This window comes from Aquarana catesbeiana, linkage group LG06 (genome assembly GCF_042186555.1).
Source record: "Aquarana catesbeiana isolate 2022-GZ linkage group LG06, ASM4218655v1, whole genome shotgun sequence".
NCBI classification, from domain to species: Eukaryota; Metazoa; Chordata; class Amphibia; order Anura; family Ranidae; genus Aquarana; species Aquarana catesbeiana.
The window spans coordinates 8,323,487-8,395,575 of NC_133329.1; the positions used below are offsets into that span (position 1 = coordinate 8,323,487).

At 42.6% G+C, this 72,089-nt stretch overlaps 1 protein-coding gene across 1 annotated transcript; it reads left to right on the forward strand.

Moving 5' to 3' along the window:
* Window positions 1-17,347: 17,347 nt before the first annotated feature.
* LOC141147837 (uromodulin-like) lies at window positions 17,348-60,234 on the forward strand. The gene is made up of 15 exons (XM_073635001.1): window positions 17,348-17,432; window positions 20,638-20,700; window positions 22,982-23,173; window positions 28,765-29,003; window positions 32,049-32,171; window positions 34,609-34,786; window positions 36,765-36,899; window positions 39,625-39,639; window positions 43,199-43,996; window positions 49,266-49,364; window positions 51,977-52,185; window positions 53,507-53,661; window positions 56,365-56,610; window positions 59,183-59,345; window positions 60,139-60,234. The coding sequence occupies exons 1-15, from the start codon at window positions 17,348-17,350 to the stop codon at window positions 60,232-60,234; spliced, it is 2,796 nt and encodes a 931-aa protein (XP_073491102.1).
* Window positions 60,235-72,089: the final 11,855 nt, after the last annotated feature.

Below are 72,089 nucleotides of genomic sequence, written 5' to 3' on the forward strand. Positions count from 1 at the left end.
AAGTATTTTTTTAATCTTAACCAGGAAAAATAATAAAAAAAAAATGAAGGGAACTGTGTTAAAGGCTAAGCTTACTTTTTCAGGCAGAATTTTTCATTTTTCATAACCACTTCAGCTCCGGGAAGATTTACCCCCCCCCCCCTTCACGACCAGGCCATTTTTTGCAATACGGCACTGCGTTACTTTAACCACTTGCCGCTCGCCATATAGCAATATGACATCGGCAAAGTGGTTTAGTTATCCTGATCAGACTTCATATGACGTGATCAGGTTAACATGCCGGCGTGCGGGGGGGGGGGGGTGTCACGCAGCGCGCCGATTGGAGATCCGGTGTGTCAGTCCGACAACGCCGATCGTGGTATTTAGCCTCTGACCGAAGCTTCTTACCACGTGATCAGCTGTGTCCAATCACAGCTGATCATGGTGTGAACCAGGAAGTGCCGAGAAACGGCTTTCCTCAGTCCACGCTGACAGCCGATCGGCGGCTCTCCCTGTCAGAGGGGGGTCGGCGTTTATAATCAGCACATTGATTATAAGCACAGCCCTCATCAGATGTGCCCATCAGCTGTAAATCACTGCCAATCAGCTGCCAGCCTGTGCCCCAAAAAGAGCGCCTGTCAGTGCCCATAAATGTGCCCATAAAAGTGCCAATCAGTGCCTCATCAGTAATGCCTGTCAGTAGCCCCTCATCGGTGATGCCTATCCAGTGCCATCTATCAGTGCCCATCTGTGCCACCTATCAGTGCCATCAGTGCCACCTATCAGTGCCCACTGGTGCCACCTATCAGTGCCCATCAGTGCCACCTATTAGTGCCGCCTATCCAGTGCCATCTATCAGTGCCCATCTGTGTCACCTATCAGTGCCGTCAGTGCCACCTATCAGTGCCCATTGGTGCCACCTATCAGTGCCCATCAGTGCCGCCTATCAGTGCCCATCAGTGCCGCCTATCAGTGCCAATCAGTGCCACCTATCAGTGCCAATCATTTTTTTTTTTTCTTTTAATTTTGGTCTTTTTTAGTTTGTTTATAAAAAATAAAAGCCCCAGAGGTGATCAAATACCACCAAAAGAAATCTTTATTTGCGGGAAGAAAATTATAAAAAATGTAGTTTGGGTACAGTGTTACATGACCGCGCAATTGTCATTCAAAGTGCGACAGCGCTGACAGCTGAAAATTGTCCTGGACAGGAAGGGGAGAAAGTGGTTAACTGACAATTGCACGGCCGTGCGACGCTGTACCCAAATACAATTGATGTCCTTTTTTTCCCCACAAATAGAGCTTTCTTTTGGTGGGATTTGATCACCTCTGCGATTTTAATTTTTTTCGCTATAAACAAAAAAAAGACCCACAATTTTGAAAAAAAAATTGTATTTTTAACTTTCTGCTATAAAACATCCAATAAAAATATATAAAAGGTGCTATAAAAATGCACTGATCAATGTAAAAAAAAAAAATGTAAGGGTAAGGGGTTCAAGGGGTTAAGTGTGTTTCCTGGGTGTGTTCTAACTGTAGGGGGGGATGGGCTACCAGGGACATGACAGAGATCACTGTTCCCGATTGCTGGGAACAGTAGATCTCTTTCATGTCCTCCTGTCAGAATGGGGATCCGCCTTCCTAACAAAGGCAGTTCCCCGTTCTGCCCCTGTAATAGGCGTTTGCGGGCCGCCGGCAGACATCAAGTTCACCCGACCCGCTGGCACACTGCAGCAATGGGCATGCGCCACTGACGGTACGTGCCCACCCACAACTGCGCCTGCGCAAGCTGCTGCATGGGTATGGCGATTCGTGCAGTGCTGCCAACCTGCCGCAGTATATCTGCATTAACAGGTCGGCAAGTGATTAAACACACTGTGACCAGAGCAATACAGTGTTACCATAGTAACACTGTACTACTCTGTGGAAGTGATCATGACTTTTTTTTTACACTTTATGATTGCTTATACCAATGAATTTCACTGTTATTAACAACTACAGTATTTTTAACAAATGAAATCAATTAATTCAGTGTTTGCTATTGACTTTATCTGTGATTGGCCAAAGCTAATCACATGGTACAGATGGGCTGTGATTGACCCCATCTGTACCATGTAATCACTGTGACCAATCACAAAGATCAAGACAATAGTAAACAATGGATGGTATGAATCAAAGCTATTCATTTTATACAATTGCCATGTGATCTGCTGTGATTGGTCACAGCGATCACATGGTACCGGCAGCGGCCAATACACTGATCAGTCATCTGCTGTGTCTGGTGGACACAGTAGGTGGCAGATGGTGCTGCAGCTGGCCCTGTGGAGTGCACGCAAGGCACATTCCAGGGGGGAGATCATGTGACATCCACCCGGGATGGTGAATGCCCCGCCCAGCCATCATTTGACTATAGGCCAGGGGGGAACTGGTTAAAGCTACAGCAACACACCAGAAGTTCAACATAAGCCAAGGCAGCCGATGACCCCTTGTGTGCAGGGATGGTGCTAGACTATTTTGCACCCTAGGTACTAGCTACTTGCCCCCACCCAAAAAAATAAGTGTAGACTGTAAGATAGTTTAATAAGCTCACAATTGTAGAAACTCACATAATGTAAAACACAGGAAGGATCATCGAGGATAAAACCCCATGGAATGGCGGCCACTGCCTGGCGGAACACGCTGGAGGAGTCTGGATGTACAGCACTGGCAAGAACGTCTGACATCATGGTTGGTCAGTGTGGTGAAGTCATTGGGGAGGAGATGACGCGTGTTTCCAAGCATGTTCAAGTACATTAAAAATTCATATGTTTATATTTTTATATACGGTATTTATTTATAAATCATCTTTTATACATATACTGTATGAATTTTGAATGTATTTGAACTGAGAATGCTGGGCGCTGTAGTGCACATGATATTCAGAGCCCGCCTCCAGGATCCACTTATAAGGCTCCAAAAGTCCTCTCCCCTCCAGCTAGAGAAAGGAGCATGCTTGCCATTCCAGACATTGCGCATGCTCGGAAACACATTGCATCTCCTCCCCGGTGACCTCACCACGCTGACACTGCGGTCCATGGAGCATTCCAGCCCTCGACCCTGATGTCAGACGGTCTTGGTCGGCACCACGTTCTTGACAGTGCTATACATCCGGACTCCTACAGTGTACCCCACCGAGCAGTGGCGAACATTCCATGTGGCAGCCATTCCATTCCGAGGTTTTATCATTGATGAGCCTTCCTTTGTTTTACATTATGTGAGTTGCTACAATTATGAGCTTAATAAACAGTCTACACTTAGAGGCACAACTCTTTTTTTTTTTTTTTTTGTCTTCACATTTGTAGAGTAGGAAAACCAGCGTCCGTGGCTGCGCCCTAGGAGGTAGTGCGCCCTAGACGGCTGCTTAGTTCGCCTAGTGGTAGCACTGACTCTAATGTCCCCACAGTCAGCATAGGCTCAGCTATATATTAAATCTGGTTAACTCTGTGGAGGAAGATGGAAAACCCCAAGAAGATCAACAAAAACAAACTCCGGGAAGCAGAGATGTCCCTAGATGACGATGACCCCAGTTGTGTAATAATATAGATAATGGGGGGGCGTGGTCTGGTCCTGGTCCGAGATGGTCGCTTAACTCCCAAGCTCCGACACCACGATGTCCTTCCCTCTCACCAACAGTGGTACCACACATGGAATGACAGGGAGAACACATCACATTGCCTCCGCTACCAGGTCCCGCTCACCCCGAGACCTGGGAACCCAGCTAAGCGGTAACATCCCGGAGTTATTCTGCACACACTGGCAGAGGGGCACCATGTCTCATACACAGGCCTCCTCATGGAGATCCTGTTCTCCCAGCACTAGCCCTCTCCGATCACAGGAAAGGAGCAATGCTGCAGCGGGCAGAGAAACATCTGCACCCAGCCTTCACCATCTGCAAGATATTGCAGCAGATGTAAAAAATACTCTCTCGGCAGCCATTTCTGACCTGCAAGATGACATACACAATATCAGTGCCAGAGTGGGGGAGGTGGAGAGAAGGAAAACCCACCAGGACGCCTCACTCTGTCAAGTACAGCAAGTCACTGAGTCGCACACCATACACCTGCGAGAGCTCCACTGACATCTGGAAGATCTTGAGAACCGTGGCAGGCGCCATAAGTTAGGGGTAAGAGGGTTGCCTGAAACCATTGAACACAATCAGCTCACCCGCACCAGTATTGCCCTATTCAACAACCTATTGGAGAGGCCACCAGATGCCCCAATAGAGATGGAATGCTTACAGCACTCAGACCCCGAGGAAGAGACACAGATCCCCCAAGGGATGTAGTCTGCTGCCTGGTTAGCTTCCCCCGGAAGGAAGAAATCCTTAGGAAAGCCTGCTATAAAGGCCATCTGATGTCGAACGGCGCAGAAGTAAAAATCTTCCAGGTTCTATCAAATATCACCCTGCAGAGCAGAAAAGAGCCGAGACCTCTCCTACATCTCTTACGCTCTAAATCTATCCGCTACCACTGCAAGTTTCCTTTTTGCCTCTCTGCAAACAGCTAAGGCCGCACAGCAAACCTCATAGTCCCTGAAGACCTGGGACATTTCTACAATATCCTAGAGATCCCGGTAATAGACCTGCCTGACTGGTACAGTGACTTTCGCCAACCGCCAACAAAACGTGCAACCTCCATGAAGGATATTCATGAATCAATGCTCTCTTGCACCGCACTACATACTGCCAGCTGCCCAAGGCACTCCAAGGAACTACAGTCCAACAGCTTCACCAGCCCACCGAAAAGCTTGTCTATCAGATTAAAGAAAACACCTTCTAACTGCAGTCTGCATCCTGCAGATTAAGGCCGGCACACTGCTTTCACTGATTGTCCCTTCTAAACCCCCCCCCCGCATCATCCCCCACCCAAGACTGACCCTTCATATATGCCACTTGATTACCCTACCTATGTCATGGACTTACCCTTCTCTTCCAGATAACCATGCTTAACCCACCATTTTAGGTATTCGGGCACCCTCCACCTCTGCTTCTTACACCTCCTAACATCCAGATTTCTTAATAAGCATATCATCCAGCCCAGTATTAGACCTCCCCAGTCAATCCTAAAACTTCACATGGGAAAACGTCTCTACGCCCTTATACCTCCTACAAACCACCTCTGGCCTCACCTTCCAGGAAACAATAACCTTCTAAACCTGTGACTCCTGTTATTAGCTACTGAATCCTCCCCTGGGCTCTTGATGAAACCCTCACCTTGGGTACAACTACCCCAACCTTGCCTTCCCCCACCGGCACACAAACTCAAAGCCTTGACACCACCGTTACACTGGCAATTCCACTAAAACCGTCTACACAGACTGCCTGAAATCTCTTACCAATTGACTACTTCTAACCCCATATTCTTACAGATCCAATAGACTAGCGGTAAAGCCGATGGAATTCCTTTGTACCCTCTGCTGACCACCTCCACAACTACTAACACAAGGGAAGAGGAATACTTCAAGTCTCACCAAGCGGAACCCGCCACCTTACCCACATGAATTTGGACTTACATCAATGTCGCACCTTTACCTCACCCCTCTTACCTCCTATTTCCTATATATCCCTCTCTACCCCCAATCCGACATTCCCTTTTGAACACACTGTAAGTATATTACATGATTAAAACACTCTCTTGCTCCAGGAAAACCTTAGCACAAGGAAATGAGCCACTGATAAAAGGAAAGGGAAAATATGCACCCTTCCTGGATCAACACATGGTGCACCTTGATCCGTAGATATGCACCTTGATCTGTATATATATACTTGCAACTCTGGTGAGTGGGAATTCCGGGAGGACCTACTGTACCAATTGCACAAACAATTAGGCTTGACATTGATTTCAAAGCTTTGACCAATTCTGTCTTCTAAACGTCCTATTTTTCAGTCCAAATGGAATAGGGCTATAGCGAACCCCCCAACATCCTCTATGATGAATCTGATACCATTCAACCCCTCCTCCCGGAATCCTCCCACACGCCCTTAAGTTTAAGTTTAAAAAAAAGTTTAAATGTTGAAAATGTTGAAACTCTACTATTTGAATATTGAAAATGTTGAAACATTAATATTTGTTCCTTGTATCGTTCAATATGCCTCACCAAGTTGCGTACTCTATACAGACATATACCGCCATACCTGACTTCTCTTGAACATACAGTATGGGGACACATTTGTTTTTTTTATTGCTCAGACCTAATATGGCATAACCACATGACCCTAAAGCACAGTTGACACTGCCACGAGATATCTCCCCCTACTTTACCCAACTCATCCATCCCCTGACAACCCAGAGTTAAATGCTCCATCCAAAATTCTCTATGCCCCACACCCAGGCTCATCAATACTAACCCTGGCCTCCAACCTTTTATTCCTTACACTTACCCCACATCTAGAAGACACTAACCATTTGACTTCTCCCTGCAATCTCATCCCCATGTACCTCTACATAATCACCTCTGACCTCATAGGCCTTCAGAGAAATCAGCCACCTCTCGACCAATACCTACCAACCCTCCACCCAGAGAATACTGGAAGTTCTTGCTGACTTAATTCTATACATCCTAGGGTGAACTAGCCAGACTATTCTCACTTTCCGGCCTTGACCCTTACCAAACCCCTCTTGATCCTACTTTTTTACCTCCCTTCCCTTCTCCACCCACTTCCCCTTCTCCTACCCAGCCCCTCCCCCATACAGCCCTTTCCGTTCTGCCCACTTAACCTCCTCACCCCCCACATCAACTACACCCAACCCCTTCCTCCCCCCATTCCACTTACTTACAGTTGTCCATGCCCCCCCCTATAAACCCCATTTGCTCGGAATGCAGATTTGCTCCTCCTGAACGTTCTTGTCCAGCCCACTCCTTATAGAGCTTGACATGACCTACCCCGTGAATTTGACCACACCCCTATCACTCAAGATAGTATCCTTGAACGCAAAAGGCCTCAACATTCCTGAAAAGAGGTCGCAAATTTTAGTTAACATGTACTGCATGAAGGCAGACATCATATTCTTACAGGAAACCCACTTTAAATCAAAATCTATACCCAAATTAGAAAACTCCCATTTCCCCCATGTATACCACTCCACCTCTTCCACATCCAAAACCAGGGGAACATCCATTTTGATATAAAAAAAATCTCCCTCTCCAAATTTCAGGCACTCTGGCAGAAGAGCAAGGACGCTATATCTTCATAAAAGGCACACTATGGGGTAAACCTATCACCCTAGCTAACATATACAGTCCTAACACGTCCCAAGTTAAATCCCTTTTACCCGTTTACTAACATCCTTCCAATCTGGCATCCTCATCCTAGGAGGAGACTTCAATGTCCCACTTGACCCTTTTAGTGACACCTCTACAGGTACCTCCCACTTTCCATATCGTGCCCTAAGACAAATCAAACTTTCGCTCCAAGAACTCTCCCTCCATGACATGTGGAGAACCCTACACCCCCATGAAAAGACTAGACATACTTCTCAGCCCCTCACAAGAAATACTCACGCCTTGATTCCCTCTTCCTCAGCCAACATGATCTACCCTACCTAACCAAAACAACAATAGAACCAATGTTCAATTCCGATCACCATCCAATCACCCTTTGCTTAACTTTCCCAGAACAAAGCCACACTTCCAAAATTTGGAGACTTGACTCAATGTGATTGTAGCTGTTATAGTGCAATTGTGACAGAGAAAATTGAGTACTGTCTGTGATACTTTTTCTATTTGCACTAACATACAATTTTTCAGGACAAGCTTTCAGAGTATGTCTCCTTCTTCAAGGTCCAAGCAGTACTGATTCACAAATTTTTTAGCAGAATGTTAAAAAAAATCTCTGATGGAGAGGAAAAAAAAAAAGAAAAGAAAAACAAACACATACAAAATCAATGGTAATAAAGATAGCAGCAGAGTTAGTGAGATAAGACTGAGGGAGAGCTATAGATTGGAGGCAGGGGTGCTAGTCACAGAGGGCATTGTAAAAATTTATTGTAATGGGTAAGGAAACCAATATCTAAACTTAGGCCTTTATTTTTTGTGTCAAAAAGAATTATCATTCTTAGTTCAAACGTTTTCCTTTCCTGGGTAGTTCTGAAATTCCCTTTAAGAACTAAAACACTGAGGTCTTCTATAGTGTGGTCTGGTTGTGAGAAGTGATGTCCCACAGGTGTGCATAAACTGTCTTCTTTATGTTGCTTGATGGTATGTCTGTGCAAATTCATCCTCGCTTGCAACTTCTCTCCTGTTTCACCAACATACGTTCCTTTGCTGCAACTTTTGCATTGGATGAGGTACACAACATTACTGGAGGTACAGTTGAAAGATCCCATGATATTGAAGGTCCCATTTGTGTGTGTGGGACACTTTTGGATAGATTGATCTGGTTGCATAATTTGCAGCGTTTTTTATTGCAGAGTTTGCTTCCCTTATTTCTGACTTCATAACGAGAGTGAAGTTTCCTGCTGATTAGTTTGTGTCTGAGGTTGAGTGGTTGTCTGAAGGCCAATAATGGGGGTTGTTGGAATATTCCTTTCAGAGTTTCATCCTCTGTTATAATGGGTTGTAAATCTTTGATTATCTTTTTGATCCCTTCAAGTGCTGGGTTGTATGTGGTGACTAGAGGTACTCGGTTATTTATTTTTTTCTCTGTGTACTGGAGGAAATTTTCTCTTTGGGTTTTCAAGGCTTTGTTTATTCTGTTCTTAATGGTTTTGTCTTTGTAACCTTTCTTATGGAAGGAACCTGCCAGTGTTCTGAGATGTTTATCTCTGTCTTCTGGGTCTGAACAAATTCGGTGGTATCTGATGGCCTGGCTGTGTATGATGGACCATTTAGTGAGTTGGGGGTGAAAACTGGAACTATGAAGATAGCTGCATCGGTCAGTCGGTTTTCTGTATATCGAAGTGTGAAGCTTGTCATCCCTGATGTATACTGTAGTGTCTAGGAAGTTGACACGTGTTTTCAAATAATACATTTTTAGTTTGATAGATGGGTGAAAAGTGTTGATCAATGAGAAGAATTGGTTTATATTTTCTTCACCTTCAATCCATATCATGAAGATATCATCAATATAGCGATAATACGACCAAAGCGATTAACTTACAACACCTCCTGACCTCCTCTAAACAAACCAGCTTCTTCCTATCCCTCAATGCAGAGAAGGCATTTGACAGGGTGGCCTGAGATTACATGAAAACTGTTCTTAGATTCATGGGATTGGGTAATCACCTATTAAGCTTCATAATGGCTCTCTACGCTAACCCTATGGCTAGTGTCCGTGTTAACGGCATTCTGTCAAATGCCTTCTCCATACATAACGGTATGAGGCAGGGGTGTCCCCTCTCCCCCCTATTGTTTAAAATCACCTTAGAACCCTTTCTACGCTGCCTTAAATCCAACCCAGATATTAGAGGGGTACATACCCCTGACAAGGCATGCAAACTAGTGGCCTTCGCTGATGATATACTTCTATTTCTTACAGAACCTCACATCTTTCTTCCCAACCTATTAGCAGAATTTCGCCAATTTAGAACACTCTCTAATCTCAAAATCAATTTCTCCAAATCCTATGCCCTAAATATCTCCCTACCCAATCACACAGTCACTCAATTTAAAATAAATTTTCCCTTCCAATGGAAGGAAGACGCAATAACATACCTAGGCATTCAACTCCCCCGACACCTTAAAAATGTGTACCACAAAAAGCTATTTGCCCATTCTACAGAACCTCACTACTGATCTAAAGCGCTGGAACAAGCCCACCTTTTCGCGGTTTGGCAGAGCTGCCATCCTAAAAATGAATGCCCTACCCCGCCTACTTTATGTCCTACAAGCTGCCCCAATCCACATCCCCACGGCTTTCTTCCGAAACTACAAAAGTTTGTGCACTAAGTTCCTATGGGGAGATAGAAGACCAAGAATCAGATTCCATCACTTTTCTCTATCCAAACAAAAAGGAGGGATTGGTCTACCAGACCTCAGAAACTATTATCACGCCTGTCACCTCTCCAGAATTCTGGACTGGAACATCCACGATAAACACAAAGACTGGGTTACCCTTGAATCTTCCTTTACCTCCTCACCCCTAAACCTACTACCTAGGAAGTTCCCAAAACACATACCGATGGAATTTCCCTGCCACCCCTTAATTGGCCAGACCATCAGATGCTTTCATAACATCTGCAAGTCATCCTCAATATCCACCACACCAGGTCCCCTCACTTCCCTACGCCTTAATCCTGACTTTCCTTCCCAGAATGCAAAGCAACTTTCTAAATGACAGTTGGCCACACAGAAATGTCCTCATACACCAGTTCTTCTCTCAAGGTAAACTTCTACCACGTAAAAATCTCCCAACAAACGAAGAAGGTACGTTTATCTCCTCCTGGAATCACACACTACTCTTACATTACATACGCTCCCTAGACAGGAAATTCAAAGTCTCCAGACCCTTCTCACCCTTCAAATCCTTATGTATACAGCAATCCCCCCAATGCCACTTAATATCGATATTACACTCCCACTTGTTCACGGATGTCCCCCTAATACAGGCCTGCCATGTACAGCATGGGAAAATGACTCTCTCCCAGCCCATTACCGGCAGATTGGGAACAAATCTACCTGTATAATAATCCAGGTAGGAGGAGATAATCTACCTCATAATCTCAGAAGTCTGACTTTGAAAGTCAGAATTCTGACTTTGAATTTCAGAATTCCAACATAGAATCTCAGAATTCCGACATTGAATCTCAGACTTCTGACTTTGAAACTCAGAATCCTGACTTTGAATTTCAGAATTCCAACATAGAATCTCAGAATTCTGAGAATAAATCTCAAAATTCTGACTTTGAATTTCAGAATTCTGACAATTTCTGAATTCTGACTTTGAACCTCAGAACTCTGATTTTAAATTTTGTTCAATAAATTTTAGGATGGCCCCAGGGCTCTGCCGTATGGAAGAATTCTGAGCAGAAATGTTTCTTACAGTAAATACTATTTCCATACTTACAATATACTGTATGTATGACAAATCAGTGTCATTATTGCTGAACTCTACACCAGTATTGATAAAACCATGGCTACATTTCCAGTGGTATGATTAGAGAACAAGGTCCTCTTCTTCTTGCACAATAACAAGCAAGTAAGGGCATAAACTTTATGATTTCTTCCTACAGTATTTTTTTAATCTTAACCAGGAAAAGCAACCAGCAAAAAACCTAAAGATACTGTGTTAAAGGCTCACCTTTTTGGGCAGGATGTCACTTTGTATAATAAATAGAAGCCTTTTCTGCCCCCAGCCATCCCAATGTGCTTTTCTTTCACTTACCACATCCACATCTTTCAATTTTCCACATTACTTTTAAAATTTTTTCCGCTTCCATCCTGTATATCATCTTCCAACATGCACAACTTTAGTGCATTACAGAGTAGGACATGCTGACCAGTCTGGACCACACCTCCCTCATTGCTATGCCACCTCTTGTTTTATTTCCATCCACTTTCAGTACAATCTGGTTGTACAATCTCATTTAGATCTCCCATCAGTTATATAGGACCTTTCTGATTGGATACAAAGTGAATGGATTTTTCAGGTGGGTCCTCCAATTCCATAGTTTTGAGTGGATACGTAAGTGGGTCCTCCAATTCCAAAGTTTTGGTACATCTAAAGGAGATTCTACAGAGATTGTACAATCAGATTGAATAGTGTATGGCCATCTTTATGCAAGTACATAGAAGGAAGGAGTGGACCTCGTTCACATCTCCACATAGCAGGAATTCACATTCCCGCCCACATTTTTTTGGGGGTGGGTGGGTTTGGAACATTTACGCTTCTAACACATAGGGCATCCCAGCCACTTTAATTGGCTGCCCTAATATTGACAAACGCCCCAAAGAAGCTAAGTAGTAAAAAAACTGCTGCTCACAGGTGATACCATCCGGCCATAATACTCAGACTGCCCTATGGATGGGGAGCACGCCCTGCCACTGCTGCAGACATGAAGTAGATGAATCATTGGATGGCTGTACACTCATACCATGCAATACATGGCTTTATTTCTGTACAAGGTCCATAAAAACCACCGGTGCTGATAGGCAGGGGAGAGACAAAAAATTGTTAGACGCGTTTTATACAAAGATTTGTGCTTTATCAATACCACAAAAGAATGCAGTCTACACACATTATATTATTATTAATATTATTATTATTATTATACAGATTTATACAGCGCCAACAGTTTACACAGCGCTTTACAATATAAAAGGGAGACAATACAGTTATAATACAATACAATACAATAGGATTAGGAGGGCCCTGCTCAGAAGAGCTTACAATCTAATAGGGTGGGGCAGGTGGTACAAAAGGTTGTAACTGTGGGGAATGAGCTGATGGAAGTGGTAAAAGATTAGTTGGAGACGTGATAGGCTTCCCTGAAGGGATGAGTTTTCAGGGATCGCCTGAAGGTAGCAAGAGTAGGGGATAGCCAGACAGGTTGAGGTAGCGAGTTCCAGAGGATGAGAGAGGCTCTGGTGAAATCCTGGAGAAGAGCATGGGAGGAGGAGACGAGGGAGCTTGAGAGTAGGAGGTCTTAAGAAGAGCGGAGAGGACAGTTTGGGTGATATTTGGAGACAAGATTGGGCATGTAGCTCGGGGCAGAGTTGTGAATGGCTTTATATGTTGTAGTTAGTATTTTGATTTGAATTCGCTGGGTGATTGGGAGCCAGTGTAGGGATTGGAGGAGAGGGTTGGCCGACACTTAGGGGTTGGTAAGGTGGATAAGTCTGGCAGCAGCATTCATGATAGACTGAAGACAGGAAGAGCCTATGGAGAGGCAGGCCAATGAGAAGGGAGTTGCAATAGTCAAGGTGAGAGGGAGTGAATGAGGAGCTTGGTGGTTTCATTTGTTAAAAAGGGGCGAATTTTAGAGACGTTACGGAGGTGAATTCTACAAACTTTTGACAACGATTGGACTTGAGGCTGAAATGACAAGTCAGAGTCTAGGATTACACCTAGTAACCTGGCGTGGGGGGAGGGACTGATGGTCATTGTTGATTTTGATTGAAAAGTCATGAGGGTGTTTTACCGACCCACACATTACAGTACTAATTCAAGATATGGCATTTGTGGATGAGGCTCTTTATCTTCTCAGATGGTAAAGCTGCCCATTCCTCTTGTCAAAAAGCCTCCAGTTCCTGTAAATTCTTGGGCTGTCCTGCATGAACTGCACGTATGAGATCTCCCCAGAGTGGCTCAATGATATTGAGGTCAGGAGATTGAGATTGCCAATCCAGAATCTTCACTTTATTCTCCTGTAGCCAATGACAGGTCAACTTGGCCTTGTGTTTTGCATCATTGTCATGTTGGAATGTCCAAGTACGTCCCATGCACAGCTTCCTGGCCGATGAATGCAAATGTTCCTCCAGTATTTTTTGATAACATACTGCATTCATCTTGCCATTAATTTTGACCAAATTTCCTGTGCCTTTGTAGCTCACACATCCCCAAAACATCAGTGATCCACCTCCGTGTTTCACAGTAGAAATGGTGGAACTTTCATCATAGGCCTTGTTGACTCCTCTCCAATTTTAGCGTTTATGGTTGTGGCCAAAAAGCTCAATTTTGGTCTCATCACTCCAAATGACTTTGTGGCAGAAAGTTTGAGGCTTGTCTCTGTGCTGTTTGGCGCATTGTAAGTGGGATACTTTGTGGCATTTGCGTAGTAATGGCTTTCTTCTGGCGACTCGACCATGCAGCCCATCTTTCTTCAAGTGCCTCCTTATTGTGCATCTTGAAACAGCCACACCACATGTTTTCAGAGAGTCCTGTATTTTTTATTTCTATTTTGCCTTGACATATACTTTTTACATATACTATTTTTAGCAATAAACAAAGTCTTAAAGATAACGCACTATCAGAGCCTTTATTCCTTTATACACTCCATGCTATCTGAGAAGATTGGGAAGGGAGTTGGACGGTAGCTGTATACTAGGAAGAATGTCCTCAGACTGCCAGTGTATCCCTGGACCATGATCCATCTCAGACCCCGCAGAGGGCTACTTCTGCGAGTTGTGTGTGACCTCGCTATTACAGGAGGTCCACTCCTTCCGGTAAGAATCCCTACTTCTTTAAGTGATTGCCACACAGAGATCTCCATTTTTCCCTTGGAGGTGAAAGCCCCCGAAAATTTTCCATCCTGCTGGAACTCTTTTTCATTGCAGAACTTGCTTCATTTCTTATCTTCATAGACTTTTCTTTTTATCAATATTCCTTCACATTTTCATGTGTTATTGATATTTTTTTATATATTCACCCATTGTTTTTCATGTTTTGGTTTGGTTTTTATTCAGTTTTTGGTCCACTCAAATTTATTATGTAGCGCTGGTAGATTTATGATCTACCAACTGAGGTAAATTTAGTCAATTGCTCGTTAAGGGAAGTTAGATTTGCCTCTGTTCCAGCTTGGCTGATGTTGTGTGTGGTTCCACACTGAGCTGGTGGTTGTCGCTGTTACCATTGGCTAGTGTTGGAAAGGCAACATGTCGAAGCGTATGGGTGCTCCTCTGTCCCGGAGACAACTCGGTGGAGGTGGTCCTCTGCGTTGCATTCTGGGAGAGGGTATTTATGGGACAGACGCCATGTTTTGGGGTTTTTTTCTTCAGCCACCTGCTGGCCCTCCTGGCTGACAGGTATGCGTTAGGGTGCTACCTCGTGGTCCTCCGTTCTGGAGGCCCGCGCTGCTGTGGCACGTGAGTGGGCCCAGAAGCAAGTCTGGGGCCTACCACAGCAGCCGAGGAATGGTCCTGAGCTCTCTATCCAGAGTGAAGAAGCTGGACAACCGAGAAGATCCCAGGAGAGGACCCGTCATGGAAGGATCACGCAGAGTGCTGGTCTGGAGAGGGGCCTGGTGACTCGGTTGGAGGACGTATCCTAAAGTAATTTTACAGCATAGTACTGCTGGGTTGGCTTAGAGGTCCAAGTACTGTGTCTGACATTCACCGCAAAGTTTAATACATCCTGTGGCAGAGGATTGTACGGATTTATTTCAAGCAAGTCTGTGGCAGAGACTTTTGTTCGTGCTATGTACTGGCTGCTAGGCAAGTGAGAGAGGCCTATCCAGGCGAGCAAAGATTGCGTCCCACAAGGGGATTGCATCCGATTACAATACTCAACTCTAAAGGACGTTCTCAAGAATCCTAAAGAAAGGTATTTGAGCTTCCCTGTAGCTTCCCTTCTGCCTCTTTCCTGCTACTTCCTTCGTTACTTGGTTCAATAAAGCATTGAAAACATATTCAAGTGTTGATGCTTTTATCGTCCAGAGGTAAACTCAATGGAACCCTAGATCCAGTGCCGGTGAAGCAGGGGTGTCGAGAGTGAAGGTAACAAGCCCGCTTAAACCAGCAGCTCCGCCGAGAGTTATTGCTACATTTATATTAGCGCAACTTTTTTAATTGTTTTTAATACTTATGTGTGCATAATTATATCTCATGTTTTTTTGTGTCGCTGCTTTTTCTTTACAGTTTTTTTTCTCACAGTTTTAATTAGCGTGGTATACCACTTCTATTTTTATATATGTAGCTCTTACCCCTCGAAGGAGCGGCTGATTAATTGTTATATGCGTAATTCACGTTTACCACCCAACCCATTGCAGCCCATAAATTCAAACACACAGTCCATAGTGCTTTTTCTCTTGCTTTATTAATTAACACGAACTGGGATGGGAGAAGGACTTCTTTTGAGATGCTCTTTCGTTGCATTATCATCTTTTCACTGTATCTTGTGAAAGAACTAGAATCAATTTTGCGGAATATAGGAAATCACTTTGTGTGATTTCTTCAATCAGGGAAGATGGTAGTAGATTTGATAGAGAATAATCGATAAAGAGTCACTCTGAATAACTTCTTCATCTGCAGAACTGATTGGAATCCCGGGGCATTGCTGAACTCAAAGTCACAGGCCATCACCGTCTGTCTCACTGACTTGCATACCAACATCCCTCAGCCTCTGGCAGTACCCTTTCCCTTGATCAGTCACGTGATCAATAGTCCATGTGCCACTCATAAACGATCGATCGTCCAGTTTCCTTCCGCTTTGTTGCTACTTCTTCCGCAATGATTCTTTGTTCCCTTTTCTCCTTTTCGGCCTGATCCCTTCCCCGCAGGGGCCGCCAACAACACCAGCGACTACATGCTGTACGGTGTGGTTTCTTCCTCTATGGAGACCGGTTCCCCACCCTTCTCACAAGGGGGGGAGCTCCGTTGGCTCCCCGGAGGGAAACCTCTCCCCTCAACCAGGCAGGATTCTCCGCACTCGACACAAGAAACCCCCCCCTTCTGACCATGTGACCCGGCTTTTATATGAGAGTCCCAGGGCATTGCCCAACAAATTAATGGTTGGCCGGGACTCTCATACAAACCACCTGCCACTCAAATCCCAAATAAAGCCTGCATAAATTTACCTGACATTGTAAAATAGCGAAAAGGTCACCTACATAAAAGTAGGTGCCCGCCACATATACATATAAATAAATAAATAAATATATATATATATATATATATATATATATATATAGATATATCTATATATAGATAGATATATCTATATATATATAGATATATCTATATATATATAGATCTATATATATATAGATCTATATATATAGATCTATATATATATAGATCTATATATATAGATCTATATATATCTATATATCTATATATATATATATTTAAGCCAAAATTGAATAACACATTTTGAGATGCATACAGGGGTACAGTTTACCTGTTAAATAGTTACATTTCCCAGTATTCAGGTGATGCTGAACCATCTTTCCTGCTACCACTTTAAAAAAAAAAAATAGGTCAATAAAATCAATATTTTTTTTTTTTTCAGTGAAGTCTTCAGAGAAGATAATTGATTTTTTTCCTAATAGTGGTTGTACAAGGAAGACAGAAACATTTTATCAGTAAATAGCAACGTCTTGATAGTTAAAGGTTTTTTTTTTTTTTCTCCTTTTTAATAGATAACCAGAAGTAATAAACACTGGATAAAATTCAATGATGCAATGCATTTACATGCAAATCGGGTAGATAATGTACATCAATAATTGTTACATAATACAGTCTAATTAAAATGGGAAAAGCTACACCTTGTGAACTTGCTAATTAAGATAAAACTTATTTTTACTTCCTTCTGAAATGGTATATAAAGTCAGGCAAAGAAAAGCCGTTGCATCCCTTGCGTCTCAGGGAAGGGAAGAAGACTTTCTAGGGTGTCCATCACTTCTGGGTCGGAACCTGGTCTGAAAAGTTTCATATATTTCCTTTTTTGGGAAATCGAACCGCCATGTCTAAGCTGCTTGTAATCTTGATGATTTTGGCCAGCACATCAGTAGTGACCTACACTGCGGACCAATCCAAAGGGCAGTACGGTATGTAACCCTTACAATATTTACTTTAAATAGCTCTTAGTTAATTAGGTTTGAGAAACAAAATCCTACAATAAATCAACCAGATGAAAATCACCTTAAAGCAAACATCAACTATCGTATGGATGTAATATACAGAGTTTTGGGGGGCAACCAAATCATATCTGAGGTGCTACATCTCATTGAAGGGAAGGGTGTGGGGGGCGGGTAGGAAGAAGGGAAGGGGTTTGAACTGGGAATGCAAGGGAAAGATATGGATGGGTAGAGAGAGGAAAACGAAAGGGACCGGTCAAAAATGGTAGTACAGTGGCAAACACAGTACAGTGGCTAAGTGGTTAGCACTTCTCCCCGGCAGTTAGGATTGCGGGTTCAAATCCCAAACCACAGCACTACCTGCATGGAGCACGAAATATTTCGTAGGTGGATAACTACAGTTCTAATGTTAGGGAGGGTAGCTGGTCAGTACCCAGGTGTAAAATCGCTTAGGGGTTAAATTGAGTTGTGTAAGGGAGGAAATTTCCCAAGAAGACCCGGTTCCAATATGAATGTATAGATTTACAATGCCAGAAGACATGATAGAGCGAGCTTACATATTCTCAGAAGCGATAGCACTGTAATGGCTGGTTGGGGAAGATTTTGGACAATTTGTAGGAAAGTTTGGTAAAAAATGATGGATATAGTCCCCAGTTGGTGCATTCCATAGAAGCTGTTCCGAGGTTTGAAACCTTCATATGACCTGACTCCCTTAATGGTAACAACTATAAAGGTATGGAGAGCTAGTTTAGCGTGGGGAAAAAAAACACTCCAAAGTGATTTTATCTCCAAATACTTCACTGTGGAGGAATCCTCAGCTGCCTCCTTTAAACTCCATTCAAGATCCTGGAGCCTGGTACCAGATTTAAGGTTAAAAAGCTAGCTAAGGTAGTGCATGGATAAACAGTGATACCCTTTTGCATGAATGATAGGATACTGGAATATTCCTGGAAGCTATATTTTTTTCAGATATATGCAACTTGCCCATGCTCTCTCTGCCCAATTTACATCAAGGTTTTCCACAACTGGAGGAATTTGGGTTGGAGCAGATAACTAGAAGGGGGGTTGGAAGAGAAACCCATTTCAGTTTTATATAACTATTTGGTAGGAGCATCACTGACATATATGAAGAAACTTCGAGAAGGGTATAACCAATATTACCCAATGTAGTGATAAAAAATAGTGAGTTGATGGTCTCCAACCTCTCTTTTATGAAAAAACTTTGATCATGTTGGATAAGAGATGTTCCTGAATTAGAGGAGGAGAACTGGGAGGAGATACGGGGATTCCGCCTTCAGACACTGGTCTCTCTTTGAGATGAACTCATACAATTTAAGATAACACACGGAACGTATTATACACCATGTAGATTATATAGAACGAGCCTGTTGAACTCTCAGAATTGTTGGAGACGTGGGTATATTCCGGGGAGATTTTATTCATATATTCTGGTCCTGCCCCGATATCGTTCCATTTTTGGACATGGGGTTATAAATGTAATTGCCATAGTTACGTCAGTTGTTTTGGAACAGGATGCAGGGATCTGTCTTTTGGGACTGGTGGGAAATAATTTTGCTACTACAGCAAAGAGAACACAAATAAGTCTATTGCTTTTCCATGCAAAAAAAATATATGAAAGAGTTTGTCCAACCCCTTTACATCCTTTTGTGGGTTTGTCTTAAAGTCATAGGGGTTGGTTCGCTAAAGGCAAATAGACTGTGCACTTTGCAACGTGCAGGTGTTCCAGAGCTTGGTAAAGGAGGTAAAGCTTCACTTTGCAAAGAATACCCAATCACATGCAAGTAAAATAAAAAAAACTGAATTTTTCCTTGCACATGATTGATCTGTGTTTAGCCCCTTAACCACTTGCTTACCGGGCTCTTAACCCCCCCCGCTCAGACCAATTTTTAGCTTTCAGCGCTGTCGCACTTTGCGCGGTCATGCTACACTGCAGTCAAATTAAATTTTTATCATTTTTTTCATATAAATAGAGCTTTCTTTTGGTGGCATTTAATCACCTCTTTGTTTTTTTTTTTTTGCTAAACAAACAAATAGAGACAGAAATTTTTGAAAAAAATAAAAAACATGTTTCATAATTTGTTATAAAATTTTGCAAATGGGTCATTTTTCTCCCTCGTTGATATGCGCTGATGAGGCTGCACTGATGGGCACAGATAAAGTGACACTGATAGGCACAGATAAGGCCATACTGATAGGCACAGATAAGGCGACACTGATAGGCACTGATGGGTGGCACTGATGAGTGGCACTGATGGGTGGCACCGATAGATGTCGCTGATGGGCACTGGTAGGTGGCACTGATGGACACTGGTGGGTGGCAATGATGGGCACTGGTAGGTGTCACTGATGGGCATGGGTGATGGGTGGTATTGATAGGCGGCACTGGTGATGAGGCACTGATTGGTGACATTTATAGGTGACACTGTGGGTGATATGTTTTATTGCAGAAAGTAAAAAAAAATTTTGTTTTGTTTTTTTTTCAAAATTGACGGTCTTTTTTTTGTTTATAACAAAAAATAAATAAAAGCCGCAGAGGTGATCAAATGCCACCAAAAGAAAGCTCTATTTGTGGGGAAACAAAGACACCAGTTTTATTTGGGTACAGCGTCGCACGACCGCGCAATTGTCAGTGAAACTAACGCGGTGCTGTATCAAAAAAAAAAAAATGGCCTGGTCATTAAGGGGGTAAACCTTTTTTTTTTCTTTCTTTTTCCAGTATTTTTGTTCGCTAGGTTTTTGTTTCTACTCATCAGCTACTCCCAGTGACGTGACTATTTTAATTGTTTTTATTTATGGGTAAGGGTTTAGGAATACAGTTAGATGAATGAAGATATTTCTTTATTAAAAAAAATCTTTTCTATGTACTGATTTTACCTTTGGATTTTTTTTTTAAAGGGACATGTAAAGCTCTTTATACAATTTTTTCCTCTTAGCGTTATATTTTGGATTCAAGGTGATGTCCCTAGTTTTGTGGATTTTATTTTTTCCCCTTGAGCTTTTTTTTTTTTTTTTTTTTCTTTATTATGAATTGGTTCTCCTGGGTTCAAGCAATAAAACTCTGATAGAGGATCCAACACTCCCCTACTGTGTGCGAAGCTTAAAATAAAGTTTTGGTTGGATTTTCATATATGTTTTGCTTTGTGTATCCCAACAGGTCTCAGCAGAGTTGATGGAAGAGTTGATGGAAGAGCTGATGGGCGATGCAGCTCACAGTTAGGTAAATTCCGCCATTGTATATTTTAGTCTATTATCTGTCATAAACAATAAAAAAATAAGTAAACATTAAAATATATAATAAGTAGTAGAAAGGGGGAGAAGTCTACTTGCTTGGATTTTTTCGTTTTTGTTTTCCATTTATTTAAGGCTGGGTTCACACTTGATTCGCATAGTAAGAAATGGTGGTATGGATAGACAACAGTGTCAGAAAAATGGCACCCACATCCCTGAGGGTATATGTAAACAAGGGGAAGTTTTTGGTGGGATTTTAAGGGTGCCAAGGAGAAAAGTTAATTACAGTACTACACAAGATAAAAGTAAAACAAAATTTATTACATAGAAGACAAGTTAAAAATATTGGCTGTACACATGATACGCAGATACAATTACATATCTAGACAGTAGATGGAAAAAGTGGTCACTAAAGAATAACATGGAGTGACTTATCCCGACATGTTTCACCTTTTACGGCTTCCTCAAAAAACATCCCCCGAGGAAGCTGTAAAAGGCGAAACATGTTGGGTATAAGTCACTCCATGTTATTCTTGAGTGACCACTTTTTCCATCTACTGTCTAGATGCGTAATAAGGATGAGCTCCGGCGTGTTCGCATGTTGCTTGTGCTGAACACGCCAGGAAGTCGGCACGGCGCAGCGCTAATCACAGGCAGTGAGACATTTCCCGATCTCTGCAGCCGCACATCAGGAAATGTCTCACTGTTTGTGATTAGCGCTGCGCCATGCTGACTTCCTGGCGGGCTCGGCACCTGCATCATGCGAACATGCCGGAGCTCATCCTTAATGTGTAATTGTATCTGCGTATCATATGAACAGCCAATATTTTTAACTTGTCTTCTATGTAATAAATTTTGTTTTACTTTTATCTTTTGGAGTACTGTAATTAACTTTTCTGCTTGGCGCCCTTAAAATCCCACCAAAAACTTCCCCTTGTTTACACTTGATTTGCATGTGGCCCACAGTAGGGGGTCCGGTGTGTGTCCCCGTTCTTCGTTTCAGGGAAGAATTAGTCCGAATTTTTCTCTTAAACAGAACTGTGGAAGAGGGGGATAGGGCCAGGACACCCTTTAGTAGTTGCAATGTTAATTAGCAGACTCCGAGACTTCTATAGGTAGACAGCCATGCAGGGAAAGGCACCCAGCCAGACACCACATCTGCATGGGTAGACACTCTGTCTCCTATGGCAACAATCTTGAACAGTTTCTAACAAAGGTTGTAATAAACTCTTTCACTTCCTCCACAATCTCCTTTTTAGACCGACACTCAACTGAGCTCCCAGTCTATCACTTAGACCCGCTGATCCACTGCCACTGGATCTCCTGAGCTCTTCCAACCTTCTCACTCAGTATCTATCTCAAGCGTCGCCCCCGCCTCCCTGCTGGGTCCCTAGCTTGGCACTCACAGATTCTCTTCCAGCGTCACCCCACTGGCCTGCTTGGTCCCTGGCTTGCCACACAAGGCTGCTCTGCAAGCGTCACCTCCACTGGCTGGGTCCCTGGCTTGACATCTGCTGAAGTTTCCCAACTCTTCACCGTCCCCAGTTGGTGAGAATACTGCTCTGGGGCTTGCTTCAGCTACTCACAGTGGTCCCCGGTAATAAGGTGGATGGTCCCTTAGTGGCGACAGCTTCCCTGCTACTTCTGACCACGACAGGTTCTCCTGTCAAAAGCACTGATACTTCTGGTTGGACTGCAAGCCGCAATCCAAACCCTACGCTGCTCTCCTGCTTCTGGATAGGCCCTCAAGCAGCCTAGCAGCCAGATATCCCCGGGATAGGCCTCAGGCTCTGGCCTAGCAGCCCAGGGCAGCACAACACATGTCCACCCAGACAGCCGTCCAGGTGGCACCGAACACCAATCATCTGACCTCAACCAAATTATTAGGCTCTCCCAGCAGGCCAAGGGACCTAATAAAATCCCTTGCCCATTGGCTGAGACACCCCATTCATTCATAATCTGTCCTTGCAATGCCCTTGTATTATCTAATGCCACCAGATACCCAACCATCGAGTGACAGAAGAGAGTAGTGCAGCAACTCTAGAATTAGGATGAAATCAATTTACCTCCTGTCAATCGGCCAAGGCAACTATCACTTGGCAGGTCAATTTGCTGATGTCCTAGACATCAGGGTGCTACAAATGGAAGAAAGAGCTGTCAGGTGAGTATATATGGCTCAGAGCTCTCAGGAGGTTGGAGTCCTCTAGAGACACAAGTCAGGGAGGGCCGCAGCATACCGGCACCCATAAAACACATAAATCACTCTTTAGTCAACCTGGCAAATGTCTGTTTTTTCTTTTCTCCAGAGTCTTCATCTTTGGCCTATGCGGTGGACACCACTGGATCCATGTATGATGATTTCATGGAACTGAAGAAAGTGAACGGCTGGCTTCTTGATCGCGTGGAAGCCAAATTTCCATGTGGCGTCCGGCAGTATACCATGGTGGAGTTTAACGACCCTAGTATGTCTTTGTTTCTCATATTATAATCAAAATCAGCAACATTAGACATTATTAAGGAGTTGAAGAGTTTCAAATAGTTTAAAGGAACACAGGAATCCCTTCTGCAAAGCAACAATTCGTTTTACCCCACCCCACACACTCAAACACACACAAAAAGATCATCACTGTTGTTTCCTTGGCACATATGTTACCATTGTGCCAGTCAAAGTCTTTATCTGTTAGAACATTCACAGTACAATATGCTTACATTACCGTCTGGCTTCTCTTCCCATCCAATGCCAAGTATTCACCTCTCCACTCACTCAAGATGTAAATTATGGGAACGTTGACCAGAACCATCATCACCAGGTTTTGCACTCTCCAGTTTTAGTAATTCCTAACAGTATTACCGCACATCCACCATCCGGCGGGCTGACATCCAGCGGGGAGCATTTTGTACCAGGCGTATAAGACGACCCTCACTTTTTGGCCGTTAAACGTCGTGTAAAACGTCGCCTTACATGCCGGAAAATACAGTAGTCTCATGAAACAGGCTTTCAAAACAATTAACATTTATTATTTATAAAGTGTTACAAATGTAATATTATTAAAGCAGCATCAAATGTAAATGTAAACATTTAAAAAAATAAAAAAAAATGCCTCTTTCTCAGCTAACATATCAAACTGAAACACACACATGTATATACTGTACAGTATATCTGTAAAAAACATAGAAAATAGAATGTATTAACTTTTTTTTAACCCTTTTAGGAAAGTATTTAGGACTTTAACCACTTCAGGGAAGTACTTTAACCATTAAGGGGAAGTATTTCCCCCCTTAATGACCAGGCCATTTTTTGCGATATGGCACTGCATTGCTTTAACTGACAATTGCGCGGTCGTGCAACGTTGTACCCAAATAAATTGACGTCCTTTTTTTCCCACAAATAGAGCTTTCTTTTGGTGGTATTTGATCACCTCTGCCAGTTTTATTTTTTGCACTATAAACAAAAAAAGACTGACAATTTATAAAAAAAAAAAAAAAAAAAAATTCTACTTTCTGCTATAATAAATATAAAAAAAAATAATATAAAAAAATGAATTTATTCAACAGTTTAGACTGATATATAGTCTTCTACATATTTTTGGTAAAAAAAAATCACAATAGGCGTATATTGATTGGTTGTGCAAAAGTTATCGCATCTACAAAATAGGGGATAAATTTAGGAACTTTTTTTTTTTTTACTGGTAATGGCGGTGATCTGCGATTTTTAGCAGCAGGATTGTGACGTTACGGCGGACAAATCTGACCCAATATGACACTTTTTGGAGACCAGTGACATTATTACATTGATCAGTGCTATAAAAAATTCACCGATCAATGTATAGATGACACTGGCAGGGAAGGGGTTAACACTAGGGGGCGATCAAGGGGTTAAATGTGTTCCCTGGGAGGTGTTTCTAACTGCAGGAGGGGGATGGGCTACCAGGGACATGACAGAGATCAGTGGGAACAGGAGATCTCTGACATGTCGTTAGGCAGAACGGGGAATCGCCTTGTTTACATAGGCCAGTGATGGCGAACCTTGGCACCCCAGATGGTTTGGAACTACATTTCCCATGATGCTCGACTGCGCTGCAAAGTGCATGAGCATCATGGGAAATGTAGTTCCAAAACATCTGGGGTGCCAAGGTTCGCCATCACTGATATAGGCAGGTCCCCGTTCTGTCTCTGTATACTGCGATCGTGGGTCGCCAGTGGGCATCGAGTTTGCCAGGCCAGCGGCCACGCTCCCGCGGCATGCGGTGGGCTCATGCCCGCTATTTCCTGTGCAAAGGCCGACGTAAACCTACGGCGGTTTGCCCAGGAGAGCCGACCTGCCGCAGTATAATGATGGTGGCCGGTCGGCAAGCGGATAAAGTATGGATTTTTGAAGGTAGATTCCCCACATCGAGCTCTAAAAAGATCTTCTAAAAAACTTCAAACTTTAAAATGTAATAACATGTCGTGCAAAGTGGGAGAGGTTTCATCAACTATAATATCTCTGAAACCAAACCAGCACATACATTCGCTTTTGCAGCACAAATCGGCACAGATGCGGTGCAAATGAATGCTATCTTTGTTTTTAAATTTTATTAACATTGGGTGCAAAGTGAGCGGGGCTTGATGTTACATAATCTGAATTTGAATTCCAATACAGTGGAACCTTGGTTTACGATTAACGCGGTTAACGAGCGTTTTGAAAAACGAACAAATTTTTTTTTTAATTCTGACTTGGTTTGCGAGTTTTGTCTCAAACAGAATTGAAGCTAATGGGGTGTGCAGTAATGCTTTCGGCCAGAGGTGCGAGTGCGCCGGGGACACTCAGAACGGTACGGAGCCATTTGGAAATACTCTGAATCACTCGGAAATACTCTGTTCCTGAGTGTTTCCGAGGCTTTCCGAGTTCAGCCGAGCTGTCCCGAGTATTTCAGAGGCTCTCTGGCGCCGCCCCCCCACCTCTGGCCACATGCAGTATTGCATGATCTTTGTTTCCATTGACTTCTGTGGGGAAAATGGCTTTGATATGTGAGTGCTTTGGATTACCAGCATTCTCCTGGAACAGATTATGCCCCTAGTCCAACGATCCGCTATATCTCTAAAAACCAAACCAGCTGAAACATTCATTTTTGTGGCACAAAATGGTTTTTAAGATTAACAGCCGGCGGCCCCTCGCCCTGCATCTCGGTTGCGTTCTGCTGCATGCAGTAAGTGCAAACGTTGCGTGCGCACAGTTGAGTTGTCCTAATAGGTGTATACAACAGACGTATGTCCGATTATTATAAATATGTTAATCGGCAAATAAAATAAACATTTTGGATGGTATGCTAAGTAACATTTAAAGCATGTGAACAATAATTTGTTCAATGTTTATTCTTACCTTTCAATGGCATTGCGTGGCTTTGTAGTGACTTGGAAAAATTCTTGCCACTGGTGGCGCTCTTTTGTCCTGATGGGCCTCAAACATATGGGAACTGCCTTCTGCAGGCTTTCAAAGTTCCAAAAGACTCTTTAACCGCTTGCCGACCAGCCACCGCAGGTGTACTGCGACAACATGGCTTGGCTGCGGGAATCGCTCTCATGTTACGCCGCTTCTATTTGTGGCCACTAGGGGTGCACGCGTGCCCGCTGCTCGCCCCTGGAGCTGATGCGAGTGCCCGGTGGTCGCGATGACCTCTGGGCTCCTGCGATCACTCGTGATACGGCGAGAACTTGGGATCTCTGTGTGTAAACACAGAGATCCCGGGTTCTCTGAGGGGAGAAGAGACAGATCGTGTGTTCATACAAAGTATGAACACCGATTTATCTCTTCCCCTAGCTAGTCCCATCCCACCTTCAATTAGAACACACACTAGGGAACACAATTAACACCTTGATCGCCCCCTAGTGTTAACCCCTTCCCTGCCAGTGACATTTTTACAGTAATCAGTGCATTTTTATAGCACTGATCGCTGTATAAATGCCAATGGTCCCAAAAAATGTGTCAAAATTGTCCAATGTGTCTGCCATAATGTCGCAGTCACAATAAAAAAACGCAGCTCGCCGCCATTACTACAACAAAAAAAATAATAATAAAAATGCTATGAATCTATCCCCTATTTTGTAGACACTATAACTTTTGCGCAAACCAATCAATATACGCTTATTGTGATTTTTATTAACAAAAATATGTAGAAGAATACGTATCGGCCTAAACTGAGGAAAAAATTTGCTTTTAAAAAAAAAATGGGGATATTTATTATAGCAAAAATACAAAATATTGTGTTTTTTTTTTCAAAATTGTCGCTCTTTTTTTGTTTATAGAGCAAAGAATAAAGACAGCAGAGGCGATCAAATACCACCAAAAGAAAGCTCTATTTGTGGGAAAAAAAGGGCATCAATTTTGTTTGGGTACAGCGTCGCACGGCCGCGCAATTGTCAGTTAAACTGACTCAGTGCCGTATCGCAAAAATAGCCTGGTCATTCAGCAGCCAAGTCTGAAAGTAGTTAAAGTGGTTAAGGGCGGGTAGCCCCAAAGTAGCACAGGAACCTTTTTCTAAAGTCAGAGCAACTTGAGTCGTTCCTATTAGAACATTTCCATTGTACTGAACGGAGCGCGACTTGTCAAGCTGACAAGTCGCCTGATAGGTCGCCCCTGTGTCAATCAACACTGTAATGCCCCGTACACGGTCTGACATTGATCGGACATTCCGACAACAAAATCCTAGGATTTTTTCCGACGGATGTTGGCTCAAACTTGTCTTGCATACACACAGTCACACAAAAGTTGTTGGAAAATCCGATCGTTCTGAACGCGGTGACGTAAAACACGTACGTCGGGTCTATAAACGGGGCAGTGGCCAATAGCTTTCATCTCTTTATTTATTCTGAGCATGCGTGGCACTTTGTGCGTCGGATTTGTGTACACAACGGATTTTGTTGTCGGAAAATGTTATAGCCTGCTCTCAAACTTTGTGTGTCGGAAAATCCGATGGAAAATGTGTGATGGAGCCCACACACGGTCGGAATTTCCAACAACAAGGTCCTATCACACATTTTCCGTCGGAAAATCCGACCGTGTGTACGGGGCATAAGAAGGGAGTTTTATTTTACTTTTATTGTTTTGAGGTTGTTTTTTTTTTGTGTTTTGTTTAGCTTCTATATTTAGTTTTTAGAGATGTGCATGATGGGTAGGGATGAGCCGAACACCCCCCAGTTCGGTTCCCAGTTTGGTTCGCACCAGAACACTGCAAACAGGCAAAAAGCTTGAGCGAACATGCAAACCCTATTTAAGTCTATTGCCGCATACACACGACCGGTTTTGCTGTCGGAATAAACTCCGAAGGTTTCTCCAATGGAACTCCGACGAAATTCCATTCAAGCGGTCTTGCCTACACACAGTCAACCCAAAGTCCGATCAAATTCCGACCGTCCAGAACGCAGTGATGCACAACAGGTACGACGGGACTAGAAAACGTAAGTTCAATAGCCAGTAGCCAATAGCTTCCGTTTTGTACTTGCTTCAGGGCATGTGTCGTTTTTGGTCTGTCGGAACAGCATACAGACGATCGGTTTTCCCGATAGGAATCGGGTCCGTCGGAAATATTTAGAACATGTTCCATTTCTAGGTCCGTTAGATTTTTCGAAAAAAAAAAGTCCGATGAGGCCTACACACACTCGGAATAGACAATGAAAAGCTCCCGTTGGACTTATATACAGCATCAAAACTCGTGCGGTTGCACGTTTGGCAAAAATACGCGTCCCGCAATTTCAGTCAAATGAAAAGATAAGTTTTTTAAGTAAATGTAACTCAATTAGAATATGGAAACTCGATATTATAATATTATAATATATTATATATATAATATATAATATATTATAATACTCGATATTATACGTTATTTTTGTAAATGTAAATGGTGTGTTTTAAGAACGAACTAACTAAAATGAAGTAAGGTACTTAAAATATCAAAGTAAATTAATTATCATTTATTTTTATGTTGAAAATTATAAAAAAATTTATGTTAAAATCACAAGCCAACAGAATCATTTTTATCAGTATACAGAACTGATTGATACTTTCATTTTTCAGGAGTTGGACCCGTCAGGTATACGAATTCGAAGGAAAGATTTGATGAATTCTTTACCAATCTGGTAGCCACAGGCGGAGGAGACTGTCCGGAATTGGCAATAGCAGGAATAAAGCAGGCTCTCCTGTCCTCCCCCCGCCAGTCCTTCATCCTCGTACTAACAGACGCTTCAGCTAAAGATTATTCAAACATAGCTCTGGTGAATGAAGTCTTTTCACTGATAAGGTCCACACAGTCCCAGGTATGGAAATTTATTTCAGTTGATCAGACCACATACATTGGGGGCCATTTCATCAGACAGAATGAAGATGTCCCCCCACAGTCTCTTTCTTGCCTCAGACAGCCTAGCAGCCAGATGTACCCGGGATAGGCCTCAGGCTTACAGCCTAGCAATCCGGGGCAGCATAACACATGTCCACCCAGACAGCCCTCAAGGTGGCACAGAAGCCCGATCACCTGACTCCACCCAAATAAATAGGCTCTCCCAGCAGGCCAAGGGACTAAAAATACCCCCCCGCCAATTGGCTGAGACACTCCATCCTTTCGTAACCTGACCTTGCTAAGCCCTTGTCTATCTAATGTCACCAGCCACAGTGCCACCTAGTGACAGAAGAGAGAAGGCGGAGCAAGTCCAGAACAAGAGAGGGCTCTACAATGGCTCTACTAACATTTAACCAGGGCAACTACTGCCTGGCAAACTAAATTTACTTAGCAACCCTGCCTAAACACCAGGGTGCTGCTTCGTCTTCTTCCTTAGAACCTTATTTTTCAACATGTTTGTGAGAAGTTTTTATCTTGTTATTAATACTAATAAATATACTTGGGATAATGCACTAGGCCTCTTTTTTTAATCTTTCTTGTAGCATTCAAGAAAAGTCATGAGCATGCTGGGTCAAGAGAGTCAGAGAGTCAGAGAGCTGGTGACTGTCATTCAGCAGCTCTCTGCTCCGCCCCCCCTCCCCCATGCCCACTGGAGCGCTGAGCTGTGGAGAGAGCGGGAGTGGCTGGCTCAGGCTCTCAGCAGCTTGCTGAGAGGCTGAGCCGGGTGCCAATCCAGGCATGTGGGCAGATCTCCTGACCATATGGTCGTGATCATTCCCGAGCCTGGAACGGCTCTGATGTCAGACATCAGCCCACTGTCTGCTGAAAACGGGTCACAGGAGTGGAGAACGAATTGCACTCCTGTGATCTGCCAAATAAGATTTGACCCTACTTTTCCTTGAACTATTCAAAAACGGTTTGAGTGAATGAGTATGAGATATAGGCTGGGTGGCCACCCTCCAAATATATATATATATATATATATATATATATATATATATATATATATACAAAAGTGAGTACACCCCTATGTGAAAATGTCCAAATTGGGCCCAAAGTGTCATTATTTTGTGTGGACACCACGATTTTCCAGCACTGCCTTAACCCTCTTGGGCAGAGCTTCACAGGTTGCCACTGGAGTCCTCTTCCACTCCTCCATGATGACATCACGGAGCTGGTGGATGTTAGAGACCTTGCGCTCCTTCACCTTCCATTTGAGGATGTCCCACAGATGATCAATAGGGTTTAGGTCTGGAGACATGCTTTGCCACTCCATCACCTTTACCCTCAGCTTCTTTAGCAAGGCAGTGGTGGTCTTGGAGGTGTGTTTGGGGTTGTTTTCTTGTTGGAATACTGCCCTGCGGCCCAGTCTCCAAAGGGAGGGGATCATGCTCTGCTTCAGTATGTCACTGTACATGTTGGCATTCATGGTTCCCTCAATGAACTGTAGCTCCCCAGCACTTATGCAGCCCCAGACCATGACACTCCCACCACCATGCTTGACTGTAGGCAAGACACACTTGTCTTTGTACTCCTCACCTGGTTGCCGCCACACACGCTTTATCTTGGTCTCATCAGACCACAGGACATGGTTCCAGTAATCCATGTCCTTAGTCTGCTTGTCTTCAGCAAACTGTTTGTGGGCTTTCTTGTGCATCGTCTTTAGAAGAGGCTTCCTTCTGGGATGACAGCCATGCAGACCAGTTTGATGCAGTGTACGGTGTATGGTCTGAGCACTGACAGGCTGACCCCCCACCCCTACAACCTCTGCAGCAATGCTGGCAGCACTCATACGTCTATTTCCCAAAGACAACCTCTGGATATGACGCTGAGCACGTGACTTCAACTTCTTTGGTGGACCATGGCGAGGCCTGTTCTGAGTGGAACCTGTCCTGTTATACCGCTGTATCCTCTTGGCCACCGTACTTTAGCTCATTTTCAGGGTCTTGGCAATCTTCTTATAGCCTAGGCCATCTTTATGTAGAGCAGGAATATGCAATTGGCGGACCTCCAGCTGTTGCAAAGTCCCATCATGCCTCTGCCTCTGGGTGTCATGCTTGTGGCTGTCAGAGTCTTCCTATGCCCCATGGGACTTGTAGTTCTGCAACAGCTGGAGGTCCGCTAATTGCATATCCCTGATGTAGAGCAATTATTATTTTTTTTAGATCCTCAGAGAGTTCTTTGCCATGAGGTGCCATGTTGAACTTCCAGTGACCAGTATGAGAGAGTGAGAGCGATAACACCAAATTTAACACACCTGCTCCCCATTCACACCTGAGACCTTGTAACACTAATGAGTCACATGACACCGGGGTGGGAAAATGGCTAATTGGGCCCAATTTTGACATTTTCACTTAGGGGTGTACTGACTTTTGTTGCCAGCGGTTTAGACATTAATGGCTGTGTGTTGAGTTATTTTGAGGGGACAGTAAATTTACACTGTTATACAAGCTGTACACTCACTACTTTACATTGTAGACAAGTGTCATTTCTTCAGTGTTGTCACATGAAAAGATAGAAGAAAAGATCTACATAAATGTGACTGAGGGGTGTACTCACTTTTGTGAGAGCTACTGTATATATATATATATGACCACATTCTGAATTGATATAAGAAATGTGAGCAGGTTTAGCTGGAAAGGCAAACAATTTTAAATGTTGTGTGCTATGTTGTGTTTTTTTGTTTTGCTTTGTTTTTTTAGGTTTTTTAACATTTACACAATAAAGATACACTTTTATACATAAATGGGATTAGTCGCACTTTTGTTCAATATAGCTCTTGTTGGGCTGTTTTCTCCTTCACCGTTGACTTTTGTGTTTCTCTAATTTGGGATATATTTTAATAAGTTAGGAAGGGTTGAGCCCACATCCATTTCTTTTTGATTTTTCTGGTTGTGACTGTTCCCTTTAGGATAGCGTCAGCCATTCATTTTTATGTATGTTGTGCTTTTTTTTTTCACTGTAGGTAGTTTTCCTCATCACTGGAATGTGTGGAAGTTATTTTGATCCAGATTATACTATATACAGAGATATTGCCACTGCCAGCTATGGACACGTGTTTAATGTTCCCCTTTCAGATCTGAATAAAGTAAGTTATTTTTATCTTATTTTTTTTTTTGTCAGGACACAACAAATCAATGAGCTGCATTATAGTGGTAGTAAACTCTGCTTTATATCTTGTACATGTAGGCATAGGCGTGTGGACAGGGTGTGCCGGGTGTGCCTGGGCACACCCTAAACACCCCCTGTGGTCCCAAATTCCCCCTGCTTCTTGTCTTTCCCCTGCAGTGCTGCCAGATTGTCTCCTTTCCTCTCAGGAGTGGGGAAGGGGCTGGTAAATATTTCATTAACCGGACCCTTCCTTTTCTGAATGAACACAGTGAGTGATCTGTACCAATCGCTCCAGTCTTTACTCTTAACTGAAGCATAGTAAACTATGTTTACTGCCGGCTGCAGAGAAAGGCACTGGGGAATCTCTGACCTCAATTTTTTTTTTTTCTGTCTCAAAAGTCTGTTTAGACCCTTGATATTTTATCAAAGCCCCATAACGGGGGCTCTTAAAAAAATAACAAAAAATAATATTGTAAAAATAATAAAAAAATAGTAAAAATAATAAACTAATGGCACCATCCATGGCCCTACTGACACAATGCATTGCTCTACTGACACCGTCCTCTGCTGATATACAGGCATGTGTGTTTGTGCTCTGGGGTGCACACACCAACAGGCACAGTGAATATCTCATAAAAATTTAATTTACTATATTTTCTTTTAAGGGATACTTACAAGTGTATCAGCCAGTGACATCACCAGTATATTTATATATATATATATGTGTGCACTATGATCTCAATGGACAGCATGCAGTGGCGGCCAGTGCTCCATATTTTGGGGAGGGCGGCAAACTAACACCCCCCCTCCTTGTGGGACAGGAAGGCAGCGATCCCCCCTCACGGGAGATGGATGGGAACATGGTGATCAAACCCCCTCCCCATGGGAGACGGACGGGAATGCGGCAATCTACCCCCCCTTCCCCCGTGTGAGAGATGGAAAGGGAGGTGCAAGCAGAGGGCTTACCTTAGGAGGCAAGGGGAAGGAAGAGCCAGGCTGTTGCTTCTCCTCCCGGCCAAACAGGAAGTGGGTCCTGAGAAGCAATTGGCCAAGTAGTCCCAAGACTCCCTGGCCAATCGGGTCTTAGGACGCGCTTCCTGATTGGCCGGGAGGAGAATCAGGAAGAAAATAGCGAATATTAATTCACTATTGTCCCACAACTGGGTGGGTTAGAGTGCAGTGCTCTGTGCCCCAATCCCACCCTTTTTTGAAGCCAATTAGAGCCTCAGGCTCTAATCATGTGCTTCAAGAAAAAACAAAAAAACATTGAAATCGTCTGGCGCCCCACATGTAGATTAGGGGCCGGGCGCATGGGTTACAAGGGTGGTGCCCCTGCACCCCCTATGAATGGGCCGCCACTGACGGCATGCTGTCCATTGAGAGAGTTGTGCCACGGCCATGACCGCCACGTGCAAGTGCGGGAGTGACGTCACTCAAATGGTCCAAACCCAAAAGGACTGGGTGAAGATAAGATGGAATCCCTGTCAGTAATTAGAGAGTACCTTTCGAGTGATCCATTTTTTAGTTAAGTCTGTCTAATACCATGTACACACGGTCGGACTTGCCAACAGGATAACCTCCGTCGGAAATGAAAAATTTAGAACATAATCTCTATCTAAGTCCATCTGAAATGCCGACAGAAAAAGTATGATGGGGCATACACATGGTCAGAATATCCGACCAAAAGCTCCCATCTGACTTTTTCTGTCGAAAATTCAGACTGTGTGTACAGGTATAGGATGTTTCTCATTGGCTCCACTGGCTCTGTATGGCTTCTGCTGCTGTCTCAGCCAATGAGAAGGAAGAGTCCCTGGAGAGCCGAGCCTTGTGCACATTGCTGGATCGTGACGGGGCTCTGGTAAGTGTTAGGAGTGTCCATTCAAACAATGAGCCATGACAAGGCCCCACCCCCTCTCTCTCCTCATTGGCTCGCTGACTTTGATTGACATCAGTGGGAGCCAAGGGTGTCTCAGCCAATGAGGATGGAAAGTCCCGGACAGCTGAGACTCTCATGCAACATCACTGAATCGAGATGGGGCTCAGGTAAGTATTAGGGGGTGAGGGGGGCTGCTGCACACAGAAGGGTTTTTATCTTAATGCATAGAATGCACCTTTTGCCTTTACAACCCCTTTAAAATAGACACTCCATATATCTCATCGTGTCACATGAAGGAGGAAGAAAAAAGCATAGAGTAAAACCATCTAAAAAATCTTTATTCCGCAATCTAAAAGACATGGATCAATCAAAAAGCCAGGCCAACTCCAGCCATGATCCCAGACTGCGAGTACAGACCCAGTATGTGTAGTATTAGCACGTCCTTCCCTACGCGTTTCATCATCCAACATCCTCCAGGGGCTATATTATGTCCCTCATTTTGGAATGGGTTGTATTAATTATCATTTTTGTATTTTAGGTGTTTCATTACTTGGATTTCACCCTTTCAATACCAGTTAACAGCTCAGAGTTGCTCTTCTCTGGCGACTTCACAGCTCTTGTTCACACTGAACGTTTCTTAGTCGATGGTAATTTCTCTTCACTGATGATCACCACAGATGGCGCGATTAATACTTTGCAACTTGCAGGGCCTGCACGTAAGTGAAAAAAAAAAATCTTTCCTTGTCAGAGCACCAATATGATGGGGGGGGATTCATATCATCTTGATACCTGTGGACTTGGTAGAAAGAGCACAACCATATGACTGTGTGTCCTTTTCATACCCCATTGGGGGTAGCTCTACCTTCGGGGGCCCCTCCACCTCTCCTCCTTCTTCTTCCTGTCTTTTCTTTCTCTTCGTTCTACTTCCCCCCCCCACCCATGTTACCTCTTCTCCAAGGTAACCTCTATTGTGTTTGGGTAGCACAATCAATCTCTAGTGATGTAACTAGGCCGTAACTCAGCAGTTGGATGACCACGGTATCCTTTTCTTGAGGGATTGTTGAATGTATATTTTGTTTAGAATGAGTCTATACACATAAGTTTAACCCTCGAGCAGCTTGATAAGTTATAATCTTATTGCTCTGAGTTTAGTTACACAGATTGTCAATGGATAGGCCATGTACAGCTAGTTTTTTCCTCACCCGTACTATACCTAATTCAACACAATGGTATTTCTTTATATATTATCTGTTGATCTTTTCAATAAAAAATTATTTGGATGAGGATACCTGTGGGCTAAAGGAACGCATGACGTTGTGTTCTGTCGGACATCCATGGACTTTGGTTGGATCACTTTTTTTGTTGATATTTTCACACATTGACCCCTATGGGCAAAAATTTACAAATGAACCTCTTAACCACTTGCTGACCGCCGCACGCCGATGTACGTCCCTTTTTTGGGGACGGATATCGTTGTTATGGCAGCAGCTAGCTGCCATAACCCCCGGTATCCCCGTTTTCGGACGGCGGTCGGCTACAAGATAAAAGTGGCCTCTGCGGCGGATTTGCCGCGAGATCACTTTTATAGGTGGCGGGAGAGGGCCCCCCCCTCCCGCCGCGATCCGGTGCCAACGGCTCCGGTAAGCGGCGGAGGCGATCGCGTCTGTAGCCTAGCTGTGCATGGAGACAAGTGAGGTCTCCGTGACACTGCAGGGCGGAAGCGACATCAAAACGTCACTTCCGCCCATACGTCTTAAAGGCACATTTTTTTCAATGTCATTTTTTTAAAATTACTTTTTTTTTATTGCATTTCAGTGTAAATATGAGATGTGAGGTCTTTTTGACCCCCCAGATCTCATATTTAAGAGGACCTGTCATGCTTTTTTCTATTACAAGGGATGTTTACATTCCTTTTAATAGGAATAAAAGTGACACAATTTTTTTTTAAACCAGTGTACAAATAAATAAAATCATGTAAAATAAATAAGAAAAATATATATTTTTTTAAAATGCCCTGTCCTGACAAGCTCGTGTGCAGAAGCAAACGCATACGTGAGTAGCGCCCGCATATGAAAACGGTGGTCAAACCACAAATGTGAGGTATCGCCGTGACCGGTAGTGTGAGAGCAATAATTCTAGCACTAGACCTCCTCTGTAATGCAAAACATGCAACCTGTAGAATTTTTTAAATGTCGCCTATGGAGATTTTTGAGGGTAAAAGTTTGACGCCATTCCACGAGCGGGCGCAATTTTGAAGCGTGACATGTTCGGTATCAATTTACTCGGCGTAACATTATCTTTCACAATATAAAAAAAAATCGGGCTAACTTTACTGTTGTCTTATTTTTTTTATTCAAAAAAGTGAAGTCCTGAAAGGGGCCGGGCCCTGAATAGGGGGGTGGCAGCGGCGATGGCTACAGCATGGGGGTGGCGGCCATGGATAGAGGGGACGGCGCCCCTAATGGACGGGCCGCCACTGCTTAAAGCACCAAAACAACTATCGACATTGGTCAAATTGGGTGGAAACCAGGCTCATACATGACTAACCTACGTAAAGCTGGTACATTGGATGATGGGAAACAAAGAACAGATGGATCTAGATATTTGATTTGGCAAAGGAGATCTGGGCGCTTTATCTGAGAGTAGAGGATTTGCCTTATAAAACCAAACCCTTTGTTTTATTTTGGGTGGCAGGTACTCTTCACCTGGAGGTGCTGGTGTCAGAAATTTGGGGCTCCGTGCGTCTCTTGAAAAATCCTGAAAAAGGAAATTATAGTATTGATATAAATGCAGGAGGAGTGCATGCCATTCGAGTACAAGGATTTACAGGTAACACCACAGCATTAGCAATATTAAAGCAAAATTGTAGTGATTGTTTTTATGTTTGTTTTTTTATGTTTTATTTACTAGTTACCAATTTTTTTTTCATAATATACCGTTTTTCATAAAAGTAAGTATACCCCTAAGTTACATTTTTGTAAATCTTTTCTTCTATCTTTTCATGTGACAACACTGAAGAAATGACACTTGTCTACAATGTAAAGTAGTGAGTGTACAGCTTGTATAACAGTGTACATTTGCTGTCCCCTCAAAATAACTCAACACACAGCCATTAATGTATATAACGCTGGCAACAAAAGTGATATTGGTCCCAAAGTGTCAATATTTCGTGTGGCCACCATTATTTTCCAGCACTGCCTCAACCCTGAGAATAAAAGAAATGGCCGCATACCACTGTGGATCAAAATCCTTTTTATTAGGACATCCCAAAACTACAAGAACCAGAATGCTGGGTAGACGCGTTTCACACACACTTCACGTGCACTTAGGCTGGGTTCACACCGATACTACATGACAGTCATACGATTGTCATCCTACTTTGCTCTGCAACATCAGTCCTACATTGGTCCTACATTGGTCCTACATCCATCCGACTTCAATGAACAGGGATCCGACTTTGATCCCCGACAATACCAGGCAGTGACTGATATGAATCTTTAGAGGGAGCTCCAGCCAAATTTTTTTTTATTTTTAAACCGGCAATGGCTCCCCCTCCAAGAGCATACCAGGCCCTTCAGTCTGGTATGGATTTTAAGGGGAACCCTCCACGTCGAAAAAACGACGTGGGGATCCCCCCAAAATCCATACCAGACCCTTATCCGAGCATGCAGCCCGGCAGATCAGAAAAAGGGAGGGGATGAGTGAGTTCCCCCCTCCTGAACATTACCAGGCCACATGCCCTCAACATGGGGAGGTGGGTACTTTGGGGCAGGGGGGCCCTCATGTTGATGAGGACAAGGGCCTCTTCCTGACAACCCTGGCCGTTGGTTGTTGGGGTCTGTGGGCGGGGGGCTTATTGGAATCTGGAAGCCCCCCTTTAACAAGGGGCCCCCACCCTATGTGAATGTGTATGGGGTACATTATACCCCTATCCATTCACCTGAAAAAAAGTGTCAAAAATAAAACACAGCACACAGGGTGTTAAAGTAATTTATTAAGGCATCTCCTTCTGGGGGTCCCTTCCGAGTTCTTCTCCCCCTGTCAGGAGAACATCCAGAAAGTGAATCTCTCTATCATTTGCCTCACCAGTGAAAGTAAGATTCTTATTGTTGCAATTTAGATATTCCAACAATGGAGTCAAGTTAGATGTCCTATCCTCCGTAACAAATATCAAATCATCTATAAACCTGAAAAATAGTTTAATGGAGGACCTAAAGGGGTTCTCCACTCCAAATATGCAAGACCGCTCCCACCAACCCATATAACGGTTGGCTAAAGAGGGCAAAAACCTAGCCCCCCCACAGCAGCCCCAGACCATGATACTCCCACCACCATGCTTGACTGTAGACAAGACACACTTGTCTTTGTCCTCCTCACCTGGTCCCGCCACACACGCTTGACACCATCTGAACCAAATTAGTTTATCTTGGTCTCATCAGACCACAGGACATGGTTCCAGTAATCCATGTCTTTAGTCTGCTTCTCTTCAGCAAACTGTGGGATTTCTTGTGCATCATCTTTAGAAGAGCCTTCCTTCTGGGACGACAGCCATGCAGACCAATTTGATGCAGTGTGCGGCGTATGGTCTGAGCACTGACAGGCTGACCCCCCACCCCTACAACCCCTGCAGCAATGCTGGCAGCACTCATACGTCTATTTCCCAAAGACAACCTCTGGATATGATGCTGAGCACGTGCACTCACCTGCTTTGGTGGACCATGGCGAGGCCTGTTCTGAGTGGAACCTGTCCTGTTATACCGCTGTATGGTCTTGGCCACCATGCTGCAGCTCAGTTTCAGAGTCTTGGCAATCTTCTTATAGCCTAGGCCAGTGATGGCGAACCTTGGCACTCCAGATCTTTTGGAACTACATTTCCCATGATGCTCAACTACACTGTAGAGTGCAAGAGCATCATGGGAAATGTAGTTCCCAAACATCAGGGGTGCCAAGGCTCACCATCACTGGCCTAGGCCATCTTTATGTAGAGCAAGAATTATTCTTTTAGATCCTCAGAGAGTTCTTTGCCATGAGGTGCCATGTTGGACTTCCAGTGACCAGTATGAGAGCGTGAGATTGATAACACCAAATTTAACACACCTGCTCCCCATTCACACCTGAGACCTTGTAACACTAACGAGTCACATGACAACGTGGAGGGAAAATGGCTAATTGGGCCCAATTTGGACGTTTTCACTTAGGGGTGTACTGACTTTTGTTGCCAGCGGTTTAGACATTAATGGCTGTGTGTTGAGTTATTTTGAGGGGACAGCAAATTTACACTGTTATACAAGCTGTACACTCACTACTTTACATTGTAGACAAGTGTCATTTCTTCAGTGTTGTCACAGGAAAAGATAGAAGAAAAGAATTACAAAAATGTGAGGGGTGTACTTACTTTTGTGAGAGACTGTATATAAAATCTTTATTATTACATTTAAAAACTTCTGAACTTGCTAATCAGAAAGCCCAGCACTGCTTTCACCTGAACAGGCAGACTTTGTACAACTGAATCATTTTCTTTCTGATTAATTATATTTTTCTTCTTATTTTGCAGCCACGAACATATCATGTGAGTATTTTTTTCTCTACCATCAGGAAACGCTGGGAATTACTGTACATTTACCTTCCTTTTTTTTCTTCTCCTTCTCATACTCTGCACTTTTTCAGCCATATGACACCATTATGACTAATCTAATGTCTAAGTATACCTTGTAATCCTGATGTTCACAGTCTAGAGCAGTCACATGTATCTCTGACAGCAGGGGCGTCGCTAGGGGGTGGCTTTTGGGGCTATAGCCCCGAATCTGTGGACAATAGCCCCGAGTCTCTACAGGGGTCCCCAAGCGGAGGGGAGGCTCTCTGGGGACCCTGATACAAGGGGTAGGCTCTCTGGGGACCCTAATGTAATGGGGGCTCTCTGGGAACTCTGATGTAAGTGGGGGGCCTTTCTGGGTACCCTGATGAAAGGAGGAGGCTCTCTGAGGACTCTGATATAAGGAGTAGGCTCTCTGGGGAACCTGATATAAGGGGGACTCTCTGGGGACCCTGATGTAAGTGGGGGGCTCTCTGGGGATATATATACACACACACGTATATTACTGTATATACATGTGTATGCTCGCCCAAGCGTATGACTTTCTTTACTTTCTTTACTACGCTGCTATGGGCTCTAGCTCCAGATCTTTTGTAGACATAGCAACGCCCCTGTCTGACAGTATCTTACCTTATCTAAAAAAAGGCCACCTTGGTCTTTATCCTTTCTCTGCTTAAACTGACCACATTGTATACAGGAGCTGTCCAGCCATTTTTAATGTTATGTGTATGGTAGCAACACGTGGCTGCTGGCCAATTTCTGTAGAATGAGAAATTGGACACATTTAGAAAACCTGTTTCAGTTGCAATTATTCCACCCTGAAAACTTCTGGCCTTATTCCTTCCTACCAGGAGAAAAACGTATACAAAGGAATGCACTTACACTATATTATAAAAGTATTGGGACGCCTGCCTTTACACCCACATGAACTTTAATGAGATCCCAGTCTTAGTCCGTAGGGTTCAATATTGAGTTGGCCCACCCTTTGCAGCTATAACAGCTTCAACTCTTCTGGGAAGGCCGTCCACAATGGCCAATTTTTGGTACAAAATAAAATAAAAGATAGTGAGTAGAGCAGTGGTCTCCAACTGCGGTCCTTTGCTTGGTTTTATTTGGCCCTTGGGACGCCATTTCCTCCACTGATACCAACAATGAGGCAAAATTCCCCTCACTGACATCAATGAAGGGGCACAATGTGTCCCAATTACTCCAATGATGATGCCCAATGACACCAATGATAAAACACAATTCCTCCCAACGACACCAGTAATAGGACACAATTCCTCCCACTGACACCTAGGATGGGGCACAATTTCTCTGAATGACACTAACAATGGGGCACAAGAACTACAATGATAAAACACAATTCCTCCGACACCAACGATGGGGCCCTATGACACCATTGATAAAACACAATTTCTCCCAACGACACCAACAATGGGGCCCAATGACACCAATGATAAAACACAATTCCTCCCAATGACACCAGTAATGGGACACAATTCCTCCCACTGATACCTATGATGGGGCACAATTTCTCAGAAAGACACTAACAATGGGGCACACAAGGACTCCAATGATGGGGCCCAATTCCTCCCAACGACACCAACAATGGGGACCAATGACACCAATGATAAAACACAATCCTCGCAATGACACCAACGATGGGGCATTGTTTTTTTCCCCACTGTTGCCGGGACCTTTTCTACTCCCAATGGCCACAGTCTGGGGCCTCCCTAAAGTCTGAAGGACAGTAACCTGGCCCTTTGTTTAGAGAGTTTGGAGACCCTTGGTGTAGAGAAAGCCCCGGTTCACACAGGGGCGGCAAGACTTGCAGGTCGCCTCACCGAGGCGACTTACACATGACTTCCACGGCGACTTGCAAAACGACTTCTGTTTAGAAGTCTATGCAAGTCACCTCAAGTCGCCCCCAAAGTAGTAGAGGAACCTTTTTTCTAAGTCGGAGCGACTTGTGTCGCTCCTATTAGAACGGTTCCGTAGTACAGAACGGAAGGCGACTTGTCAGGCGGCTAGGTCGCCTGACAAGTCACCCCTGTGTGAACTGGCAGTAAATAGATACCAAATGTGTCAAGCCTCAAAACTGCGTGAGCACAAAAAATTGCAAAAATTATGGTGCCCAAAGTTATAAATAGGTAAAGTTTGAAATGCCTTTACAGCTCATCAGTTTAAAGTAAACCATAAATGGTTGATCTAGAATTACTTTTCTCAGTCCCACATAGATAAAAAACAGGTTGTGCCACAAAAGCTTTTTACATACATGTGCACATCCTGTGCAAGTGCTTGCATTTGCGGATCTGTGCAGAGACACAGAGTTGCTTTTATTTTATTTTTTTATAATATTTGATTACAATTTGTAAAACATATTTTATTTTATTTGTTACCTTTCTTGCTATTACCATAGGCGTCTGACAAACCTCTTATGTGATAGCATTGATGTATCGCTCCCCACGTAGGAGCCACAAGTAGAAAGGGATCCCCCACCCTGCGCAGCCAGCCCATTTACTGGGGTATCTCTGGGGCCCTCATCAATATTCCAGACAGCTCCTCCTAAACTTCACCCTCTACTTCTGGAAGCTTCTCCAAGGTTCCATGGAGCAGGGGAAGTTACCAGAGATGCTGCCTGCTAAGTCATCCAGCCTTCCTGAGTCACTAAAGCCCTGACCTAGATTCAACCCAAGCTTGGCTTCCAGCCAAGCCAAATTTACCTACTCTAACAACTTTGTACGCTAGCATACTAGCTAGAGGGTGCTACATTGAATAGGTGACAGGTGCACCTTATGGAGACATCAGGGGTCTATTAGGTCGGCCATACACGGTTCGAATCTCGGCCGGTTCTTCAGGGAACTAGCTAAGATTCGAACCGTTAATGGGCAGGCTGAAGGTACCAGGTTGATTGATCGGTCAGCTTGGGTACAACCAGCCTGCTGGATTCACTTGAAATGATTGCAAGTGGCTGCTATAGCTACTGGCAATAATCACTGTCTTCTCCCAGCAGGGATGCCCCCCCCCACCAGGAGAAGGGAATTACTGATTCCCCTGTCAGCACTGTCTGTGGAATCATGCGAATTTCAGACTGTGTATGGCCGGCCTTAGACAACGTCTCTCCTGTCCTCCATGGCAGCTAATTAAGCACAGATTATGCTTGATTAACTGTTTGCCCTGCCACAGCAGCCATAGAATGACAGCTCCTACTCTGAAACCTCTCAGAGTTGAGTGCTTTGGGCTTCACAGAAAGCAGTCTATAGAATGCACATTTGTTGACCCACACAATATACACTGGTATGTGGAGACTAACAAGAAAAATCATTGAAGACCCAAATTGTAGAAGACTTTGTAGCTTGGAGTTAGAAGTTTGAATTTTTGTCATCGGCGGCCAGGAACTGAATAGACAGGAAATCAAGGAGCATTTATGAAATTGAAGGAGAGCCAGTTGAGGCAGGAACAGATATTAGGATGGATGGTATTGGTTCCAATCTGATTAATGATTTTTTTTTTCTTTCCTTGCTTTCAACAGCTGCAGCATCTTGTTCAGAATGTCATCTACACGCTCTGTGTGAGGAATATGCCGATTATGTGCAATGTGTCTGCAGGGACGGCTTTGTTGGAGACGGATTCAACTGTTCCGATATTGATGAGTGTGCCTATGTATGGACACACAACTGCTCCGCTGGCACATGCCAGAACACATTTGGCTCTTATACATGCCTCTGTCCAAGTGGTTTTATCTTCTCAGAAGGTTCCTGTGTACCCATCAGAGAGTGTGACGATCCTAGTCTGAACAGATGTCATCCCTTAGCACAATGCATTAATAAGCTTTCTGGATATTCCTGTGTGTGTCCCAATGGATACTACGGGGACGGGTTCCATTGTGAAATTGATGAGTGCCAGAGAGGTGCCTGTGGCTTTGGATTGGAGTGTACCAAGGCCCTTGGCTCCTATGCCTGCTCTGATCCTTGTGTAAGCCGCACTGTGCTCAATGAGCCCTGGAGAAGCACAAACAACACACTATCCTCCACCCCGAACTGTGATAGTTCCAAGAATGGATGGTATCAGTTTGTTGGTAGTGCAGGTATTCGTATGCCAGAAACCTGTGTACCCATAAATAGATGTAATACAGCCGCTCCAATGTGGATGAGTGGAACACATCCGGTCATGAAAGACGGCATCGTGAATCGCACGACTTGTGCCAATTGGAATGGAAACTGCAGCCTTTGGACATCAACCATCCAGGTTAAGGCTTGCCCCCTGGGATACCATGTGTACAAATTAATCGGAACTCCAGAGTCAAAGTGCACATTGTCCTATTGTACAGGTAAGTGATGAATTTCCCTTTTCTAGTTTAAAAAAAAAAGTCCTCCAGGCTGTGAAATATCTAGAGGTATCAAATCAAGATTTACTAGATGTGTGGAACTTTCTTGAATTCTCAAAGTGTTTTTATTGGCTTGAGGCCGGGTTCACATATTGTATATGTGAATTGAAATGCGGGTTCCCCCCCGCATCCAATTTGTATGACAGGCGAGTGTGACCGGCTCTCAGTGGAGCCGGTTCACACAGGTCTGGGGCGGCTGCGGAGCGGATTGCAAAAGTGTATGTTTGGGTTCGGTTCAGGTGCGAATTCAGGCAAAAATTCAGACCTAGTAGTTCAGAGCATAGTTATGTGAAATACAATAATCTAGGGCTTTACCTAAAAAAGCATTTCTGGTTATGCGGAGTGTCATCTTGTTTACTTAGAGCCCAGTTTAGGGCTAACAACGCATCCTCATGTTGAATGATGGTATAAAGTGATGCTACATCCGCAGTAACCAAAAACACTGGCTCCTCAACATTCAGTGAATGTTGAGGAGCCAGTGTTTTTTGGTTACTGCGGATGTAGCCTCTAGACCAGTGATGGCGAACCTTGGCACCCCCAGATGTTTTGGAACTACATTTTCCATGATGCTCATGCACTCTGCAGTGTAGTGGAGCAATATGGGAAACGTAGTTCTAAAACATCTGGAGTGCCAAGGTTCACCATCACTGATCTATAATATTGTATTTCACAGAACTATTTCTGGTACCAGGGTGTTTTTTTTTTCCGCCCAGCAACTTGGTGCTGCTATGGAAGCAAAATTTTCTCCCAGCATCGCCAACTTGTTTATGGCTGAATGGGAGGACAAATATATTTTTAATACCTGCCGAGATTATTTTTTTTTATCTTAGGTATATAGATGACCTAATATTCATTTGGGTAGGTCCTACAGATACTGTTGAGGAATTTCTCTATTACCTAAATAAGAATAATAGTAACATCAGATCAGTGATACTAGAATTCATTTTTTGGATGCCATTACTGAACGTAGGGTTGCACCAAGACTAGTATCGGTACTCGCGCAAATGCACCGATACCTGAAACCGATACTTTCAGGCTTGGTTCTTTGACCTGTCAGTGGGTCCCAGTGTTAAAGAAGTCTGGTAATTGGAGCTGTCAAAAAATAAATAAAATAAAAAACAGCCGGCAATGTTTATTACCAACATTGCTCAGCCCTAAAACACTAAAATAAAAAGAAAGATTGTTTCTTTTTGTATCTTTCTGTTTCTTCATCTGCAGATCAAAGGGATGAACAAATATTCCTCTGTTTAACCCCTTATTAACCCTTAATTTACTCTAATCAGCCTTAATTAACTCCCTATTCTCCTCCATTAAGATATATTGACACATTTTACATTGGAAAAAAGCGCTAAAATTAAAAAAAAAATCTATTAATTTCATCTGTAAATAACTTCCCAATGCTTTGTACCACTGCTGACAGCTGAAGTTGGGGTAGGTATCGGTAATTGGTATCAGCGAGTACTAAAAAAAAAGTGTCAGCACTCGTACTCATTATAAAAAAAATGGTATCGGTGTATCCCTAATTGAACGGTCAGGACACGGGCTGGACACAAAAGTCTATTTCAAGCCTGCAGATCAGAAAAACTATCTGTCTGTGAATAGCGGCCATCGCCTGATATGGATCAGAAATATTCCTAAGGGCCAAATAAGGATAGTTAAGCAGAATTGCAGCAAATATGAGGACTTTGTTTTACAATCTAGTACAGTATTTTAACCACATGCCGACCAGCGCACGACCATGTACGTCGGCGCAATGGCACGGCTGGGCAAATGGGCGTACAGGTATGTCCCCTTTAAATCGCGGCATTGTGGGCGCGCGTCCGCCGCGTATTCCGTGACTGTGCCTGTGGGTCCCGCGGACTTGACGTCTGCCGGGGGGCCGCGATCATGTCACAGAGCGGCAGAACGGGGAGATGCCTATGTAAACAAGGCATTTCCCTGTTCTGCCTAGCAACATGACAGGAATCTACTGCTCCCTGGTGATCTCTGTCATGTTCTAGTGAGCCCACCCCTCTCCACAGTTATAATCACACCCTAGGACACAATTAACCCCTTGATCGCACCCTGGTGTTTAACCCCTTCCCTGCCAGTGTCTCCATGACCGTGACCACAGGTCCCACGGACTCGATGTCCACCGGGTGCCCACGATCGTGTCACGGAGAAGAAGAACAGGGAGATGCCTATGTAAACAAAGCATTCACCATTCTGCCTAGTGACAGGACAGTGATCTACTGCTCTCTGTGATCGAGAGCAGTGATCACTGTCCTGTGTGTTCAAGCCCATCCCCCTCACAGTTAGAATCACTCCCTAGGACACACTTAACCCCTTGATCGCCCCCTAGTGTTTAACCCCTTCCCTGCCAGTGTCATTTACACAGTAATCAGTGCATTTTTATAGCACTGATCGCTGTATAAATGACAATTGTCCCAAAGTAGTGTCAAAAGTGTCTGATGTGTCCGCCATAACGTCGCAGTCATGATAAAAATCGCAGATCGCCGCCATTACTAATAAAAAAAAATAATAATAATAAAAATGCCTTAAATCTATCCCCTATTTTGTAGACGCTATAACTTTTGCGTAAACCAATCAATATATGCTTATTGCAATTTTTTTTTTTTTTACCAAAGATATGTAGAAGAATACATATCGGCCTAAAACGTGAAAGAAATTATTTTTTTATATATTTTTGGGGGATATTTATTAGAGCAAAAAGTACAAAATATTGCTTTTTTTTTCAAAAAAGTCGCTTTCTTTTTTTGTTTATAGCGCAAAAAATAAAAACTGCAGAGGTGATCAAATACCACCTATATTTGAGCTGTGAAATGCGATTCCTTGGAGTCAATGCCTTGCAGATTGGACCTTTTAGGAGTGATAATAACCCACAACAATGGGGATTTATTTCAGATTTTAACGGTCGGTATAGGGGGGTTGAGGAGACCTTTAAGAGACACTTGGGCCCTGTACTGCCTGATCGACCCAAGTTCATATATAGGAAAGCACCTGGTTTTGGTGATCGAGTAGTTAAAAAGATTTTAGATGCCCCTGGACAACAAAAAATACATATCGATAAAAAAAGTTTTTTTTTTTCTCCTGTAGAAATTGTATTGCTTGTAGAACAGTTAAAGTAAGCAACATTTTACCAACTAAGAAGGTAGATCTTTCGCAATAGATGAGTTTATCACGTGTAACACAACACATGTGGTATATCTGTTACGATGCCCGTGTGGCCTGTTTTTATATAGGAAGGACCAAAAGATTGCTTAGGATTCGTATTGCCGAACATCTCACTAATATTATGAACGGGTTTAACCATTTCCATACCGGGCCTATTCTGGCACTCCTCTCCTACATGTAAAAAAGTCATAATTTTTTTTGCTAAAAAATGACTCAGAACACCCAAACATTTTATATGTTTTTTTTTAGCAGACACCCTAGGGAATAAAATGGCGGTCATTGCAACTTTTTTATGTTGCACAGTATTTGCGCAACAATTTTTAGAAAAAAAAAAAAAAAAACAGTTTCATGAATAAAAAAAATAACAAAACAGTAAAGTTAACCGTTTTTTTGTATAATGTGAAAGATGATGTTACGCCGAGTAAATAGATACCCAACATGCCATGCTTTAAAATTGCATACACTCATGGAATGGCACCAAACTTCAGTACTTAAAAAATCTCCATAGGCGACGCTTTAAATTTTTTTTACAGGTTGCATGTTTAGAGTTACAGAGGAGGTCTAGTGCTAGAATTGTTGCACTCGCTCTAATGCACGCGGCAATACCTCACATGTGTGGTTTGAATGTTGTTTACATATGTGGGCGGGACTTATGTGTGAGTTTGCTTCTGTGCAGAGCACAAGGGGACAGGGGCGCTTTAAAAAATGTTTTTGTTTATTTTACTTTATTTTTTTTATTTTTACACTTTCTCTTTCATTTTTTTTATTTTGATCACCTTTATTCCTATTACAAGGGATGTAAACATCCCTTGTTATAGGAATGGTGCATGACACCTCTTTATGGAGAGATGTGGGGTCTATAGAAACGTTATGACATCACATCCAGGCCACCGGAAGTAAACAAAGCCCAGGACTTGGCAGAAGAAGGCTGGGATCGTGAATTTTATTTTATCTCAGCCTTTTCTGCCTAGAGAGATGTGGGGTCTTATAGACCCCACATAAAGAGGACCTGTTGCGCACCATTCCTATTACAAGGGATGTTTACATGTTTACATCCCTTGTAATAGGAACAAAAGTGATCAAAACTATTTGTTTTAAAGGGAAAGTGTAAAAATATTTTTTTTTTTTAATAAAATAAACAATAAAAAAAATGAAAGCGCCCCTCATGAGCTTGCACGCAGAAGCGAACGCATACATAGATCGCACCTGCATATGTCAACAACGTTCAAACCACACATGTGAGGTGTCACCGCGAACATTAGAGTGAGAGAAATTATTCTGGCACTAGACCTCCTGCGTAACTCTAAACCTGTAACCTGTAAACAAAGTTTAAATTGTTGCCTATGATTTTTTAGTACTGAAGATTGGCGCCATACCACAATTGTGTGCAGTTTTTTAAAGTGTTGCATGTTGGGTATCTATTTACTCAGCGTATCATCATCTGTCACATTATACAAAAAAATTTGTCTAACTTTACTGTTTTTTTTTTATTCACGAAAGTGGTATTTTTTTCCCAAAAAATCGTGTTTGAAAAATTGCTGCGCGAATACCGTGTGACAAAAAAATTGCAACGATCATCGGGGTCTGTGCTAAAAAAAAATTATATATATATATATATATAAAAAATGTTAGGGGGTTCTGAGTAAATTTCTAGCAAAAAAAAAAAATGATGATTTTTACATGTAGGAGTGGAGTCTTGGAATTTGCCCGGTGGTTAGGTGGTTAAAAGAATTAAAAATAGAGGCTCCTCCTACTCCATCAGGTCATGGACTCCATGAAAGGTTAGGATGGGGGTGAAGACCCCATTAGAGGGAACCCTGAAAGATTTTAGCTGCAAGGAGGTCATTTATTTCCCCAGATGTCAAATTAACCTAATTATACATTTGGGGTGGATTGATCATGTAAGATTTAACCCTAGGAATATTTATTCTGTTTCATTTATGCAGCAGAGATATGTTACACATTTTTTACTCATATGGTATGTATTTTATGGTTGTATCACTAAGCAATGGTGATTTTTTTTCCTGTTCCCTGGTAGAGCCACTTGCAGTTCAAGAAGTCTGCGCAGCAGACGAGGAATGGAAGTCGGGGGACAAAGGTGACAGATGTTACTGCAAGGATCAATTTAAAGTTTCCAGTACGTATATCGGAATTTGAAGTGCATCTCACTGTTCCTACAGTTCTAGTCATGGAATAAATATTGAAATGTATTTACCTAAATCCTCACCTCCTAGGATCATAGTATATCTTGTGTGCCGTGTTTCCTCATGAAGAACCTTGATGAGGGCACCATCTCGAAATTAGGATTCCTTCTGCTCAACAATGGCTTTCCTGTTTCTATGACCGTGTTGAGGTTGTTGTACAGGAACCATTGTGCTATCATGCAGCCAGTGCCGAGACAAGGTCATTTAGAGCCCAGGGCGAACGAGCCAAACTGCGCTCCCCCCCAAAAAAAACTATGTGTTGACAAAATATCCCCCCCCCCAAAAAATTGAGCGCTAACCTTCATGGTTACCCCCTAAGCAGAAGTTCCCCCTCCTCCTAGGCCAAATCCACTCCCCTGCTGAAATTGCTCCTCTAAACACAAATCTTTGCCGCCCCCCAGCTCAAATCCTCTCTCTACAAATTCCCCCCAAAAAAACACTCCTCTTAGCAAAAATCCTTTACCCCTGAAATCTCCCCTTCAAGTACACCCCCCCCACTCCAAATCTCCCCTCCCACCACAAGTTCCCCCCCTCATCCTAGCACAAATACCCTCCAATCATCCTTAATAGCACAAATCCCCCACCCAAAAAAATGTCCCCTCCTAGCACAAATCCCCTCGACCACATCACCTGTTCTAGCACAAATCATCTTTCCCCAAACGCCCTCCCAATACAAATCCCCCCAAATCACTGTTCGTTGCACTCCCCCCCCCCCCCAAATTTCTCTCCTAGTACAATTCTTACTCCCTGCTGCCCTCAAAATCCCCCCACACAACTCCAATCCCCCTCTCTTCCAATCTCCTCATGGTGCCCCCATACCCCCCATGATACCACAGCACCCCTCCTGCCCACCCCTTGTCCTGGCCCCGCATGCAGCACACTAAACATAAGAAAACCCATACAGTGCCTGGTCTACTTGTGCAATCAGAGACAGGATTACTTCCCAAATTGGAAAAACAGAAACAGAGTGTGCACCGACCTTGTGCATTTCCTTTATAAATCCTTTTATTGAAGAAATGAAACAAGTGTGCACTCACAAACAACATATGATATCAAGTCCATCAATATCCACAGTGATCCACTGCTCCAATCCCAGCATGGGGAAGATGCACCAAATATCGGGCATGTTTTGAGGTGGGTCCCCTCTTCCTCAGTGCTCTTCCCCAGTCCTTAGGGGGCTGCATGGTGTTGTTTAGCTTCATACTATTGAAGATCTAAGGTCCATCACTGCCGGAACACCCACCTTAAGCGCAGGAGATTGTTTGTTTTGTTTGTCTTTACAAAGTTCTCTGACTTGACAGTCCGCATGTGACCTGTACCATGGCATGAGCCATATGAATACAAGGAAGTCTAAAAGTGATATCAAAGGCTTTCTTATAAAAAAAACACAAACAAACAAGCTCACAAACTACATACTCGGCTGCTCTGTGTAGTGGTTTTGCACAGAGCAGCATTAATCCTGCTCTTCTTGGGTCCCTCACCGCTGCTCTTGGGCCCTCCTTCCTGCCCCCAGAGCAAGCATCTTACAATAGAAGCAACCTTCAGGCTCGTTCCTGAGGTGTGGCTCTGTGTGTCCATTCATACACACAGCTATGGCTCAGCCCCGCTCCCTCTCTCTTCTCAATGGCTCACTGGCTGTGATTGACAGCAGCGGGAGCCAATGGCTTCTGCTGCCATCTCAGCCAATGAGGAAAAGGAAGAGACCCTGGAAACCCAAGGCTCTCGAGCACATCGCTGGATTTTGATGGGGCTCAGGTAAGTTTTGGGGAGGCAGCTGCACACAGAAGTTTTTTTTTTTACCTTCCCGCAAGGCATGAAGGTAAAAAAAACTTGAGCCTTTAGAATCAACCTAACTATAAAAAAAGTTATAGATGGACTTTTTTCTCACTTAACTCCTCTAATACCAATAGAGGAAAATTGGTAGAGACAAATTAGATTTACTCAAATAAATCTCAAAGTGTGTTTAGGCACCTCTGGGTTAGGCAGACCCCACATGCTCATTGAGTTGTGTTTAAAGCATGCGCTGTACATGCATTTTGGGGAATATTTCATTCATTTATAAAGTCCTCCATCAATTAGAAAACAAGACACCTGACCCCTCAGCATCCCATAAATGCATACATGTGAATACACACGCATGGTGTTGTGGATCGTTGGCAAAAAAATGGCTCAGGATTTTGTTTTTTATCATGTGTGGAAGCTTGTTGATGGCCGATAAGAAATGAAAGGGCATAGGCCACACAAGACAACCATCAAAGCCCCAAAATCTGCATGTAAATGGCCCATTACACTCGGATAGCAGACTATTAGCTTTCATCTAAGCACAGGCACACTTTAAAAACCTACTGAGTATGTAACTCATTGACAGTCCCCCAATGTATCAATGTACCCAGAATCAATTTTTACATTTAGAGAGGATTGGTCTCTACGTACTTCTTCCATTACATTGAACATATCCAAGTATTATTTGTGTTGTCTAAATTTTTGGAACATGGAATGGGACCTCTGAACATTGATGTGATATCTGAACATGTTGTGTGTCAAGGTATGTCAGACGTCCGTCCTAAGCTGACCTGTGGACTGGACGAGATGAGGGCCTCCTTCCAGAAGTGTCAGATGAAGGAGTTGGACACCTATTTCGGTCGGGAGAATGTAAAGGACGGCGGCTGCTTTAGCTTTGAGGACAACAGCGTTACAAATACATTTTCAGTTCTGGCCGCTCTACAAGTTAGAGGATGTGGAGTCCAGTCCTATGTAAGTACCATTATTAATATTATTTCTACACTAGGCTCACCCCTACAACTGTGCAAAACATCTCTGCTCATATAAAAGAGTAACGTCCCAAAATTGTGAGACTTCACCCCCATGTGTTCCACCCTCTGACCATCCCATCTTTATAGACAGATATCATACCCGGGCAAAAGGGTGGCTCTATTTTTTTTATGCATTTCACATAGTTACATAGTAGGTGAGGTCAAAAAATGACACAAGTCCATCAAGTCCTCCAACCTATGTGTGTGATTATATGTCAGTATCACATTGTATATCCCTTGTATGTTGCGGTCGTTCTTGTGCTTATCTAAAAGTTTCTTGAAACTATCGATGCCCCCCCCGCTGAGGCCACCATCTGTGGAAGGGAATTCCACATCCTTGCCGCTCTTATGCCGCGTACACACGATTGGGATTTTGGTCGGAAAAGATATGACGGCTTTTCCGACAGGATTCCGCCCAAGCTTTCCTTACATACACACGGTCACACTGGAAGTTCGCTGAATTTTCGACCGTCAAGAAAGCGGTGACGTACAACACTATGACAAGCTGAGAAAATGAAGTTCAATGCTTCCGAGCATGCGTCGAATTGTTTCCGAGCACGAGGAGTAGGAATTCCGAGTAGGAATTTTGCGCGTCGGAATTGCTACAGATGATTCTATTTTCGGGTAGGAACTTTTTCCGACCAAAAAATTGAGAACATGCTCCCAATCTTTTGCTGGCTGGAATTAGGCCAGCAAAAGTCCGATGGAGCATACACACGGACGCATTTTCCCACCAAAAGCTCTCATCGGTCTTTTGCTGGCCGAATTTCCGATCATGTGTACGCCGCATAACAGTAAAGAACCCTCTACGTAGTTTAAGGTTAAACCTCTTTGCTTCTAATTTTAATGAGTAACCACAAGTCTTGTTAAACTCCCTTCCGCAAAAAAGTTTTCTCCCTATTGTGGGGTCACCAGTACGGTATTTGTATATTGAAATCATATCCCCTCTCAAGCGACTCTTCTCCAGAGAGAGTAAGTTCAGAGCTCACAACCTTTCCTCATAACTAATATCCTCCAGACCCTTTATTAGCTTTGTTGCCCTTCTTTGTACTCGCTCCATTTCCAGTACATCCTTCCTGAGGACTGGTGCCCAGAACTGAACAGCATACTCCAGGTGCGGCCGGACCAGAGTCTTGTAGAGCGGGAAAATTATTGTTTTATCTCTGGCGTTGATCCCCTTTTTAATGCATGAATCACCAAGGCACAGGTTGTTAAAATATAATATAATACGGAAATATACATTTATGTAACTTTTTCTATAGCAAAATGGAAGCCATGTCACATATCGGAGCACGTTTGTCATTGAGTTGCACAATGGGATAATCATGAGGAATGACACCTTGACCGTAACCCTGTCCTGTGTCTATGAGCTGGATATGATTACAAGTCTGAATCTAGCCCTGCGACCTATAATCAGGTAAGGAAGATGTTTTTGATAGGGTGGTTGCTCTAGTTGGGGAAATCAGAGCTCCTTCTACTACATGGTTACATTATTAGTGCTACATTATTAGTGCTAAGGCAATGGTCACATGGTCTTTTGATTGACTTATTTAACCGTTTGCTGACCAGCTGCCGCAGTTGTACTGTGGCAGAATGGCACAGGCAGCCGAATCGCCTTATGTTACGTCAATTCCTAAGGTGGCCACTAGGGGCGCACGCCCACAGCTTGCCCTCGGAGCCGATGCGAGTGCCCGGCGGTCTCGATGACCGCCGGGCTCCCGCGATCGCTCCTAACACAGCAAGAACCGGGATCTCTGTGTGTAAACACACCGTTTCCGGTTCTCTGAGGGAAGAAGTGACAGATCGTCTGTTCATACAGAGTATGAACAGCGATCTGTCATCTGCCCTAGTCAGTCCCCTCCCCCCTTTAGTTAGAACACACACTAGGGAACACATATAACCCCTTGATCGCCCCTTAAATCGCCCCTTAAAAGCAAAAAGTACAATATATTATGTTTTTCAAAATTGTTGATTTTTTTTGTTTATAGCGCAAAAAATAAAAACCGCAGAGGTGATCAAATACCACCAAAAGAAAGCTCTATTTGTGGGAAAAAAAGGATGTCAATTTTGTTTGGGTACAACGTCGCACGACCGCGCAATTGTCAGTTAAAGCGACGCAGTGCCGAATCGCAAAAAGTGCACTGGTCAGGAAGGGGGTAAAATCTTCCAGGGCAGAAGTGGTTAAAGGAGAAGTAAACCCAAAGCTCATTTGGCTGTGCTACTCTTGAACCGGTGTGTAGTTCATTTGGCACGTTTTCAGCCAGCAGCTGACGTTACAGAGGTGGTCCAGGCTGGGGAAAGATCATGACCTTAGGGTCGAGATTCACCCAAGAAGCCTGAACTGACTCTTGGCTCAGCCACTCAGTGAGCCACTGACAGTCACGGCTCTTTGCTCAGAGTGGCGGGGCTATCAGCTATCAGTGGTGTTTGATCGCTCAGTTCGCAGCCTTAGAGATGCCCGGATTGATGCTGCATCCACCTAGCTAAGAATAATATAAAAAACATATTTCTCTTTTAAGGTTAACCACTAGGCGACCAGCTCACGCAGATATACTGCAGCGGGTCGGCTCTCCTGCGGGAATCAACGTACCTGTACGTCAGTCCATGCAAGGAGGATAGCGGGTGCACACGCCCGCCGTGTATGCCGTGGACCCATGGACTCGAGGTCCGTCGGCGACCCGCAAACGCAGTGAGGAGAGGTAGAACTGGGAACTGCCTATGTAAACAAGGCAATTTCCCATTCTGCCTAGTGACATGACAGAGATCTACTATTCCCAGTGATCGGGAACAGCGATCTCTGTCATATCCCTGGCAGCCCACTCCCCCTACAGTTAGAACACACCCAGAGAACACACTTGATCGCCCACCTAAGTGTTAACCCCTTCCATGCCAGTGTCATTTACACATTGATCAGTGCATAGCACCGATCAATGTAATAATGTCACTGGTCCCCAAAAAGTATAATTTGGGTCAGATTTGTCCTCCGCAATGTCGCAGGGTCACTGCCCTTAACAGTAAAAACAATAATAAAAAAAGTCCCTAAATATATCCCATAGTTTGTAGACGCGATAAATTTTGCGCAAACCAATCAATATACACCTCTTGCGATTTTTTTTTTTACCAAAAATATGTAGAAGAATACATATCGACCTAAACTGATGAATACATTTGTTTTTTTCATTGGAGGATATGTATTATAGAAAAAAGTTTAAAATTGTTGTTTATAGCACAAAAAAACGCAGAGGTGATCAAATACCACCAAAAGAAAACTCTATTTGTGGGAAAAAAGGAAATAAATTTTGTTTGGGTACAGCGTCGCACAACCGCGCAATTGTCAGTTAAAGCGACGCAGTGCCAAATTGCAAAAAATGCTCTGGTCATTAAGGGGGCAAATCCTTCCGGGGCTAAAGTGGTTAAAGTGGTTGTAAAGGCACAAGGTTTTGCATTTTACAAATGTAGGTAAAAAAAGCTTCTGTGTGCAGCGGCCCCCCCAAGCCCCCATATTACTTACCTGAGCCCCCTTTCAACCCAGCAATGTCCATGAGAGCCTTGCCTCTCTGGGGACTCGCACTCTTGATTGGCTTTTGGCAGCACCGGGGTGGGTGGGTGCCCGACATGACTGGAAAATGCCTATACCTTCTGTGATGTATTTCTTTGCATGGAGTCATGTCGGGTTTTCCCTTTTGCATTTTTAATTCACCCGTGTTGATTAATCATGTGACCTTGTTATATACTATTTAAGTGTTACTTATTCTGTTTTTTTTATCAGCCATGACTAAGGACTAATGTACGAAACGCGTAGGCTGTTTTACAGCATTGTACATGTTTACTTAATTACGAAATACTATTTTGGATGTCAACCTGAGTGGCGACCACCCCCTTCCATACTCACATACTGCACATTCACTCTGAACATATCATTTCTTGTAGACTTGGTCGTACTGAAAAGATCTATTTTGAACATTGCAACATGAGTTTGCTTTTCTTTATAAGAAAAACTCGCTTTTTTACCCAATTCAACAGAATTATTTCTTTTTCTGTTTCAATTTAATGTTCTTTGTATATGTGGTTATCTTAAAACCACAAAAAAATAACTATAAGTGATTTCCAACTCTCACAGCTCGATAAATATCACAGTTGGAGGGACGGGACAATTCAAGGCCTCCATGGTTCTGTATAAAGACAGCAGCTACACAACTCCATATGAAGGGTCAGAGGTCTCCTTGTCTTCTAAGACCATGTTGTATATTGGAGCCTTCATTCAGGGTGGAGACACATCGCAGTACGTTCTGGTGATGAGGAACTGCTACGCCACCCCAACACAAGCTGCCAACGACACGGTGAATTACTACATCATCAAAGACAGGTAAACTTGGATGTATCAGATACAAAGCCAGATACTCATTCCCTTCCCCATAACCAGGAAAACACAAGGGGGGCACCACTAAGTGCTGAATTAAAATACACCTTTAAGAAAAAAGGCAATTGAACACTCACATTTCATAGTATGCAATACACTTATTAGTAGACTAGATGGGTGTAAAAGCCGATCCGCCCAGAAAGTCAGTCCTAAGCTGCAGCCAGCGATGAAGAGAGAACCAGGAAGACGCTGTATGCCAATCCCGGAAGTCAACAGATGCACCATGGAGCATAGAACCCAAAGTAACGTCATGGGGGGGCATGTAACCATGGTAACGCATTTCAAAGCTTTTCTGGCTTCTTTGTCAAAATCAATGATGACAAAAAAGCCAGAAAAGCTTTGAAACACGTTACCATGGTTACAGGCACTCCCATGTGATGTAACATCCAGTTATATGCTCCATGGTGGCTCAGTTGATTGGCATATGCTCCATGGTGGCTTCTGGGATTGGCATTCAGCATTAAGACTGACCTTCTGGGCAGATCAGCTTTTACACTGGTCAATGAATTGCATAATATGAAATGTTAGTGTTCCGTTGGCTGCTTTTATTAAAGGTGTATTTTAATGCTGCACTTAGTGGCGTCCCCTTGTGTTTTTCTAGTTGGAGCTGCCTGAATAAGTGGTTACTGATGGAATACACAAACCCCTAAGGACTTTCCCTGGAGTAGTTGACCTTAGGGGACCGTTGTTCACCTCCTTCTACCTCTTATATATATCTTGTCTCTTTTTAATTGTTACGTTCTATTAAAGGGAACATTTAGTGTATATTCAGCTCGGTATTACATCTCTTTACTGCACCATATACTTCGGTTGCTTGCTTTATCTATAATCAGACACACTATTACATTGAGAGTAATAGATGTGGGCTCCATGGACCAGCACCAATATGACATGAATACCTTCCACCAGTATGACATGAATACTTTACGCCAGTATGACATGAATACTTTACGCCAGTATGACATGAATACTTTACACCAGTATGACATGACTACTTTCCACCAGTATGACATGAATACTTTACGCCAGTATGACATGACTACTTTCCACCAGTATGACATGAATACTTTACGCCAGTATGACATGAATACTTTCAACCAGTATGACATGAATACTTTCCACTAGTATGACATGACTACTTTCTACCAGTATGACATGAATACTTTCCACCAGTATGACATGACTACTTTCTACCAGTATGACATGAATACTTTCCACTAGTATGACATGACTACTTTCCACCAGTATGACATGAATACTTTCCACTAGTATGACATGACTACTTTCTACCAGTATGACATGAATACTTTCCACTAGTATGACATGAATACTTTCCACCAGTATGACATGAATACTTTCCACTAGTATGACATGACTACTTTCTACCAGTATGACATGACTACTTTCCACCAGTATGACATGACTACTTTCCACCAGTTTGACACGGATACTTTCCACCAGTATGACATGAATCTTTAACTGGCTAAGGGGTGCACCTTGTTACCAAAATATGTTGGGTTAATTCTTCCTTTCTGTATATAATAATAATATTTATGTATTTGTAAAATATAGATAGGTTTAAATTGTAGGTTGCCCTAGACAGCTTTTTTGAAGCCTACCATTTATGAATCCAAGAATGTCTTCAGACCTCCTTGCTCATTCTTGCTCTAGTAATGTTTCTACGGGTATCTTCTCTTTCTAAAGCATTATCTATAATATGGTATATACTATATTATAGTATATACCAGTCTTTTTCAACCAGGGAGCCCTGGCACCCTGGGGTGCCTTTGGGTTGCTTCAGGTGTGCCCTGGCACAATGCCTAAAAAGTGTCCAAAAATTGTGTACAACCCGGCGGAGGGATTAAGGCTGCATTCTAGTTACACAAAGTCACAGGTTTTCATTGTGCACCATTACAAGCTTCTAGCTGCTGGTGTCCCAACAACCTATGATGTCATTGGTTGATAAGGGGGGAGGTGGACCTCTGCATAGCATCTTTGTTTGCCCCCCTCCCCTGCCCCTTAGCTGAGTGTGAGAGATAGAAATTGAGGGAGAAGAGAAACATTGGAATACCAGTCAGTACCAGTTTGCAAATGTGTGTTTGCTTGGGAAGAATGAACCACCTCTAACATTGGGTGTCCTACGTGAGTGGATGGTGCCACATTATGTAAAAGTATTAGTTTAGTTATTTACATTGGGGTGCCATGAGATTGTGTATCATTTTAAAGGGTGCCTTGACTGAAAAAAGGTTGAAAAACACTGCTGTATACAGTATGCAGACTCCAATGGGGAATATTGGATACCTTGTGATGGTCATAGCAGATGAAAAAGTCTGAGGATATTTCAGTTTAGAGGTCGCTCCCCCAAGAAAGCTGGTAAACGCTTGACCTCACCCACATCTACCCAACACTAAAACATATATATATATATTTTTTTTAATTTGATGAATAAAGTTCTATCATAAGCAAAGTGCATAAAATGTATAATACTTTAAGGCTTTTCTTCTCTTTTCTCCCTCAGCTGTCCCAACAAGCAAGATGACACCATAAACGTTCTAGAGAACGGTGTCTCCAGACAGGGACGGGTATCTGTCCAGATGTTTAAATTTGTGGGAGATTATGACCTTGTGTACCTTCATTGTGCTGTGAGCCTGTGCGAAGTCAAATCTGGATCCTGCCAACCGGTGAGTAGATTTCCATATAAAGATTGAGATTGGGTGGAGACAGGGCTGGTCTTGTTGAAATATTGCCTCAGGGGACACCCTTCACCGGAGGCATTATCCAAGTTGAAAAGATATAAAGCAGTTTCATTAAAGTGGATGTAAAGTCCCGTTTTTTTTTCTTCTTTTAAATATTAAACATGTTATACTTACCACCTCTGCGCAGTTGGTTTTGCACAGAGCAGCCTCCACTTCTTGGGTTTCTCTTTGGCTCTCCTGGCCCCTCCCTCCTATCGAGTGCCCCCCCACAGCAAGCAGCTTCCTATGGGGACACCCGAGCCGAGCTGCAGTTCCCTGTGTCCATTCAGACACGGAGCTGCCGTTCTGCCCCGCCCCCTCTCTCTCCTGATTGGCCAGCTGACTTTTATTGACAGCTGCTGCTGCTGTGTTTCAGCCAATCAGGAGGAGAGTCCTGGATGGCTAAGACACTCGTGGACATCACTGAAGAGAGAGGGGGCTCAGGTAAGTATTGGGGGGTGCTGGGGAGGCTGCTACCCACAAAAGGTATTTATCTTATGCATAGAATGCATCTCCTGCCTTTACAACTCCTTTAAGAGTCATTCCAACCCAACGTGATTGAAGATTTTCTTTTATTATGAAAATGATAATGTAACATTGTACCTTCTCTATCCAATCATATCAGATTTTTCTTTTATATGAACCTCTGTGAATAGCTCCTCCAAAATGATGTGATAATGTTATATAGACGATATTTATTATAAGCGTCTCTTCTCTAAATGTCTGTGTTCGGTTCCAGTCCTGTACTTCAAGAAGAAGTCAAAGAACCGAGTTGGACTCCCACAATCTCAGAATTGGACCAATCATCCGCTCAGGTACACTTGTGCATGGATAAGAACATTTTCCTCTCATTACAATAATATATCTGGAGTTTTTTTGTTTGTTTGTCAATTAGAGTTAAAGTGATAATAGAAAATTGGCTTAAACCCCCCCCCAAAAAAACAAAAAAACAAAAAACAAATATGTAATACTTACCTGCTCTGTGAAATGGTTTTCCACAGTCCCGATCCTCCTCTTCTTTGGTCCCCTGCTGGTGTTCCAGACCCCTTCCTCCTTCCTATAGGTGTGCACAGCCTATTGCATTAGGGTGTGCACCCCAAAGTTTAAACACACATGCGTGTATATATATATATATATATATATATATATATATATATATATATATATATATATATATATATATATATATATATATATAGCATCAGGGCAGTAGAGCAGCAGAATGTATCAGTAGGGCAGAGATTGTTGTCAGTAGTTTATTATTTTATTATTATTATTTTTTTTTTTTAATTATTTACCATTTTTCATTCATGAGGGACTCTGAGGGGTCATTCCTGGTTTGGTACACCAACTCTGGGAACAGAATCACTTTGTCCTTGTATATCTATGAGGTACTCCGATGGGGTCATTCCTGGTTTGGTACACCAACTCTGGGAACAGAATCACTTTGTCCTTGTATATCTATGAGGGACTCCGATGGGGTCATTCCTGGTTTGGTACACCAACTCTGGGAACAGAATCACTTTGTCCTTGTATATCTATGAGGGACTCCGATGGGGTCATTCCTGGTTTGGTACACCAACTCTGGGAACAGAATCACTTTGTCCTTGTATATCTATGAGGTACTCCGATGGGGTCATTCCTGGTTTGGTACACCAACTCTGGGAACAGAATCACTTTGTCCTTGTATATCTATGAGGGACTCCGATGGGGTCATTCCTGGTTTGGTACACCAACTCTGGGAACAGAATCACTTTGTCCTTGTATATCTATGAGGGACTCCGATGGGGTCATTCCTGGTTTGGTACACCAACTCTGGGAACAGAATCACTTTGTCCTTGTATATCTATGAGGTACTCCGATGGGGTCATTCCTGGTTTGGTACACCAACTCTGGGAACAGAATCACTTTGTCCTTGTTGGATTTTATATTTATTTTAGTATTATAAGATCTTGCAACATATAACCCTACCTCTAGGAAGGTGTCCAGATGATACTATACCAGAGGACTTCTCTAATGACTGCCACCAATATGGTGCATCCCAACAACTGCTAAATAATAGGGAAACTTCTGTGATGAGCACTTTATCTAATGTATTTATGGAAAGGGGGTGTACATAGCACAATCTCTACTGAGTGGTTGTGAGATGGAGCAGGAAAATCACAAAACCGTCTTTATAAATGATATAATATCATGGTGGAGCCCATTTAAGTGTTATGAGAGGATCAGTTGTCCACAAACTTCCATGTGGCCCAGATTAAATCTTAAGCCTGAGAATATCATCTCTCATTTTACAAATATAGATGAATATATACTATGCCAATTATGGTATTATATTTTTTTTTATCAATTACCAAAATTAAAAAGCTTGAAGTCATATAAATGAAAATGATGCAATCAACACAATGTTATGTTTTCTATCCTCTGCAGATCCCATCTCCTCTGCCACCAGCAGTAAGTTTGTGTTTTATTAACTATTATTTGTATTTTTATTTTTTATATATATATTTTATTTAACTAAGTGTTATAAACCACCAAGGTGGATATAACAATATAATGACTGTAGCAGCTGTCAGATCATACAAAGGTTTTTTCTATATGGGGTAATCCATCCAAATTTACAATAGATTTGCTCGTTTTAATAAATAAGATTCAATATTTTAACAACTCAGCTAAACATTGTAGCTGATTAACTACATGTATCTTGGCTCTGGAAAAGTTTTACCCCCTTTATGACCAGGCTGGCTATTTTTTGATATTCAGCACTGTACTATTTTAACTGGCAATTGCATCATCATGCAACACTGTACCCAAGTTAAATATGTATATTTTTTTTCAAACAAATAGAGCAACAAACAGAGCTTTCTTTTGGTGGTATTTGATCACCACTGTTTTTTTTTTTTTTTTTGCAATATAAATGAAAAAAACAAAAACAAAAAAAAAAACAATGTACAAACTATGGTATATACAGTATATATATATCTATATATCTATATATAGATATATAGATATCTATATATCTATATATATATATCTATATATATATCTATATATATAGATATATAGATATATATCTATATATATAGATATATATCTATATATATATATATATATATATATATATATCTTGAGGCCCTTAAAATATCAAGACAGTACAAATTCCCCTCAAGTGGTCCTTTTTTTTTGGGGGGGGTAGACAGTCTGCGGCATTTAGTAAGAGGCACGGAATTTTTTTGAAGGTGCAAATTTTTTGTCACAATTTTTGGGGAAAAATGAAGAAATTATTATTTTTTCATATTTTTTTTACATAATGTCACCAGTGCAGTACAGCGTCATCATATGACTGGTGTGGCGGTGATCAGAGACATTGACTGGTGACAGCATGTTAAAAAAAAAATAATAATAATATTGTTTTTTGTTCAATTGTTTTATGATTCAATATTTTTATTGTTTTGAAAAAGCACAAAGAAGTACAAACATATACTGTAAGGAAGACATAGTTCTGAATAAGACACTAAACAACATGAGTCACTTGTGTAAAAATGTCATACGATGTCAGGTTTTGTATTTTAATTACATTTTTTAAACATTTCGTTTTCTTTTTTTTTAAGTTTTTTTTTTTTTTTACATACTCTCATCAAAGTAGTTTAGTGTCACCATAGTAACACTGCACTCTTGCAGGGTGATCAGGGATTTATTTATTTGTTGTTTCACTTTGCTTGTGACAATGATGATCATTGTAGCAGTAATGTTTTAACCAGTTGCCGACCAGCCGCTGTCGAAATACGGCGGCAGGTTGGCTCCCCTGCACAAATCGCTGTAGCTGTGCGGCGGGCGCTTTAAGGGGATATAGGGGTCATCTGCTGAGTGACGTAGGAGCTGATGCACGTGCCCGGCGGCCGTGATGTCCACCGGCCACCCACGATCGCTCCTGAGAGAGACAGAACCGAGATCTGTCAATGTGAACAGACAGATCTCCGTTCCGTCAGGAGAGAGGAGAGACAGATCTCCTGTTCATATTGATTATGAACAGCGATTGGTCTCCTCTTTCAGGCAGTCCCATCCCCCCCCACAGTTAGAATCACTCCCTAGAACACACACTTAACCCCTTGATCGCCACCTAGTGTTAACCCCTTCCCTGCCAGTGATATTTACACAGTAATCAGTGGCTATTTTTAGCTCTGATCGCTGTATAATTGTCAATGGTTCCAAAAAAGTGTCAAAAGTGTCCGATGTGTCCGCCGCAATGACGCAGTCCCGATAAAAATCGCAGATCAACCGCCATTACTAGTAAAAAAAAAAATAATAAAAATGCCATAAATCTTTTCCTTATTTTGTAGACGCTATAAATTTTGCACAAACCAATCAATATACGTTTATTGAGATTTTTTTACCAAAAATATGTAGAAGAATACATATCAGCCTAAATTGAGGAAGAACATTTTTTATGGGGGGGGGGGAATATTTATTATAGTAAAAAAATATTGCTTTTATTTTTCAAAATTTTCGCTCTTTTTTTGTTTATAGCGCAAAAAATGAAAACCGCAGAGGTGATCTAATGCCGCCAAAAGAAAGCTCTATTTGTGGGGGAAAAAAAGACATACATTTTATTTGGGTACAACGTCGCACGACCGCGCATTTGTCAGTTAAAGCGACGCAGTGCCATATCGCAAAAAAAATGGCCCGTCATCAAGGGGGCAAATCCTTCCGGGGCTGAAGTGGTTAAACTATCGTGACGCTGTGATTACTATTGATCTGTGATCGGCTACAGCTAATCACATGGTACAAGGTGCTCTGATTGGCCCAGGTACTCTGATTGGCCCAGGCGATTGGCCATGGGCCAATCGCAGATCACTCTGCAGGAAACACAGCTGTTTCGAATTAAATATTTGGGTGGTGATGTCACCATTATCCCTGCCCCTTGGCTGGGAATTTGCAGCCATGTAAGTTAAGACGGCACAATGTCAGCGGCTCCAAGTGACGTGGAGGGTGCAAGGGAACCAGTGACATAGAAACGGTAGAAATACCACTTGTGTATACAGTATGATGCTTGGTTTCCACCAAATAGGGGGCTGACGAGGCAAACGTTTGTGTGTTTTTCAAATCGCACCAAACAGCCAAAGTTCCATCCTAATGTAAGGTTGGCCTAAACCATTGGCAGAAAAAAAATTCTAAAAAACATTGTCCCGATCCTCCTCTTCTTTGGTCCCCTGCTGGTGTTCCAGACCCCTCCCTCCTTCCTATAGGTGTGCACAGCCTATTGCATTAGGGTGTGCACCCCAAAGTTTAAACACACATGCGTGTATATATATATATATATATATATATATATATATATATATATATATATATAGCATCAGGGCAGTAGAGCAGCACAATGTATCAGTAGGGCAGAGATTGTTGTCAGTAGTTTATTATTTTATTATTATTATTTTTTTTTTTTTAATTATTTACCATTTTTCATTCATGAGGGACTCTGAGGGGTCATTCCTGGTTTGGTACACCAACTCTGGGAACAGAATCACTTTGTCCTTGTATATTTATGAGGGACTCCGATGGGGTCATTCCTGGTTTGGTACACCAACTCTGGGAACAGAATCACTTTGTCCTTGTATATCTATGAGGGACTCCGATGGGGTCATTCCTGGTTTGGTACACCAACTCTGGGAACAGAATCACTTTGTCCTTGTATATCTATGAGGTACTCCGATGGGGTCATTCCTGGTTTGGTACACCAACTCTGGGAACAGAATCACTTTGTCCTTGTATATCTATGAGGGACTCCGATGGGGTCATTCCTGGTTTGGTACACCAACTCTGGGAACAGAATCACTTTGTCCTTGTATATCTATGAGGGACTCCGATGGGGTCATTCCTGGTTTGGTACACCAACTCTGGGAACAGAATCACTTTGTCCTTGTATATCTATGAGGTACTCCGATGGGGTCATTCCTGGTTTGGTACACCAACTCTGGGAACAGAATCACTTTGTCCTTGTATATCTATGAGGGACTCCGATGGGGTCATTCCTGGTTTGGTACACCAACTCTGGGAACAGAATCACTTTGTCCTTGTATATCTATGAGGTACTCCGATGGGGTCATTCCTGGTTTGGTACACCAACTCTGGGAACAGAATCACTTTGTCCTTGTATATCTATGAGGGACTCCGATGGGGTCATTCCTGGTTTGGTACACCAACTCTGGGAACAGAATCACTTTGTCCTTGTATATCTATGAGGGACTCCGATGGGGTCATTCCTGGTTTGGTACACCAACTCTGGGAACAGAATCACTTTGTCCTTGTATATCTATGAGGTACTCCGATGGGGTCATTCCTGGTTTGGTACACCAACTCTGGGAACAGAATCACTTTGTCCTTGTATATCTATGAGGGACTCCGATGGGGTCATTCCTGGTTTGGTACACCAACTCTGGGAACAGAATCATTTTGTCCTTGTATATCTATGAGGGACTCCGATGGGGTCATTCCTGGTTTGGTACACCAACTCTGGGAACAGAATCACTTTGTCCTTGTATATCTATGAGGTACTCCGATGGGGTCATTCCTGGTTTGGTACACCAACTCTGGGAACAGAATCACTTTGTCCTTGTATATCTATGAGGTACTCCGATGGGGTCATTCCTGGTTTGGTACACCAACTCTGGGAACAGAATCACTTTGTCCTTGTATATCTATGAGGGACTCCGATGGGGTCATTCCTGGTTTGGTACACCAACTCTGGGAACAGAATCACTTTGTCCTTGTATATCTATGAGGTACTCCGATGGGGTCATTCCTGGTTTGGTACACCAACTCTGGGAACAGAATCACTTTGTCCTTGTATATCTATGAGGGACTCCGATGGGGTCATTCCTGGTTTGGTACACCAACTCTGGGAACAGAATCACTTTGTCCTTGTATATCTATGAGGTACTCCGATGGGGTCATTCCTGGTTTGGTACACCAACTCTGGGAACAGAATCACTTTGTCCTTGTATATCTATGAGGGACTCCGATGGGGTCATTCCTGGTTTGGTACACCAACTCTGGGAACAGAATCACTTTGTCCTTGTATATCTATGAGGGACTCCGATGGGGTCATTCCTGGTTTGGTACACCAACTCTGGGAACAGAATCACTTTGTCCTTGTATATCTATGAGGTACTCCGATGGGGTCATTCCTGGTTTGGTACACCAACTCTGGGAACAGAATCACTTTGTCCTTGTATATCTATGAGGGACTCCGATGGGGTCATTCCTGGTTTGGTACACCAACTCTGGGAACAGAATCATTTTGTCCTTGTATATCTATGAGGGACTCCGATGGGGTCATTCCTGGTTTGGTACACCAACTCTGGGAACAGAATCACTTTGTCCTTGTATATCTATGAGGTACTCCGATGGGGTCATTCCTGGTTTGGTACACTAACTCTGGGAACAGAATCACTTTGTCCTTGTATATCTATGAGGTACTCCGATGGGGTCATTCCTGGTTTGGTACACCAACTCTGGGAACAGAATCACTTTGTCCTTGTTGGATTTTATATTTATTTTAGTATTATAAGATCTTGCAACATATAACCCTACCTCTAGGAAGGTGTCCAGATGATACTATACCAGAGGACTTCTCTAATGACTGCCACCAATATGGTGCATCCCAACAACTGCTAAATAATAGGGAAACTTCTGTGATGAGCACTTTATCTAATGTATTTATGGAAAGGGGGTGTACATAGCACAATCTCTACTGAGTGGTTGTGAGATGGAGCAGGAAAATCACAAAACCGTCTTTATAAATGATATAATATCATGGTGGAGCCCATTTAAGTGTTATGAGAGGATCAGTTGTCCACAAACTTCCATGTGGCCCAGATTAAATCTTAAGCCTGAGAATATCATCTCTCATTTTACAAATATAGATGAATATATACTATGCCAATTATGGTATTATATTTTTTTTTATCAATTACCAAAATTAAAAAGCTTGAAGTCATATAAATGAAAATGATGCAATCAATACAATGTTATGTTTTCTATCCTCTGCAGATCCCATCTCCTCTGCCACCAGCAGTAAGTTTGTGTTTTATTAACTATTATTTGTATTTTTATTTTTTATATATATATTTTATTTAACTAAGTGTTATAAACCACCAAGGTGGATATAACAATATAATGACTGTAGCAGCTGTCAGATCATACAAAGGTTTTTTCTATATGGGGTAATCCATCCAAATTTACAATAGATTTGCTCGTTTTAATAAATAAGAGTCAATATTTTAACAACTCAGCTAAACATTGTAGCTGATTAACTACATGTATCTTGGCTCTGGAAAAGTTTTACCCCCTTTATGACCAGGCTGGCTATTTTTTGATATTCAGCACTGTACTATTTTAACTGGCAATTGCATCATCATGCAACACTGTACCCAAGTTAAACATGTATATTTTTTTTCAAACAAATAGAGCAACAAACAGAGCTTTCTTTTGGTGGTATTTGATCACCACTGTTTTTTTTTTTTTTTTGCAATATAAATGAAAAAAACAAAAACAAAAAAAAAAACAATGTACAAACTATGGTATATACAGTATATACAATATATATATATATATATCTTGAGGCCCTTAAAATATCAAGACAGTACAAATTCCCCTCAAGTGGTCCTTTTTTTTTGGGGGGGGGTAGACAGTCTGCGGCATTTAGTAAGAGGCACGGAATTTTTTTGAAGGTGCAAATTTTTTGTCACAATTTTTGGGGAAAAATGAAGAAATTATTATTTTTTCATATTTTTTTTACATAATGTCACCAGTGCAGTACAGCGTCATCATATGACTGGTGTGGCGGTGATCAGAGACATTGACTGGTGACAGCATGTTAAAAAAAAAATAATAATAATATTGTTTTTTGTTCAATTGTTTTATGTTTCAATATTTTTATTGTTTTGAAAAAGCACAAAGAAGTACAAACATATACTGTAAGGAAGACATAGTTCTGAATAAGACACTAAACAACATGAGTCACTTGTGTAAAAATGTCATACGATGTCAGGTTTTGTATTTTAATTACATTTTTTAAACATTTCGTTTTCTTTTTTTTTAAGTTTTTTTTTTTTTTTACATACTCTCATCAAAGTAGTTTAGTGTCACCATAGTAACACTGCACTCTTGCAGGGTGATCAGGGATTTATTTATTTGTTGTTTCACTTTGCTTGTGACAATGACGATCATTGTAGCAGTAATGTTTTAACCAGTTGCCGACCAGCCGCTGTCGAAATACGGCGGCAGGTTGGCTCCCCTGCACAAATCGCTGTAGCTGTGCGGCGGGCGCTTTAAGGGGATATAGGGGTCATCTGCTGAGTGACGTAGGAGCTGATGCACGTGCCCGGCGGCCGTGATGTCCACCGGCCACCCACGATCGCTCCTGAGAGAGACAGAACCGAGATCTGTCAATGTGAACAGACAGATCTCCGTTCCGTCAGGAGAGAGGAGAGACAGATCTCCTGTTCATATTGATTATGAACAGCGATTGGTCTCCTCTTTCAGGCAGTCCCATCCCCCCCCACAGTTAGAATCACTCCCTAGAACACACACTTAACCCCTTGATCGCCACCTAGTGTTAACCCCTTCCCTGCCAGTGACATTTACACAGTAATCAGTGGCTATTTTTAGCTCTGATCGCTGTATAATTCCAAAAAAGTGTCAAAAGTGTCCGATGTGTCCGCCGCAATGACGCAGTCCCGATAAAAATCGCAGATCAACCGCCATTACTAGTAAAAAAAAAAATAATAAAAATGCCATAAATCTTTTCCTTATTTTGTAGACGCTATAAATTTTGCACAAACCAATCAATATACGTTTATTGAGATTTTTTTACCAAAAATATGTAGAAGAATACATATCAGCCTAAATTGAGGAAGAACATTTTTTATGGGGGGGGGGGAATATTTATTATAGTAAAAAAATATTGCTTTTATTTTTCAAAATTTTCGCTCTTTTTTTGTTTATAGCGCAAAAAATGAAAACCGCAGAGGTGATCTAATGCCGCCAAAAGAAAGCTCTATTTGTGGGGGAAAAAAAGACATACATTTTATTTGGGTACAACGTCGCACGACCGCGCATTTGTCAGTTAAAGCGACGCAGTGCCATATCGCAAAAAAAATGGCCCGTCATCAAGGGGGCAAATCCTTCCGGGGCTGAAGTGGTTAAACTATCGTGACGCTGTGATTACTATTGATCTGTGATCGGCTACAGCTAATCACATGGTACAAGGTGCTCTGATTGGCCCAGGTACTCTGATTGGCCCAGGCGATTGGCCATGGGCCAATCGCAGATCACTCTGCAGGAAACACAGCTGTTTCGAATTAAATATTTGGGTGGTGATGTCACCATTATCCCTGCCCCTTGGCTGGGAATTTGCAGCCATGTAAGTTAAGACGGCACAATGTCAGTGGCTCCAAGTGACGTGGAGGGTGCAAGGGAACCAGTGACATAGAAACGGTAGAAATACCACTTGTGTATACAGTATGATGCTTGGTTTCCACCAAATAGGGGGCTGACGAGGCAAACGTTTGTGTGTTTTTCAAATCGCACCAAACAGCCAAAGTTCCATCCTAATGTAAGGTTGGCCTAAACCATTGGCAGAAAAAAAATTCTAAAAAACATTGTCCCGATCCTCCTCTTCTTTGGTCCCCTGCTGGTGTTCCAGACCCCTCCCTCCTTCCTATAGGTGTGCACAGCCTATTGCATTAGGGTGTGCACCCCAAAGTTTAAACACACATGCGTGTATATATATATATATATATATATATATATATATATATATATATATATATATATATATATATATATAGCATCAGGGCAGTAGAGCAGCACAATGTATCAGTAGGGCAGAGATTGTTGTCAGTAGTTTATTATTTTATTATTATTATTTTTTTTTTTTTAATTATTTACCATTTTTCATTCATGAGGGACTCTGAGGGGTCATTCCTGGTTTGGTACACCAACTCTGGGAACAGAATCACTTTGTCCTTGTATATCTATGAGGGACTCCGATGGGGTCATTCCTGGTTTGGTACACCAACTCTGGGAACAGAATCACTTTGTCCTTGTATATCTATGAGGTACTCCGATGGGGTCATTCCTGGTTTGGTACACCAACTCTGGGAACAGAATCACTTTGTCCTTGTATATCTATGAGGGACTCCGATGGGGTCATTCCTGGTTTGGTACACCAACTCTGGGAACAGAATCACTTTGTCCTTGTATATCTATGAGGTACTCCGATGGGGTCATTCCTGGTTTGGTACACCAACTCTGGGAACAGAATCACTTTGTCCTTGTATATCTATGAGGGACTCCGATGGGGTCATTCCTGGTTTGGTACACCAACTCTGGGAACAGAATCACTTTGTCCTTGTATATCTATGAGGGACTCCGATGGGGTCATTCCTGGTTTGGTACACCAACTCTGGGAACAGAATCACTTTGTCCTTGTATATCTATGAGGTACTCCGATGGGGTCATTCCTGGTTTGGTACACCAACTCTGGGAACAGAATCACTTTGTCCTTGTATATCTATGAGGGACTCCGATGGGGTCATTCCTGGTTTGGTACACCAACTCTGGGAACAGAATCACTTTGTCCTTGTATATCTATGAGGGACTCCGATGGGGTCATTCCTGGTTTGGTACACCAACTCTGGGAACAGAATCACTTTGTCCTTGTATATCTATGAGGTACTCCGATGGGGTCATTCCTGGTTTGGTACACCAACTCTGGGAACAGAATCACTTTGTCCTTGTATATCTATGAGGGACTCCGATGGGGTCATTCCTGGTTTGGTACACCAACTCTGGGAACAGAATCACTTTGTCCTTGTTGGATTTTATATTTATTTTAGTATTATAAGATCTTGCAACATATAACCCTACCTCTAGGAAGGTGTCCAGATGATACTATACCAGAGGACTTCTCTAATGACTGCCACCAATATGGTGCATCCCAACAACTGCTAAATAATAGGGAAACTTCTGTGATGAGCACTTTATCTAATGTATTTATGGAAAGGGGGTGTACATAGCACAATCTCTACTGAGTGGTTGTGAGATGGAGCAGGGAAATCACAAAATCGTCTTTATAAATGATATAATATCATGGTGGAGCCCATTTAAGTGTTATGAGAGGATCAGTTGTCCACAAACTTCCATGTGGCCCAGATTAAATCTTAAGCCTGAGAATATCATCTCTCATTTTACAAATATAGATGAATATATACTATGCCAATTATGGTATTATATTTTTTTTTATCAATTACCAAAATTAAAAAGCTTGAAGTCATATAAATGAAAATGATGCAATCAATACAATGTTATGTTTTCTATCCTCTGCAGATCCCATCTCCTCTGCCACCAGCAGTAAGTTTGTGTTTTATTAACTATTATTTGTATTTTTATTTTTTATATATATATTTTATTTAACTAAGTGTTATAAACCACCAAGGTGGATATAACAATATAATGACTGTAGCAGCTGTCAGATCATACAAAGGTTTTTTCTATATGGGGTAATCCATCCAAATTTACAATAGATTTGCTCGTTTTAATAAATAAGAGTCAATATTTTAACAACTCAGCTAAACATTGTAGCTGATTAACTACATGTATCTTGGCTCTGGAAAAGTTTTACCCCCT

What these genes read in the sequence shown, in the direction of transcription:
- LOC141147837 (XM_073635001.1), top strand. Translation starts at nt 17,348, where the DNA reads ATGTCTAAGCTGCTTGTAATCTTGATGATTTTGGCCAGCACATCAGTA. An exon ending in CCAATCCAAAGGGCAGTACG is followed by an intron (nt 17,433 to 20,637) that starts GTATGTAACCCT and finishes GTATCCCAACAG; the next exon opens with GTCTCAGCAGAGTTGATGGA. An exon ending in GCGATGCAGCTCACAGTTAG is followed by an intron (nt 20,701 to 22,981) that starts GTAAATTCCGCC and finishes ATCACTCTTTAG; the next exon opens with TCAACCTGGCAAATGTCTGT.